Source organism: Prunus dulcis, chromosome 6 (assembly GCF_902201215.1).
Source record: "Prunus dulcis chromosome 6, ALMONDv2, whole genome shotgun sequence".
In the NCBI taxonomy this organism is placed as follows: domain Eukaryota; kingdom Viridiplantae; phylum Streptophyta; class Magnoliopsida; order Rosales; family Rosaceae; genus Prunus; species Prunus dulcis.
In genome coordinates, this window is record NC_047655.1 from 9,173,333 (window position 1) to 9,242,279 (window position 68,947).

The following is a 68,947-nucleotide window of genomic DNA, read 5'->3' on the forward strand; positions in this document are numbered from 1 at the left end:
ATTCTTCTCAGCACCAATTGACTTGCAAAAATCTTTTTGATCAGTTACAATATTTTGGGGAGGGGAATGGTTTTCCAAATTTAAAATCTTCATTATGATCCTAGTTTAGTAATGTCAATATTTAAATCATGAAGCTATCAGGGCAGTTGCATCTGTCTATCTCAAGAACCAACTTGCTGCCTTTATTCCCTTTTAACATGCTTTCTCTAGTCGACCTTATAGCTGGTGTAATGCTTTGTTGGTTTTTTGCATGACATGTTTTTGTTTGCTTTGTATTTTTCATCCCAATTTGTTGTGTAGGTATAGGATTTGGTGGGGGGAAGACCAAGGTGTGCCGCGGGAAACCTGCAAATCAAAGTATCTTGGTAGTGACATTTAATGCCACATTTTCTGGTTTGCGAGAAGCAGAAAGACTTCACAAGCTTTTCGCTGAGAACAAACACGGGAGGGTTGAGTTCCAGAAAATCAGTTCTGCTGGCCTCAGAAACAGCAGCAACGGAAAGCAAGAGTTGCTGGCAGATGAAGCAAATTGTTTATATGGCTATTTGGGAATTGCAGAGGATTTGGATAAACTCGAAACTGACACCAAGAAGCGGTGTGTGGTGAAGAGCAAGAGAGAGATCCAGGCTATTGCTTGTACTTTGCTTGAAAACGAATGACGTTAACTGTATATCTATGAATTTTGTTTAACTCTCAAATGAGCCCTTTTGGTTTTTGTTCAATGGAAAATCAAAAATTCAGTTTATGAATGTAGCTCAAGGTTTATGAGCTGACCTGTTCTGTTATTACTTGTGGTTATTTCATTGAGAAATAGGACAAAAGCACTCACAATGTTTAGGGCTCAAGGGTTGCGACATCCTCATCAAAATTTTATGTTCTGAACTTAATGCTCATTTTTTAATAAATTTGTTAGTGCAACAAATAAAATGAGCAAAACCACTACGTTTAATATTAAACATTTGTTTTTCCTTAGTCTCTCATATACAGAAGTTACATGCAAGAGAAAAACTGACTCACAATAAGGCAGAAGAAATTACAGTTACAAATGAGGGCATATACTGATACACCTATCTGAAGCATGTGGAGGCTTTTATCTCCTTTGAAAGTTAAGGAACCTGATGCCATAGGCAAAGACAAAGAAGAAGAGGAGGACCCAACCAACATGTGCAAGCACTACAGGCACAAGGAAATCATAGTCATAGCCCAAAAATTCCTTAAGGAATGCATCCACTGGCTTTGGTGCTGAACCAGGAATTTCAAGTAATGTCTTCTTATCGCCGACTTGAGACGTGAAAATGCCATAGATTGTCCAAGCAACTGGGGAAGCCCAGTAGTACCACCTCCACCATATTGGGATTAGCTGCAACAGTAGAGCATGAATTACTTTGGTCACAGATTAAGTTTGTTGGTACGGTTTGATTGTTATTGATTGGATGGTTACTATGTTGCCATCAAATTGATGATTAGTTGCTCTGTTTTTCAGACTGCAATGTTGTATCTTATCTGCCTTCTCATCCTAATAAAGGAAGATTAGTTGTAATGACATACCGGCCTAGGAATGAGGAAACCTGAAAACAAGTTCCAGAAGCTGAGGAAGAAGGACATAACAATGGCAGCAATTTGATGGCCAGGAGTTAGTGCAACCACCATCATACCGTACATTGAGAAGTATGTGAAGCACATGAATATGAAGTAGTAGAAGTACAAGAATTTTTCCACCTTCCAGTCGTAACCAATCATGGAATAGAGCAGAAGAGCATAGATAAAGGTTTGTATTGCAACATAAATTGTTTCTATAGCCACCTGCAGCACAAAATGAAGAACATACGAGTGAACAAATATCATCATCTAGATTTACGGAGAGGATAAAATGTGAAACAGATAGACATGCACCTATCTATTACCTGAGCAAATGCATAAGGCAACTCAGAATACATCCCTGCTGCTCTCTCGCGATAAAATACTGTTCTCTCAATTGCCACAACAGATTGCACTGCAGAAGCATTCGAGGCTCCAAGGAAAAGAACAGCAGCATAAGTAGCTCCCAGCAGATTGATCAGGTCTTGCTGTTTGTGTCTGCAGACAATATATTATGCCATTTAGCTTCATATGAATTTCCATGTGCTATCTAAGTTTTTGCATCTGTTTATGGGAACATAAAGCAGTGTAGCTTGTTTTAAGAAACTTTGGACATACATCTGGTCTCCTTTGCCCCAAAAGATTACACCAAATAAGATACCAATCACAATTGTCATGAAAAACCGGATTGCATTGTATCGTGAATTCCTCCAGTAAGACCAGTGCTGTTTCCAGAAACAAGCCTTGCACTGAGTTATGAAGCTTTGCGAGTACCGCGTGGCGAAGTAAAGATCCTTGGAACCTGGTTGTGGAGTGCTTAGCTCCTTGATGAGCTCCTGATTTCTCCTGCAAAATTTGGGAAAACGTCATCAGAAAATTCATGACACACACAATGGGAAGGAGGTTGAGAAGAATAAGATGCAGTATATTACTTACCTATAGAGGTCAGAATTGGCATAAACTTGTGCAAAATCAATTTTAAGTTGTGCCTCAACTGCAGTGGAGCTGTTCTCTAACATCCATGTAGCAGGATTGTAACCCTCTTTTATTTTTTGAACCCCTGGAATAGCCTACAAGAGGTTTCAGATACCAGTCAAACTTGCATATACGTTCACCATCATCATTCTTGCCTTGTCCTAATCAAATGAACTCGGCCAGTACGTAAAATCCCGTCTTCCATTTTAAAATAATACAGGCAATATCTCCTATTAAATTAATTTTTTTCTTGAGATCTTTTGTGCTATTTCTTCCCAAGTAGTCTTTGTGGCCTCTTGGTCTTTATCTTCTGATTTAACTATCTTATCACTAATGTTCCATCCAAAGTTCTTACAAAAACTCACCTCAAAGTATATTCAAATTGAGACAAGCATATATACAAAAACTCACCTCAAAATATTCAACAAGTTTGTGAGAATGACGACCTAGGGGTCCAGCATAAATAACTTTTCCTCCTCTTTTCATCAAAAGCAGCTGCAAAAGAAACAACATCAATTTGAGACAGAAAGCATAAAAACTGAAAAGGGTTGCGAACAGAACATTTACTAATACAATAGATTCAAGGGATGAAACTTACCTCATCAAAAGCTTCAAAGATATCTATGCTTGGTTGGTGGATTGTGCACACCACGGTTCGACCAGTATCTACTGTGTTCCTTACCGCTCGCATTACAATTGCAGCAGCTCTAGCATCAAGGCCAGATGTGGGTTCATCCATAAAGATAATGGAGGGATTAGCAACCAACTCTACAGCTATGGTGAGCCTCTTTCTCTGTTCGGTTGAAAGACCATCTACTCCTGGAAGTCCCACTAAAGCATTCCTCAAGGGGTAAAGCTCAACTAGTTCCATGACTTCTTCAACAAACATCTATAAGATAGACGAAAATTACTATAAATTATGATATGGCATAAGCATATTTCCAGTCGTTGATAATATTTCAAACTTTAGGTTGCAAAAGTAAGTTGTAAGTTTGTAACAGGATAAATTTTTCCATACAATAATCATTTAGTACCTCTCGTGTTTCCTTCTTTACATCTGAAGCAAGACGCAACCACGAAGAATACAAAAGAGATTCAAAGATAGTCAGATAAGGCGAATGGATGTCATTTTGTTCACAATAACCGCTAACTCGAGCAAATGTAGCTTGGTTCTTTGTGTAGCCAGAAATGCTAATACTTCCTTCAATGTATCCGCCAGTCTTCCTTCCTGACAAAACATCCATCAAGGTAGTCTTTCCAGCACCACTGACCCCTACTAATGCGGTTAGAACACCAGGCCTGAAAGCACCGCTGACATCTTGTAGCAGTTGCAGTCTGCTCTCTACAACCCCTTGACTCTTCATTTCCTGATGGTAAAAGAACATATCTATTAAAGTTTATACCTCGTCTTATATAAAGTTTATATCTATTAGTATGTATAGTTGTTTTTTTTTTTTTTTGAGAAAATGAGCAGAAACTCTCATTTTTAATTTCTGTTAATGTTTTGTTTAAAGATGTAAGTTCTCATATAGATTTCTTAAAATTAAAACCTCGAAGGAAATATAAGTAAAACATTGCTTACGGCAGGCATATCCACGTAGTAATTCACATGGTCAAAAGCAAGTGAAAGGGGCTGGAAGGGCAACACCATTCCTCTTCTAGATTGATTGTTTGAAGAACTGATTGAGCTAGCAGTCCCTCTAGCGTTTCTCACCAGATTATCAGTGCCTACATTTGCAGTTATAAATTAGAAAAGTTAGAACTAGTGCTTCAAATAAATGATCAATTACTGGGAGCAGAAGTAGCAACCATCAACCTTCTGGATTGGATGTCACTTGCTTCTTAGTATTGCTTTCAGAGTTTTCATCCGCAATTACAGCTTTCGAATCAACAAGTGCTGAAGTTGAGTGCAGGAAAGGAACAATGAGTACAGGGTTCCTCATTTTATTCAAAGCACAGAACCAAACTAGAGAGGGGAAACCGCAACTTACGCTTAAAAAATGTCAGTGCTGCAATGAAAAGAATGTTAAAAAGGAGAGAATATCCCATAAGTGCTCCGATGCAAATCCAATACCAATATTCATCTACAAACAGTCCTCTTTCCTTAAGGAGGGTCTTTCCCACTGTGGGTTGGCTAGAACCATTTATGGGCTGGGACAAGAGAATAACATGAGATGTAGGCAATAGCCAAATATATGAGCCAACTGAAGTTCAAAAAGAAATATGAGGAGTGTGTTTTTTCCCTAGGCATTAGGATAACTTACAGTGCTCCATCTTTTGTCGAGAAACTCATTGATAGCAATGGCATTTTGTCCATACATCATAGGAGAAATATAGTAGCCCCAAATCATCCATGGTTTAATGTCATCTGCACAAAGAAAAGTAATATTTATTCTTGCAACTCATTCAAAACTCTTATAGACTCATCAAAGAACCCGCCATTGTGTTTTTTTTTCTTTGAGTTGTGAACATACTGATCAATATTTGCAAGATTCCCGGTATAAAGCTGATATATGAAGCAGCTCACTTCAAATAGCTTATTGCAAATTCATGACAACTCTAACCCTAAAAGAGAGAGACTAATCCTTACTTTTGGAAACTATGAAGCCTCCAAGCACAAAGACCATTAGCAAGGTAAAAGTGCCAATTGTGCTTGCAACTATTTCTGTTCTTCCAACTGCTGCAATGAAACGGAAGAGGGAGAGAGCCATCTGATGCACTCCAAAGAAAGCCAAGAATTGTTTGAAAAACCTGAAATATTGAAAATCTTTCAGCAGGAGGACCTCTCCTTCGTCAAACTACCAGATCCAGGCTGATTAAACCAATGAGCCAAAAATAGATAAATTGGAAGCTTAGCACCTACCTACTGGCAGCAGGTGCAAAACCAATGGTGTAGTACGTAAGAATGATCCAAATGCCCGACTCCAGTAGTGAAATGGGAATTCTGAGGAGACAAATGGGCAAGCCAAAAGCCCATGCAGGGTAGAACAAAGCATCCCTTTGTTTCAAGAATAGTGGAAGCCTGAAAACTGTCATTGCAAGCTCTGCCATCCCATTAAACATGACATTGATGAGACTGAAAAACAGTGCTCCCCAAAACTTTGGTGCATCTTCTAAATGGCCTGCTTTCATTTGCGTTCTTAGGAATACAGTCAATGCAATTGTAGCCATGATTGTTATTTGGGTAGTTTTGAATATGTATACAAATGAATTGCGCTTCATCAGCAGCCATTCCCTTGAAAAACATGCCTTGAAGAGTTCCCAATGGGAGATTCCATACTTTGCTCTCACCAATGCAGCATGATGGACACTGGATCTGTCATAAGGAACTCTTAGATCTTCCGAAAGCTTTTGGAAAATGTGGAAGGAGTTGAAAGCATGAGCAAACTCAGTTACGGATATGTATTTGTAAGGTTGATTCTTTCTAAACCAGTATTGCTCTTGGTCCTTCTTGGAAGTTACTTCTTGCAGAAAGTCTGCAACCCCTTTCCTTTGTGGGCATTGGAACCCCATATGTTCGAAAAATTCGAGGACATTCTCACGGGGACCTTGGTAGACAATTTGGCCCTCTGAAAGTAGGATAATGTCATCAAAATGGTCAAATGTCTCTGGTGCAGGCTGCAGGAGAGAAATGACCATTGTTACATCCATTATATGAACCATCTGCTTCATGTACTTGATAATTTGAAATGTGGTGGAACTATCCAAGCCTGTTGATATTTCATCCATGAAAAAGACTTTTGCTGGTCCAACTAACATTTCCCCTGCGTCCAGTGTAAAAGGTGATTGAATTAATCCTCATTAACAGCTAACACATATATTCCTTCTAAAAATGATGCTAGTTATATGATACTGTTCATGTGATATTTGAGAACCGACATTACATAGAAACTAACTTGAAGGATCAGATGAAAAGAATAAGATACCTACAGATTAATATAAAGAGAAGGCAAGTCCATATACATGTGTGTACGCGTGCGTCTGTGCGTGTATGTGAGAAAGAGAGAAAGTTATATATCCTAGGAACTTTGTACATTACTACTTTTGCATTTAAAATACAGTGATCAAACATGTCCAAGAACTTTATTTTTAAAGATTTGCATTCTTTATTACAACAATGCAGAAGTTCCTTATAAAATTAACAAGTACCAGTAGTTACACGCTTCTTTTGTCCTCCAGAGATGCCCCGTCTCATGTCATCCCCCACCATAATATCAGCACAAATATCCAATCCAAGTATCTGTTAAAGCATTAATAGATGTTATGCTTTTAGAGCAGCAGATGAAAACACTGGTTTCATGTCAGGGCAACAAATTAACCTTGAGAACATAATCTGTGATCAAACTGGTTTTCTGGCCAGCCACTGCTGTCGCTTTCATGAATGCGTCAATCTCAGGATCTGGTTTTATACCTTCTTGTTTCTCGCGCCTTGATGCCTCTACCAACATCTCATACCTGGTTCCAACTCCGAGGCAACGTCCAGAGAAATCCAAAGTCTCACGAACTGTCATCTCACCGTAGTGAAGATCATGCTGGCTAATATAAGCACAGGTTCTCTTAGGAACAAATTCTGACAACTCATGGCCACAATAGGTGACTTTCCCAGTTACCTGTTCACCCAATTTACCAGTAAGTGAACTTGGAATTGTGGACACAAACACAAAAACAAAAAAAACTCATGCGCAAGCACACACATACACAAACACAAACAAAAGACCTCACACAGTGAAAGAGATTGAGAGAGGAAGACATACCCTTAAATCATCATCAAGCTTCCCAGAAAGTGCCTTTAAAAATGTTGTTTTACCTGAGCTAGGCGGTCCAAGAAGTAGACATATTCTGGAACAATTCACAATAAATGAAGAAGAAAGTTCAGAATCCAAAACTGACAACAAGCAACATCAAGTCTATTTATGTAGCAACAACTTCTGTTCTTCTGACAGGCAATGCTAGTCTAAGTATACCAATTGCAGCTAGCACAAGGTTTTTTAGCATCTACAACACGAAAAATTGCATCGTGAAAGCTAAAATGCTATTATAATCTTGCAAACAACTATAATATATGGAATATACCTTGATGGTCTCACTATTCCACTCACATCTTGAAGTATTTTTACTACCCTTTTCTTTGAAGGAGAGAGTCCAACAAGTCCAAGAACCCCCTATACAAATTGCAACTTTATGAGAAAAAGAAAGAACCCTCTATGCAACTAAAAACAAAAGAAATAAGCAAGAACATGAAACTACTATCTGCAATTTCAAACTGTAAACTATCTGATCATTAAAGGGAATTCCATTTTGACGCATATAATGCAGACAAAGGTTGAAGAATGTGAAAATTTATACCTCTATTGCATTCAAGGTGGAATTGTACAAAGTTGGAAGTGCTCTGGTCCCAACATATGCATCTCCCTCAACCGATAGGTGCTCAAATCTCACTTCAATCTTAGGAACCTCAATTCCCACCCTATTTCCCAGAAATAAAAATTATTCACTCAAAGTCACCAAGTCACTAACTAAGGCCCAAATTGAGACAACATTAAGAACATTAAAATTAAAAAAAAAAAGACTCACAACATTAAAGTTGAACTCCCTTATTTTTCCTCCATTCCTCACCACCCCAAATAACACAATGATTCAAAACATTGTAGACAAGAAAATACTAACCTGTCAGTTCTGTCCCTGAGCCTCTTAAGTAACTTCTCATTATCATCCTCCACAACTTTTAATATGCTGTCCATCAACTGCTTCTTGTCCTCAGTCCTAAGTTTAGTAACATCAACCTCATCATGCACCACTCGCCCATTGCTCATCACCTGCCTCATCACCCCCTTCCTCATCCTCTCATATGTAGGCAGCCGCTCTATGGCCGCCCACTTCAGCTCCTCCTCCTCCTCTTCAGCCGCCCCACTCCTCTGGAACACGTCTGGCTGCTCATTCCACATATCTTTAAGGCTTATCGTCCGCCAACTCATGTTACTTGCAGACCGCACCAGGCCATCTCCGGCCAATGCTCCCGCCATTTTTAAAGTTTCCAGCCACCAGAAATTCAAGATAGGTACTAACAAATCCAAAAGAATATACACTATTTTTTCTTATTGGCCAAATATATTCATGCACACTATATATGCATGTGTATGAGATGAGAATACATAGTGGCACAAATGAATGAATAAATGAATAAGGAAAGGGCAATTAACAAGTTTGGAAATCTTTACAGAAAACGTGACAGGCAGAATGTATATAGTGATCAGTCTTTCTTAGTCAGAAGAAAGTCTACTACGCCTGAGTCATTTGGACATATTGCTGACTGCTGAGAGAGAGAAGCAGAGAGAAGAGAAGGCGTATGGATGTGGAAGAAGAATCTCACTTTTCATATGCATATTTATAAAGTCAGAATTAGAGCAGGTGTTGGAAGACAATGCTATTTGAAATTATATTTATGGATGTGATGGAATATGGTGCTTTTGCTTTATTTTTAATTTTTGAGATAAAAAAAGTGATAGTATTTGATTGATAAGATAAACAAAAACAAGTACAAAGCAACCAGATTCTGAATATGGATACAACTAAAGTACTTTTGCTTTAAAATGAAGGACAAATGGCTAGAATTATATCCAACTCACATACAATGATTTAAATGCCTGAAGTTACAGCAAAGCAATCGATTATTCTGTCTTGTTCTTTAAATCTCGCTGGGGGATTTAAAGCATTCTAAATACATTACATTAAACAAGCTCTATTGGCAACATATATAAAAGAAAGGAAATGTAACAAGAAAAGAAAAGCACATTGATCAACTCGGGTCAGCGAGCAAATCCGTTACAAGTTTTGCTTTCTGGAAATTCAGTCTTGAAATTTCATGAATCACAGGGCTGCTCAAACATAATTATTGACAAGTAATTGAAAACAAAGCGAACGAAAGAAAGAAAGAAAGAACATTAGTTCTTGAGTAGGGGAACATGTTTTGGCAAAATATTAATGCAATAACACAAGAGGCACCAACTTTTTCCCCTAAATTTATTCACCAAATAATGCATGAGTAATTATAAATGCCTTTTTAGAGTGTGAAACGTTGGATTGTAATTAGGACAGTCATGCTGAGCCTATACCAAGATTGCAAGTCACTCCAACATTGAATTATTAAATTTGTTTGGGTTTTGGGGTTCATTCCGAAGGCTGTAGGTACGTCGGGTTAAGCCTCACTGTCACTGTATTAGGTTCAATGGTCACTTGGTTGGATGTAAAAGTTATCGGGTCTGGTTCAGTTCGGCAATCAACGGGTAGGCTTCGGAGTTTTTGGAGTAATGGTGAATTTTGAGTCTGGACGTGCAGGGCCATACTTGGAGTCAAGAGGTCATTTTTTAAACTATTCTTCTTTAGAAAGGAAATTAAAATAAAAACAAAATTCAATTACTAATCATGTTTTCAATTTAGACTGTCACAAGGGGTATATAAAATGTGGTCTTTCTAGCAATTTTCTTTGATAAACAGATCTAGCGAGTTTAGCACTACCTATTTCTTAATAGAATTTGGTAAGCATATAAAAATTGATTTAATCTAACTTAAAAAATTCTCTCTTTTTTTTTCTTAATAGAATTTGGTAAGCATATGGTACAATATCCATTATGCCCTCAATCTCAAAATCTATAAATGCCGCTATAGCTCCCTGTGACTCTGTCTCATCTCATCACCATCGATATTCACTACTCTCCACAACAGTTAAATTTTTCTGAGTTTTTGCTCGTCTGGTGATTAATCGCACTTGCAGCATCTCTAATCTCTCTGTTAATTTATTAATTTCAACTCGAAATTGATTAATTAATTCATCAATGGCTCTTCCTAAATCAAACCCTAAGAAATCAGAAGCCATGAAGATGAAGAGGGTTGCTGATGCTATGAAGCCTCAGAAAACGGCCATGGCCAAGAGATGCTCCGCTCTGAGGAAGAAGAAGACCAACGAACTCTCTAAGCTGAGGAGGGTTTTGGCCGAAAAGAGTTTCTTGGAAATTGTTGAGGATCGAAAAAATTGGGATTTGGGTATTCATGATGATTGCTTGGGGTCCAAGTTAGAGGCTTTGAATGAAAGGATTGGAGCTGTGATGAGGAAGATGAGGATCATGGAGAGTTCTGTGGAACCGGAAGCAGCAGATCAACAACTACCCTGTAATGGTTCCTGTAAAATAGGTATGAAAAGATATTTAACCAGAATGATTCTTATTGATCGTTGATGTATGTTTATATAATACATTCCGTAGGTTTCCCCTACAAGTAAGCTAACTAGCTAGGAAAGAATATATACGGGAAATCAAATGATATAACATTCCTATTCTATTATACAATCCCTAAACTGAAGGGTAATCTTTGATTCTCAACACTCCCCCTCAAGTTGGAGAGTGGATGTCAAGAACTCCCAACTTGCGTGACATACGAGCGAAATCATCTTTGCCCAATGCTTTGGTGAAGATGTCTGCTATTTGTTGGGAAGAAGCAACATGCTTTGTCGTTACAGAACCATCTTGGATTTTGTCTCTAATAAAATGACAATCCATTTCAATGTGTCGTGTTCGCTCATGGAAAACAGGATTTGCTGCTATATGTAACGCAGCTTGGTTGTCGCAATGAAGTATCGCTGCCTTCCGATGTGGCAACTGAAGATCTCGTAACAAACTACGCAACCAAGTCAGTTCACAACAAGCACCAGTCATAGCTCTGTATTCTGCTTCTGCTGAAGAAAGTGAAACAGTTTTCTGTCTTTTTGATCTCCAAGAAATCAAGGAGTTTCCGAGAAAAACACAATATCCAGTGGTAGATCTTCTGGTGGTTGGACAACCTCCCCAGTCAGAATCACAATAAGCTCGCAATTTTAAGTCATTTTGAGCTGGAAAAAATAAACCTTGTCCTGGAGTGTTTTTGAGGTACTTCAAGATGCGCAACGCCACCTCCATATGAGGTTTACGTGGCTCATGCATAAATCTACTGAGCACATGCACTGCATATGTAATGTCTGGTCTCGTGATGGTCAAGTAAATCAAACGACCCACTAACCTCCTGTACTTGGCTGGATCTTTAAGCAATTCACCTGTGTCAGATAACTTCAAATTTTGTTCCATGGGAAATAAGACAGGTCGTACCCCAAGAAAACCACTATCTTTAAGGATGTCAATGGTGTATTTCCTCTGAGAGATGCTAATGCCTTTCTTTGAACGTGAAACTTCAATACCCAAAAAGAATTTAAGGTCACCGAGATCCTTAATGCGGAAGCGGGTATGAAGAAAACGTTTAAGAGAATTAATGGCACCCAAGTTATTTCCTGTGATCAATATATCGTCAACATAAATCAAGAGAGCAATGAATGACTTTCCTCTTTTGCACGTGAATAAGGAATAGTCTGCTTTGGACTGAGTAAAACCAACAGCTTGAATAGCTTCAGAAAATTTGGCAAACCACTGACGAGAAGCTTGCTTTAGGCCATATAAAGACTTGTGGAGGCGACATACCAAATTCTCCCCCTGTCGCTGAAGACCAGGCGGTGGTGTCATATAAATCTCTTCATGGAGATCCCCATGAAGGAAGGCATTATGGACATCTAGTTGATGAAGGGGCCAAGATGAAGCAGCAGCAAGTGCAAGAAGGCTGCGAACAGTAACCATCTTGGCGGTAGGAGAAAAAGTATCATGAAAATCAACACCCTCTGTCTGTGTATAACCCTTGGCGACTAACCGAGCTTTGTACCGTTCAATAGATCCATCAGAATGATGTTTGATCTTGTAGACCCACCGACAACCAATAGGGTGCTTACCAGGAGGAAGAGGAGTAAGAGTCCATGTATGATTGGACTCTAAAGCTTGAAGTTCAGAGCGCATGGCTTGCTGCCAGGTAGGATCAGAATTGGCCTCAGAGAAGGAACGTGGCTCCACACTGTGACTGATGTGAGTAATGAAAGCAAGATGTGCTGGTGTATATCTGTGATAAGAAATAAAGTTGCTCAAGGGATAACGAGTACCTGAGGTGCGATGTGAAGACGAAGACTCCGATTGGGCATCGTTGGGTAGCGTTACTTGAGAGCAAACATAGTCTTGGAGGTGCACATTCGGAACCTTGTGACGTTCAGATTGGCGAGTGGGTGGAACGGGTGGTGCCGGTGAAGGCGGTGCAGTAGGTGGATGAGATGATTGGATGGCAAGAGGATCTGGTGCTGGAAGAGGAAGATCTGCAGAAGGAGGCGCAAAAGGAGTGGAACTCATTGGACTAATAGGCAAAGTGTGCTCCGTGGGCTCAGGAGCTAGATTGGAAGTTTGTGGTGGAGATGAGTCATGGGCTGAAATGGGTAAAGGAAGGCTAGTGTTTGAGATGGTGGTGGGACCAGCCGTTGGAGTAGAAAAAGGGAAGACATCTTCCTAAAATAAAACATCTCGGCTAGTGAATATTTTTTGAGTGGACAAATCATAGAGTTTATATGCCTTTTGGCCAAGTGGGTACCCAATAAAAATGGATTTAACTGCTCGAGAATCAAACTTTTTGGTAGGGTGGACTATAGTAGCATATGCAAGGCAACCAAATACTCTTAAATGTGAATATGATGGGATTTTGTGATATAAACGTTCAAAAGGGGTTTGTTTGGAAAGAACTAAAATGGGAAATCGATTAATCAAATGAACGGCAGTGAGAATGCATTCCCCCTAAAAACGGAGAGGCAAGTGTGCTTGAAATCGCAAAGCACGTGCGGTCTCAAGAATATGACGGTGCTTACGTTCGACAACACCATTTTGTTGGGGTGTGTAGATGCAAGAATGTTGATAAATGGTGCCTTGTTCTTTAAAAAAATCTCGCAATGAAGAAAATTCACCCCCATTATCGACCCTAATTGCTTGGATTGTAGCAGTGAATTGGGTCTGAACCATGGAAAAAAAGGATTTTAGAATCCCTTGTGTTTCATGCTTATGATGCATAAGGAAAACCCAGGTAAAGCGAGAATAATCATCCACTATAGTTAAAAAATAACGACCCCCAGAAAGGGAAGGAACTTTGTGAGGTCCCCAAATATCACAATGAATAAGGGAAAAAGGTCTTGAAGTTGAAATTGAACTGATGCCAAAAGAAAGGCGAGTTTGTTTAGAAAAATGGCAAGCATCACAAACATTATGGAAAGAAAACGAACAATTCAAATGTTGTGCTAAAAATTGTAAACGAGAGGATGAAATATGCCCTAAACGGCGATGCCATAAATCTCCAGGAGTTGTAACCAGGTGACAGGAAGGTTGGATGGTGGATGTTGTTCTGTCAGACGCCAATGCCACAAGGTAGTAGAGCCCATCACGCTCCTTACCCAAACCAATCATCGTCCTCGTCTTCAAATCCTGCAAAATACACCAAGTGGGAAAGAAAATTACTGAGCATTGTAATCCTTTCGTAAGTCGACTTACGGACATCAGATTAACTTTAAATGTAGGCACACATAGCACATCTCGTAAATAAAAATATGAGTTCAAAGGAAGAGTCCCAGTAGATGCAATTGGCGCTGTTTCTCCACTAGGCATAGTGACCGGCAACATAGAGGAAGTGTTCATCCTCTTGGTAAGGAATTTCGAATCTGATGTAATATGATGAGTTGCTCCACTATCAATTATCCAATGTAAATTGGGTAACAATTCGGAAATACCTGAAGAAGCTGAGGCGGTATTGGCTTGTGGTGCAATGTGGGAGGGATTAGTGTTGTCACTCATCATCGCATGAATTTTCTTACATTGATCCTCGGATAAAGATGGCATAGCTGTGTGAATCTCCTGCAAGGATGGACCATTGGATGCCACATTATTGGCGGAACTGCTGCTACCTTTCCCTTTACCTTTCCCGGATTTGTGAAGCCTGTGTCCAGGGGGATAGCCATGTAGCTTGTAGCACTTGTCCACTGTATGGTGATCCTGATCGCAATGGCTGCAGTGAAGAGGTTTGCGCCCAGAAGAATTTGAACGCTGATTGTTTCGAACTGCCATAGCTGCTGGTTCGGTGATTGCTTGGCTGGAACCTAAGTCACGCTGCTTTCTTCTTGGGTGATCAAAGAATAAGCCTTGCGAACCTTAGGGAGAGGCTGCATAAGAAGTATTTGGCCTCGGATGGCGCTGTAGGACTCATTAAGCCCCATAAGGAACTACATCAACGAGTTTCGTTCCTCCTGTTCGACATGCTTCTTCATGGCACCGCAAGAACAAGCTGGGACGTCGCTGTAAGAAGACAGCTCGTCCCATAGACTCTTCATCTTGGTGTAATAAACAGCAACAGACATCTGCTCCTGTGAGAGGGAAGCTATGGTGCGTTGTATCTCGAAAATACGGGGAGCGTTAAGTTGGGAAAAACGTTCTTTAAGGTCCTCCCAAATCTCTTGTGCGGTGGAGGAGTATAACACGCTTTCTGCAATATCTGGTTCTATCGAATTGAGCAGCCAAGATAAAACCATGTCGTTGCAACGCTGCCAAACCTCAAAAGTCTCAGGATTAGTTTTCTCCGAAGGGGCTTTGATTGTCCCATTCACGAACCCCAATTTGTTCTTCGCGCTTAGGGAGATGCGCATAGAGAGGCACCATGTCGCATAATTGTTTCCATTAAGGATTTTGGAAACAAGAACCATTCCAGGATGATCAGAATGGTGAATGAAAAAGGGATCGGAAGCATCATTTTTGCTTCCCGATGCAGTGGATTCTTGGTCTTTGGTCATGGTGGCAGCGTCAAGGAATGATGAAAATTAAGGTTGAAAGGTGACTATTTGACAAGTGCTGCTAGAGCCAAGAGCTAGAGTTTCCTCTACTCTGATACCATGTAAAATAGGTATGAAAAGATATTTAACCTGAATGATTCTTATTGATCGTTGATGTATGTTTATATAATACATTCCGTAGGTTTCCCCTACAAGTAAGCTAACTAGCTAGGAAAGAATATATACGGGAAATCAAATAATATAACATTCCTATTCTATTATACAATCCCTAAACTGAAGGGTAATCTTTGATTCTCAACAGTTCCGAATTTGATGATTATGAGCCAACGGTTGATACTCTTGATGATGACCTTGTAATGGTTCTGAATTCGTGATGATGACCTGAGCGATTTTTTGGCCCCTCTTGAAACAATGTTGCAACAACACCCACAGGAGCAGCAGCCTATTAAGTTTCAGTTTTTATCTGTAATTTTCTTCTTGTTATGTTTGAATTTCTTATCAAGTGTGATCCTAAAAGCTATATTTGGACATAATGAAAACTACATGTTGTTTATTTATCTCTGTTCTTGTTCTGTTCAATTCCTCATCTGTTCTGTCCTCAGTTATTAATCTTAGTTATTGTGTTATTACAAATATTTTCAGAAACTTTATATTTCAGAACAGAATTTTCGACTAAGTCGTAACTTTTGAGCAATCTTAATTATTTAAAGAGGAATATTAGCTACATTTCCCCTCTCATTCACTTTATAAAACACATATTCCACTCACACATAATCCTTAAAACAAAAACTAAATGTCCTTATCATAAAAAAAATAAAAAATAAAGAACCGATAAACAATCACACATATTGGAAACCAATCTCTTAACTACATTACGATGTTTTTCTCTAGAAGTAGGCGATTTCTTACTTAAACATGAAATGAACAGGTTGAGACGTGCTCTGACGTCAGTTCAGTATTCTGTTTGCACTAGCATTTTCATACCCTCCAATTTCTCTTAATTTTTGAAATTTTAGAGGAAATTGACCGTTTTGCCCTTTGCGAATGGTGACTTTTTGGTCCACTTTTGTTCAAGACGATTTTTGGAAAATTTGTTCGTGCCATTACGCCGATTCCTTTCACAAGTTGGTCGACGTGTACTACGTGCGAATTGAAGTTGTAGTGAAAAAGCTATGATCAATGGAGTGCAAGGGCATTATTCTCATGTTGGAAACTAATTGTTAAAACCCTAACCCTAGAAGGATTTTTCAAACAAAGATGGATAAAATTTTTAAAAAATATTCTAGTGTTTGCAGTGCATATGTAGATGATATACTTGTCCATAGTTATAAGTAGAAATAAAGTAGAACTTCAAGTAATGAATTTTTAGTGATGAATCTATATCATGAAAATGTAGTGATATACGTTCTATACTTCCAGCAACTTCTATTGAAACGACAAACAAATTGTTAAGCAAAAAGAAAGCTACAAATAAATTTTTGTTTTTATTCAATTGCAAAGAGGAAAAATACAAAACTCTACAAAATAAAATAAGACAATAAAATACAGCATTTATTGTAATACCGATAGTGTGATGATATACTACTTTCCGCGTAACGGTTACTTTCCCTGTAATACCAACTATACCCTCATCGCAAATTCTATAAATACCGCCATACCCTCATCTTCCTCGCTCACACTCTCTCATTTCACACCATCGCTACATTCACTACCTTTCACTGCCATTCTCTGCAAGTTTTGATCAGTCGCTAATTAATCGCACTGACTGCATTGCTAATCTCTCTGTTATGCAATTAATTTCCACTCGAAATTGATTTATTGATTTATGGCTCTTCCTAAATCAAACCCTAGGGTTTCAGCGTCCATGAAGATGAAAAGGGTCTCTGATGCTTTGAAGCCTCAGAAAACAGCCATGGCCAAGAGAGGCTCCACTCTGAAGAATAAGGCCGGCCGACTCTCGAAGCTGTGCGATATTGCCGTTTACATGATCGCTGTTGGTGCCGACGGCAAGATCAACGCTTGGCCGGAAAACCAACAAGATTTGAAATCAGTTCTACTCAAGTACAAAAATCTGAAGAGGGGTTTCAAAGATGGAATTGAAAAGGGTCTGTTCTCCGTCGAAAAGGGTTTCTTGGAAATTGTTGATGATCGAGAAAATCGGGATTTGGGTATTCAAGATAATTGCTTGGGGGCTAAGTTGGAGTCTTTGAATGAGAGGATCGGAGCTGTGACGATGAAGATGATGAGGGATGACGGTAAGTGCAGTTTCATGGACTTGTACAAGAATATCATGGAACCAGATGCAGCAGATCAACAACAACTATCATCTCTTAATCTTAATTTGAATCTTGATCCAACTGATCTCGTCGTACCCACACCCAAACCCAATTTAATTGGTGAGATTAATTTGAATCTTGATCCAGGTAAAGTCGTCATACCCACACCCAAACCCAATTTAATTGGTCAATTTCAGCAAGATTATCTTTCATCAATTCATGAGCCAACTGTGGATGCAAATGATTATCTCAGTTTGTTAATGGGTAATGATGATCATAATGATGTTGGTCTAATGGAAGATTATCTGCAACTTTATGATCTTGAATTGCCAGAAGAACCACAAGAGCAGCCGCAGCCGCAACCACCTTCTGTGCCAAGTGTGGAAATTAGTGATGATGATATGAAGTTGCTATTGAGTGATTGTGAGATTGGTTTGATGGAAGATGATATGCAGTTTTGTGATAATCTTGATGATTATGAGCCAACTGTGGATACTATTTATGATTTTCTCAGTTGGGTATTGGGTGATGAAGATCAAAATGATAATGGTGCAATGGAAGATGATGTGCAACCTCAGAGTACTAATCATATTACTGATGATGAGCATGATGACATTAGGTTGCTGTTGACTGATTGTGAGATTGGTTTGATGCAAGAAGATTTGCAATTCTGTGACAATGACTTGAGTGATTTTTTGGGGGCGCCTCTTGAAACCATGTTGCTACAAGACCCACAACATCACCCTCATTCCGAGTTAAATCTTAATTTCTAGTCTTCATCTGTAATTTTATGTTTTTCAGTAGCTTAGGTCAAAATCTGTTGTTTTTCTGTTTGGTTGATTGGATGGCCATCTCAGTATCAATCCTTATCAACCAAAATCTGATGTATATTCTGCAATAGTTTGGCACTTAATGAAGACCAGATTATAGAATTCAAGTACTGTTTGTATATTCTGCAAGTACTGATGTATATCCTGCAATAGTTTGACACTCAAGTGATAATGAAGAGCACAACCAGTATTTTCATATTAAACAAATTAATAGGGAAAAGCTGTCCTGAAGATCACTGCTACTCACTGCTATGCTAAATTAATAGGGAACAATCTATTTGACATCCTGAAGGTCACTCAGCTCAGCTGCAGAGTGAAGTTTAAGGAACTTGATACCATAGGCAAAGACAAAGAAGAAGAGAAGGACCCAACCTATATGAGCGAAGAACACAGGTATTACAAAGTCATGTTCATGACCTAGATTTTCCTTAAGGTATAGATCCACTCTCTGAGGTCCTTGAGGAGTATCAATAACGGTCTTAATGTCACCAAATTGAGATGCAAAGATGCCATAGATTGTCCAAGCAATTGGAGATCCCCAGTAGTACCACCTCCACCACACTGGTATTAGCTGCAAAATTAAGCATGAACTGTTATTATGGTTGCAATGCTAAATTAAGACGACTCCTTGAACTGTGTTCCTTAGAAAATTGAACATCTGTTTAACATTCTCAGACATGAAAATAAGAAATTTTGTAAAAAATATGTGTATTAAACATTAGAAATACGTGTGTATATATACAATACGACTATTCTACATTTCCTTTTTTTAAAACGTGAGATGTGTATAGATATAAAAGAGTATAGCCACTCGTCTATACTATTTATTGAAGACAATTTTTAAAAAAAAATAAAAACCAATAAAGCTGGCCGGCTATACTATTTTTAAAAAAACATTTGAGAAAAATCGAGTATCGCCACACGGCTATACTATTTACTATATATAAAAAAGGGGTAAACTGCCAAATACCCCTGGACTATTTCGACTGTCGAAATGTCCATCATGAATTATTTTTTCAGCCAATTTAGCCATCGTATTAAATTTATTTGCCAATTTCGCCCCTGCCGTTAGTTTTTTTACAATTCCATCCAATATGTGTCAAAAATACCACGTGAATGTCACGTGCTGCTTCTGTTGAGGGTAATCTCAGACTCTTCCCATCCATCAACATCGACACCTTCTTCTCCACTTCCTCTGCACTCACAAACCCTTCTTTCGACTGAACTGGTATCGCCAGCTTCATCTCCTCCACCAAAACAGAGAACTTAAACTTAAAGTCCTTAACCTCCAATCCAAAAATGCACACAAAACAAATATAACAATTTGAAAGCAAAAACTAAGCAGAATCAAAGAAACCCAAAAATAAAATTCAAACCTTTTTGGCGTCTCTAGAAACGCCAAACCGATGTAATACATCTGACCCACCAAGACCTGCGTGGAGCTATCACCCACCTTGGCCTCCTTGAGCGTGTCCTGGAACTACCGTTTCACGCAGTCTGAGACCACCTGGGCCAGCGGAACTCGGCTTTGGGCCTCGGAGCTCTCCATCTTCTGCTTAATTCGCTCCGGGTCGACCCGAAAGCTCTCCTATTTCGGTGCTTGTGAGGGCGCAATTCGGACTTGCGAGACTTGCTTGGTGCGTCTGGCCTGGCTTGTCCGTAGAGACAACTCTGGTGAACTCTTGGAATCTGGTTGCTGAAGGAAGTGCCTTTCCCATGAACGATAAAAGCAAGCAGACTTTTGTTTTTTGGGTCGGGTTTTTTATCGAATGGATTTGGAAATGGAAAATGAGGCAAGGCAATTGGTTTGTTATCTAGTTTTCATGGTTTGGGTTTTGGTTCTTTCTGGGATCTGAAACTACACCAGACTTTCAGATTTGTGCAAGGTGGGTGATAGCTTGGTGTCTGCATTGTCTTTTCTATATAATTAATTCAATAAACCAAAACTCGAGGGATTTACAGCAGTTCTTGTTGATCTTCGTGTGATTTTGGAAGACAAGCAGTGCAGTTGTGAAATGGAAGACAAGCAGCAAAGTTGTTAAAAGGACAAGATTACCCTTACGTGGTGTTTTTGACGGGCATTTGGATGGAATTACGAAAAACTAACGGCAGGGGCGAGATTGGTGAATAAATTTAATATGAAGGCTAAATTGGCTAAAAAAATAATTGAAGGTGGACATTTTGATAGCCGAAATAGTCCAAAGGGGTATTCGGCAGTTTATCCTATAAAAAAAAAAAGAACAAATGCACAACCCTTTGCCGCCCACACGTAAAATTGTATAGTCGTGCGGCCATACATGAAAAATTAAAAAAACTGAGTCTAGTCGTGCGGCTATACTATTTTTTTAATATAAAAAAGAACCCCACCGATTAGTCGCCACGTGTCAAAACTAGTCTATCTTTAAAAATAAATAAATAAAACACGGAGTATAACCATGCGGCCGTACTATTATAAAATAAAAAATAAAAAAGAGGATCCTCTAGCGCCATGTGTTAAAAAGTCCTTTTTTTTTATAATTAAAATCGTAGTATAGCCGCCCGGCGATAGTATTTAAATACATTATATTCAAAAGGTATAACCGCACGGCTATACAATTTAATTAAAAAAATTAAAGAAAAAAGGACCCTTCTAATTGCATTAATTTGTACTTTATACGTATTAATTTGCTAGTTTCAACATATCCAAAGTAGATATTAATCAGCCAGTATATAATATTGTAATATAATTTTTATAACATATATTATTCTTATTCAATAGTATGTGAGAAATATTTGTATAATACGTAAATTTTGTAAAAAATACGTGTATTAAACATTAAAAATACGTATGTGCATGTACAATACAAAAGAGCATAGCGCCCTTTCTTTAGTGCCGCTCAAATGGGACGTGGTCATTGACCCTCCTCCCCTCTCCCCCTTCCTACCTTGTTCCCTCTACCCCTTCCTCCCCTCTCTCTCTCTCTCTCTCTCTCTCTCTCTCTCTTTTGTCCTTCTTCTTTCACTCCACCTTTTGATGGTTTTTGTTTCTTTTTTCTTTCCTCCTCTTCCTCTCTCTTTCCTTTCTGGGTTGCTCTTTCGTGCCGTTTCTCCTTCCTTTTCCTTCCTCTTCTACCTCTTAGGTGGCTGCTCCGTTTTTGCAGAGCAATTTGTAGTTTTTTTTTTTTCTTTTCCCTTATCTTGTTTGTTCTTTATCTCGTTCTGCTACCTCCCCTTTTCCCCTGCCTTGGGCTTTTTGGTGGAGCTGGCATTCTTTCGGTTTGAGCCTGTTTGGCTGTGTCTGTGGCTATCTTTGAGAGTTGGGTGCTTCTCCCTTATGTGGTGTCTGCTTGAGCCTTGTGCTATGTGTTGAGATTAAATGTCTCATGCCAATTTTGTGTCCTTTGTTCTCCACCAAACAACCCCTTCAACCATATTTACTTTTTCCTCAACTTCTCCTTCTCATTTTGTCTTATCCTCTTTCTGGATCTAGATTCTCCATGGGATACAGCAACCATATTTATAAGCGCTTCATCACTCTTTTCTCAGAGTGTGTTTAGAGCTTTTGCTATGGTTCTTGATCTGGTGCTTGTACCAATACTCTCCATTCTCTTGGTGTCAATCTTTTGGTATATACCTTGGTGTTGTCATTGGTACATTGATAGATTCAAGTGTGTTGGAAAAGGTGACTTTTGGAGGAACGTTCAGGTGCTGATGTGTTTTCGATTTTTGGGGAATTTTTATTTTTGGCGGAAGATCGGTGGGTCTCTATGTGCAGCGATGCTAACCTGTGTGGTGGTGGTGTATCCCCTCCTTTGTGGCCATTATGGTGCAGTCTCCGTCCCCTTTGCGGGTGACGATGGCTTTGTGCTGTAATTTGGTTTGATTTTGTGACGGGGAAGATTATTATACTAGACTGTACTAGTTTTTGTCTAATCTTCCCTGTGTTTTTGTCTAATCTTCCCTGTGTAGTTGGGATGAAGTCACCGGCAGAGCCAATGAAAGCTGAGAATGATCACTTGGCGATTCTCAACTTCCAAATTTTGTCATAATTCATATTTTTATTTTGGTTTATATCCTTAATTTTGACCATTCTAATGATGTGTAAAACCAATTAAAGTTATTAATCTCAATTACATAATTAACAGATATTTTCATAAACTTATACATTTATGAGAACAATGTTCAGCTCAATGATAAATATTGACCAATCGTAATCATTAAGCACATTTCAAGCATTGAATATTCACTAAAATCGAACATAATGGCTTGATTTATGGGCTTTCCACAAATAAGCCTATTTTAAAAGACAAATATTAAACCATTGTAAATATAGGATTACACTTAAAATAAATTGAGGGCGACATGACCAGTATATTTTGCTCAAGTAAGAAATATTTTATGTATATTGGCAACAAAAAAAATCTTTTATATATGTATTTACCGTGATTTTCCATATTGAAAATGTGTTAGTTCAACTGTCGGTGTATGTCCAATTGAGTTTCTCATTTAGTTGTTAGATGTACAAAATCAATTTATGAATTAAGGAGAGGACAGACTGGTCATTACTCCCTTATGGCTAACAGCTACTTTCCCGTAGGAAGGAATATTGTATAATATCCATTATGCCCTTAATCTCAAAGTCTATAAATGCCGCTATAGCTCTCTGTGACTCTGTCTCATCTCATCGCCATCGATATTCACTACTTTCCACAACAATTAAATTTGTCTGAATTTTTGATCGTCTGGTGATTAATCGCACTTGCAGCATCTCTAATCTCTCTGTTAATTTAATTAATTTCAACTCGAAATTGATTAATTAATTCATCAATGGCTCTTCCTAAATCAAACCCTAAGAAATCAGAAGCCATGAAGATGAAGAGGGTTTCTGATGCTATGAAGCCTCGGAAAACGGCCATGGCCAAGAGATGCTCCGCTCTGAGGAAGAGGAAGACCAACGAACTCTCTAAGCTGAGGAGGGTTTTGAAAGGTCAAATTGAAAAGGGTTCCTTCTCTGCCGAAAAGGGTTTCTTGGAAATTGTTGAGGATCCAAAAAATTGGGATTTGGGTATTCAAGATGATTGCTTGGAGTCCAAGTTAGAGGCTTTGAATGAAAGCATTGGAGCTGTGATGAGGAAGATGAGGATCATGGAGAGTTCTGTGGAACTGGAAGCAGTAGATCAACAACTACCCTGTAATGGTTTCGAATTTGATGATTATGAGCCAACGGTTGATACTCTTGATGATTTTCTCAGTTGGGTATTGGGTGGTGATCATCATAATGATATTGCTGTAATGGAAGATGATTTGCGACTCCATGATCTTGACACAATGTTGCCAGAAGAACCACAACAGCTGGAGAAGCAACCACTTTCTGTGCAAAGTATGGATACTATTATTACTAGTGATGATGATATTAGATTGCTTTTGAGTGATTGTGAGATTGCTTGGATGCAAGATGATTTGCAGTTTCGTGATGATGACCTGAGCGATTTTTTGGCCCCTCTTGAAACAATGTTGCTACAACACCCACAGGAGCAGCAGCCTATTTAGTTTTAGTTTTTATCTGTAATTTTCTTCTTGTTATGTTTGAATTTTTATCAAGTGTGATCCTAAAAGCTATATTTGGACATAATGAAAACTACATGTTGTTTGTTTATCTCTGTTCTTGTTCTGTTCAATTCCTTAAGGGGTCGTTTGGTACGGCGGACTGTCATGGACTGGACTAAATCCTGGGACTGCCTAGGATTAGCTCGGATTGGCCTAAGCTGGATTAAGTACTGACCTACGTTTGGTGCTGCGTCGGACTAAGAAGCTGGATTGTAAAAATAGTGAAGACCTATGTTTGATGCTGTGTCGGACTAAAAAATAATTATTTTTAAAATTTAAAAATTAAATGTAAGTTTTTTTTGGTTATTATAATTACCAAATTCACATGTACATTTCTTTTCCTCCAAACCAAAGACTTTTTGTTTGTTATTAAGGTTATAAATTCCATCGAGTTTATGTATAATTAAGTCTTTAATTGTATGCAAATACAAAGAATTTGATTAATATATCAATAATAACCACCGACCACCACTCAGTTGTCTTATGAGTATTGTTGTTATTTTAAATTTTATTTGTTTGTGCAAAATTGAGGTTGTTATGAACAATATCATGTAGCGTTGCCCATTGCACATTAAAAACCATATATAAATTTAAATACATCCATACATCAAATATACATCCAACACTTCCATAAATCACAAATTTTCCAACCCCACATATGTTCCATACTTGTCTTTAAGCAACATACTAGAACAAAAATACATTTAAAATGAAGGGAGAATGCTTATTTCAAACAAAAAGCCACTCTAATATATGACTTGACTTGCTCATTCATCTCGAACTTTGTCCAATTGCATTTTGGTGTAGGTGTCCTTCCGTTTCATAAGTCTCACATACTGAAATAAACATGAAAAGAGCATATAAAATGGAAACATAAACAACAGGAATATGAACATAAGATTAAAAAGTGTAAGGTTCTAAATTTGCATAAGATATCACTTCAAATCGCCCAATATACATATTTGCAAAATCATATTGGCGAGCAGTTTATACTCAAGATAAAATTGAGATTTCATTGTATAACTCAACCAACACAAGAATTTTCCAAAATCCATATACGAAAAATCATATTCTTGAGCAGTTCATTAACAAAAATCAGATTTCATATTATAACACAACCATCCAGACACTTATTGCTCAATAATCTTTTCAGTCATACTCAAAGTCAATTGTAGATTAGAGATCAATAATTCAGTTTAATATTATAACACAATTTGCATAACCATACCTGCAATCGCTCAACTGACAAGCAAGTTCTCAACAAGGCATTGCAATAATAGCCGTATTCCATAAGAATAACAAAACAAAAAAAGGAATACAACTCCAAAAACAAAATTATTATAGGGTCAATGAGGTAAATTTTCAACCCTAAGAATAACAAAACAAAATCTTTGAATCTAAACAGAACAATGTTATTAACAGAACAAGATTCTTAGCCCATGTGTAATCAAACAATAGTGATAGCAACCACTCACCATCCACAATATGCATCTGATGATATCCTTACAATAGGTGTGCCTCCAACAAGTCCTGTTTGAATACCATGATCCAACTTCATTTTATTTATAAAAAAAAAAAAAAAAAGAACTTTTATACCAGGAAAAGCAAAAAATACAGAAGAACAAAAACAAGAGTGGCCAAGAAGATCACAGGAACACCAGAAAAACAAAACATCATGATCTGCAGACTAGTGTTAGGCATGACTAGTAATTAGTGAACCAAATATAGAGCTAGGTAGGTTTTTGAGTAAGTGATTTTACTATGCCAAATAGAGCAATGGAGAAACTAAAATTTCACTAACCAACTTGGCCTTCAAGCCCATTCAATGATTCAAGCAGTGACAACAAAACACCTCTACAAAACACCTCTACAACCAAGCATAAATAGCTTCACTGTAATAATCCAATATGATCCAAAAACTGCAATATAACAGAGGAAACAAGTACTTGGCTGACTGATCCAAACAATGGAAACAATTGAAACATTTAAACCCACACAGATCCAAACAAGCCAATATGCCCTGCCAAACAAAAGTTTAACTTAAAAAAATTGGGATACAACTCTAATTTCTAAAATGGATGTCCATTTTTAGAAATAGTATAGTTTTTGAATTGCAATCCAAAACAAGGAAATTTATCACAGAAATACTACAGTAAAAGTGAAGCAAAACATAGAAATACTACATCAAAAGTGAAGCAAAGTGAAGCAAATTTTTCACAGAAATACACAGATCCACATTCAAACCCTAATGCACTATTTGGTTGCTCAGAAATTGAATCTAAAATGACACATGCAGCTAAATTTTTTAATTCGATTTCCATTATCCACTTAACTTAAGTGAAGCCACTAATTATTATATAATCTATAACAGCATAAAACACAAATATGGAAGATTTTCCCTTTTTCTTGCCTACAATTCCCAGCAACCAAACAGAGGATAGATAGAAAATAACAACCTAACAATGAAATTTCTCAATAACTCCCAAAGAAAAAGCAATACCCATGAAAAATTACCTTTCAAAAATGTTGCAAAGAGAGAGAGAGAGAGCATATGAGAAAGAGAGCCGGAGTCGCGAACGAGAGAGCCGGAGTCGCGAACGATAGAGAGAGAGAGAGAGAGAGAGAGAGAGCCGGAGTCGCGAACGAGAGAGAGAGCCAGAGTCGTGAACGAGAGAGAGAGAGGGAGAGAGGCAGAGTCGCGTGTTCTCAATTCAGTGAAGGACTTATTTTGAGAACCGAATTTTAGGCTCTCTGTATAAGGAGAGCGAGTGAAGAGGTTTTTTTACTGTTGGACTCCACAATCTCATTTAACTTAGTCCCTTGTTTTACCAAACATAGGCTTCAAGCCCTATTTAGCACAGTCCAAGGGAGTGAGGTTTTTGCTTATGCAAGACTTTTGTTTACTTCAAAGTTGAAATCCACTTTTCTTTTTAAAAATTAAAGTTATAAATATTTTCAGAAACTTTATATTTCAGAAGAGAATATTCAACTAAGTCGTAACTATTGAGCAATCTTAATTATTTAAAGAGGAATATTAGTTACATTTCCTCTTGACTTTCCTTAATTCGGGAACTTTAGTTTTCACACACAAAATAATTTATTATTTAGGTAATAAGAATTCAGTTTCAGCTAATTAGAATAAAGCCAAAAGCCAAAATATAGTACCTACTTTTACCATAATATAATTAAAGAACATCAAAATTACAAAATATGTCATTATGCCATTATTTTCAAATTTCAATATTTAATTACTAAAAGTTTTGAGAATAGTCTCTATATTGGGCCCGATTGGCATTTTGATCTTTAAATTACTAAGAATATGCATCCTCTCAATTACTTTTTGATCATTTTTGCTCCTTAATGTACAAACAGTGAACTTTTTGGATCCTTTATTTTAATTCTTCATCATATTTTATCTCCTTTTAAGTTTGTGTTCAAATGAATCTAATCTAGTAATCAACTCTCATTTAATTTTCTAATGAATCGAGGATCAGTAAACGTATGGGCAAAGAGGAAATAAAATAAAATAAGACAATAAAATACAGCATTTATTGTAATACCGATAGTGTGATGATATACTACTTTCCGCGTAACGGTTACTTTCCCTGTAATACCAACTATACCCTCATCGCAAATTCTATAAATACCGCCATACCCTCATCTTCCTCGCTCACACTCTCTCATTTCACACCATCGCTACATTCACTACCTTTCACTGCCATTCTCTGCAAGTTTTGATCAGTCGCTAATTAATCGCACTGACTGCATTGCTAATCTCTCTGTTATGCAATTAATTTCCACTCGAAATTGATTTATTGATTTATGGCTCTTCCTAAATCAAACCCTAGGGTTTCAGCGTCCATGAAGATGAAAAGGGTCTCTGATGCTTTGAAGCCTCAGAAAACAGCCATGGCCAAGAGAGGCTCCACTCTGAAGAATAAGGCCGGCCGACTCTCGAAGCTGTGCGATATTGCCGTTTACATGATCGCTGTTGGTGCCGACGGCAAGATCAACGCTTGGCCGGAAAACCAACAAGATTTGAAATCAGTTCTACTCAAGTACAAAAATCTGAAGAGGGGTTTCAAAGATGGAATTGAAAAGGGTCTGTTCTCCGTCGAAAAGGGTTTCTTGGAAATTGTTGATGATCGAGAAAATCGGGATTTGGGTATTCAAGATAATTGCTTGGGGGCTAAGTTGGAGTCTTTGAATGAGAGGATCGGAGCTGTGACGATGAAGATGATGAGGGATGACGGTAAGTGCAGTTTCATGGACTTGTACAAGAATATCATGGAACCAGATGCAGCAGATCAACAACAACTATCATCTCTTAATCTTAATTTGAATCTTGATCCAACTGATCTCGTCGTACCCACACCCAAACCCAATTTAATTGGTGAGATTAATTTGAATCTTGATCCAGGTAAAGTCGTCATACCCACACCCAAACCCAATTTAATTGGTCAATTTCAGCAAGATTATCTTTCATCAATTCATGAGCCAACTGTGGATGCAAATGATTATCTCAGTTTGTTAATGGGTAATGATGATCATAATGATGTTGGTCTAATGGAAGATTATCTGCAACTTTATGATCTTGAATTGCCAGAAGAACCACAAGAGCAGCCGCAGCCGCAACCACCTTCTGTGCCAAGTGTGGAAATTAGTGATGATGATATGAAGTTGCTATTGAGTGATTGTGAGATTGGTTTGATGGAAGATGATATGCAGTTTTGTGATAATCTTGATGATTATGAGCCAACTGTGGATACTATTTATGATTTTCTCAGTTGGGTATTGGGTGATGAAGATCAAAATGATAATGGTGCAATGGAAGATGATGTGCAACCTCAGAGTACTAATCATATTACTGATGATGAGCATGATGACATTAGGTTGCTGTTGACTGATTGTGAGATTGGTTTGATGCAAGAAGATTTGCAATTCTGTGACAATGACTTGAGTGATTTTTTGGGGGCGCCTCTTGAAACCATGTTGCTACAAGACCCACAACATCACCCTCATTCCGAGTTAAATCTTAATTTCTAGTCTTCATCTGTAATTTTATGTTTTTCAGTAGCTTAGGTCAAAATCTGTTGTTTTTCTGTTTGGTTGATTGGATGGCCATCTCAGTATCAATCCTTATCAACCAAAATCTGATGTATATTCTGCAATATTAGACCAGATTACTCTATGTTTTTCTTTGTACAGCTCAAGTGAAGAGCTTTTGGTGTAGATGCCTTTATTCATCTTACTTTCACACCCTAAATGATAATGAAGAGCATAACCAGTATTTTCATATTAAAAAGAACAAATCACAAGGCTTTTTATTAGATATTGAAGAATAAAATTGATTATACAAATTAATAGGGAAAAGATGTCCAAGCCAATCAAACTACAAAATGTATATATAAAAAAGACAAAAAGAGTAGTGATGAGATTTCTTCTCTCTGACTCACTACTATGCTAATTTTACCCAGAAAAATGTATTTGACATCCTGAAGGTTACTCGGCTCGGCTGCAGAGTGAAGTTGTTTATCTCTTTTGGAAGTTAAGGAACTTGATACCATAGGCAAAGACAAAGAAGAAGAGCAGGACCCAACCTATGTGAGCGAAGAACACAGGTACTACAAAGTCATGTTCATAACCTAGATTTTTCTTAAGGTATAGATCCACTCTCTGAGATCCTTCAGGAGTATCAATAAAGGTCTTAACGTCACCAAATTGAGATGCCATGATGCCATAAATTGTCCAAGCAATTGGAGACCCCCAGTAGTACCACCTCCACCACACTGGGATTAGCTGCAAAATTAAGCATGAATTGTTATTATGGTTGCAATGACAAATCAAGACGACGACTCGAACTGGGTTCCTTAGAAATTTGAACATCGGTTTAACATTCTCAGACATGAAAATAAGAAGAATAACTGAGTTTCAAATGACATACCGGCCGGGCTATGAGGAAACCAGAGAACAAGTTCCAGAAGTTCGTGAAGAAAGACGAAACGATTGCAGCAATTTGATGGTTAGGAGTTAGTGCAACCATCATCATTCCGTTCATCGTGAAGTAGGTAAAGCACATGAATACGAAGTAGTAGAAGTACAAAAACTTTTCTACCTTCCAAGTGTACCCAATCATAGAATACAGAATACACGAGTACATAAAGGTTTGGATTGCAACGTAAATTGTCTCAATAGCCACCTATAACACCAAAAGATGCATCAATAATGAGATTTTAATGATATGAAAAACGAACGCATAACCGAGTATAATTTCCAGTATTCTTACCTGAGCAAATGCATAAGGCAACTCTGAATACATTCCCGCTGCTCTTTCACGGTAGAAAACTGTTCTCTCAATTGCAATCACGGATTGCACAGCAGAAGCATTGCCAGCTCCAAGGAAAAGAACAGCAGAATAGGTAGCTCCCAAAAGATTGATCAGGTCTTGTTGTTTATGTCTGTTTACAAGATAAAATTAGTATAAGTGATTGAACAAAACATGCAACTTAAATCGTATAATCACAAATTCAAAGGAAGATATTAACAAAAAATGTAGCTCATAATGAAGTTCTTAAACTTACAGCGAGTCTCCTTTGCTCCAGAAGATTACACCAAAGATTATGCCAATGACAGCCGTCATGAAAAACCTAATGGCATTGTATCGCGAATTTCTCCAGTATGACCAGTGTTGTTTCCAAAAGCAAGCCTTGCATTGAACTATGAAGCTTTGAGAAAACTGGGTGGGAAAGTGAAGGTCATTGGAGCCGGGTAGTGGAATGCTTAGTTCCTTGATAAGTTCCTCATTTCTCCTGAACAATTGAAAATAATTGTTGAAGAATTTTTGTGCATACAAAGAAGGGGTTTGTGGGAAAAAGAAAATAGAAATTAATTGAATACAATACATCTTGCTTACCTGTAGAGCTCAGAGTTTGCATATATTTCTGCGAAGTCAATATTATTTTGAGCCTCAACTGCAGCAGAGCTGACGTCTAACATCCAGGTAGCAGGATTGTAGCCTTCTTTGATCTTGGGAACTCCAGGGATAGCCTGCAAGAGGATTAAGATATTATTCAAACTTTGCAACTCTAAAACTCATGGGTCCAAGGATAATATTTCTTGCTGGATAAGATCATAGAATTGCATTGAGATGGAGGATTCAATCATTAATATATTCAACAATATGCACCAGAGTCTAAATGCGTCGTTAGGAGATAAGAGTAAGTTAGGGCTAACCTAAGAAAATTTAGGAAAAAAAGGGCTAACCAAATTCAGTTCCAGTATATTCTGTTTGGATATAATTTAATAGGAACTGAGCATACAAGGTAAAGTATAAACTTACCTCAAAGTATTCAACAAGCTCATGAGACTGATGACCAAGAGGTCCAGCATAAATCACCTGTCCTCCTCTTTTCATTAAGAAAAGCTGCAAGGAAAAAATAAATAAATAATAAATATGGTACATGAAATGACAACGTTACAAATTCAATAAATTGTATTAGTTGTTCCTACCTCATCAAAAGCTTCAAAAATGTCAATACTCGGTTGGTGAATTGTGCATACAACAGTTCGTCCTGTATCGACTGTGTTTCTTACAGCACGCATAACAATAGCGGCTGCTCTAGCATCAAGACCTGATGTTGGCTCATCCATAAAGATGATGGATGGATTTGCAACCAACTCTACAGCAATAGTGAGCCTCTTTCTCTGCTCAGTTGAAAGTCCATCAACTCCTGGCAGTCCAACTAAAGAATTCCTCAACGGATTAAGCTCGACCAAATCCATAACCTCATCAACAAACATCTAAAGAAAAGAAGAAGAAAATCAAAGTCAGCTACATCATCCATCTCATCCCGTTCTTATATGGAGCAATATGATTGTCAGTTTAGTGACATGTAGTCAGAAACTAAATGTTGGAACAGCTAAATATTGAGGTTGTTAAATAAAAAACATGCCTTCCGTTTATCCTTCGTAGCATCCCTCGAAAGACGCAGCCAGGCAGAGTATACGAGAGATTCATAAACAGTAACATATGGTGAATGAATGTCATTCTGTTCACAGTAACCGCTGACCCGAGTAAATGTGGCTTGGTTCTTTGGGTATCCAGAGATACTAATACTTCCTTCAATGTACCCGCCAGTCTTTCTTCCAGCTAAGACATCCATCAAGGTGGTTTTTCCAGCACCACTAACACCAACCAATGCAGTCAGAATACCTGGCCTAAATGCACCACTAACATCTCTAAGTAGTTGCAGTCGAGTCTCTTCAATCCCTTCGCTCTTCATTTCCTGAAAAGCACAAAAAATCGTTACTACCAAGAATCATATTTGACACAGAAAAGTGTTTGTCATCAATAAATCAAGGTCATAGTTTCTTAGACATAAATTCATGTCAACGGTTAATAGAAAGTAACTACTGTGAAAGATGAAACAATGTTCTTCCAGTTTATAACTCTAGTTAGCTTTTCTTTTGATAAGTTATCATATAATAACACTAGAAATATAAAGCTCAGTGGAGCAAAAAGAAAAAGCGACTTACCACAGGCATATCCACATAGTAATTGACATGGTTGAAAGCAAGTGAAAGGGGCTGGAAGGGCATAACCATTCCTCGTTTGGCTTGACCGCTTGCAACATTAACATTTGAACTAGTACTTCCTTGAGCATTTCGAACTTGCATATCAATACCTGTAATTGTTCGTCATATATGAGACAAGAAAATTATTTTATTAGCTAATCTGCTACTCGAGATGTAAGGTTTCTGCAGTAGAATTTGTACTACGACCACAATGTGATGACACAAAAGAAAATACGCAAGTGGAAACTAGAATTTGCAGCTAGCAAAGGCTGAAGTAATTCTTTATCAAACATATGAAACGCATCCCATCTTGCAGAAACAGTGAAACCATTCAAGTTAAGATCCACAAGATATATAATATTTCAACCTTCTGAATTGGACAATTGCTGTTTCCTCTTTGTTTCAGAGTCATCATTCTCGATCAGAGTTTTGGTTTCACCGAGAGCTAAAATTGAGTCAGAAAAAGAAAAATAAATAATCAATGCTTCAATCCATGTTACCATAACAATAGTCCAATGAAAATAAATGAATTGTTTACTTACGGTTTAAGAAGGTGAGTGATGCAATGAAAAGAACATTAAAAAGAACTGAAAACGCGAAGAGTGCCCCAATACAAATCCAATACCAATATTCCTCTGTATACAGGCCTCTCTCCTTGAGAAGGGTCTTTCCCACAGTAGGCATACGGGCGTTACTGATAGGCTGCGCCACGGGATAAAAAAAGTTTGATTAAGCTTAAACACTAGTTGAACCTGAATGTAAAACTCAAAATTACAATTGTTAAATGTAGAGTGAGAATTTAGTTGAGCGAGATTTAAGAGAAATTACAGTGCTCCATCTGTCGTCAAGAAATTCATTGATAGCAATTGCATTTTGTCCATACATCATAGGTGAAACATAGTATCCCCATATCATCCATGGTTCAATATCATCTGCACAGCAAAATGAGAATATGTTGAACATTTCAAAACATATGAAAAAATCTAGCAGGAAAATTGATCTAAACAGTAGCTTACTTTCAAACAAAATACTTTGACAGTAAACAGGGAAGGATTCTAACCTTTAGCAACAATGTAACCTCCTAGAATAAAAACCAACAGCAGTGAAAAGGAACCGATTGTCCCCGAAACAACCTCACTTCTACCAAGGCCAGCAATGAAACGGAAGAGGGAGACTGCCATCTGATGTATACCAAAGAAAGCCAAGAACTGTTTGAAGAACCTGATAATATTGGACATATGTCAGACAGAAGATCCACCACCACTAAATTTTTTTTTTTTCCGTCATTTATTTAGCATCACAAAGCTAAAACTTGTGACAACAATGTGAGAATAAATTACAACTTACCTACTAGGAGCAGGTGCAAATCCTATGGTGTAATATGTTATGGCTGTCCATAAAAAAGATTCCATCAGCGAAATGGGAATTCTGGTTATCCAAATGGGCAAGCCAAAAGCCCACCCAGGATAGAACAAGGCATCCCTCTGCCTAAAGAACACAGGAAGCCGGAAAACTGTCATTGAAAGCTCTGCCACTCCATTAAACATGACGTTGATGAGACTGAAAAACAGTGCTCCCCAAAACCTTGCCGAATCCTCTAGTTCCCCGTATTTCATTGTTGTCCTTAAGAATACCGTGAAAGCAATTGTTGCCATAATTGTTATCTGGGTAGTTTTGAATATGTATACAAAAGAGTTACGCTGCATCAGCAGCCATTCTCTTGCAAAGCATGCCTTGAAGAGTTCCATATTCGATATTCCATACTTTTCCTTCACCAAGGCAGCAGGATGGGCTGCTCTTTTATCATATGGAACTCTTAGGTCTTCCAAAAGTCGTTGGCCAACATGAAATGATTTGAAAGCCTGTACAAAGTCAGGCACTGAGACATATCTGTATGCTTGGTTCTTCTTATACCAGTATTGTTCTTGGTCCTTCTTTGAGGTCACTTCTTGCAAGAAATCTGCAACACCTTTCCTTTCAGGGCATCTGAACCCCATATATTCGAAGAATTCAAGCACATTCTCACGTGGACCTTGGTACACAATCTGACCCTCAGAAAGAAGGATAATGTCATCAAAAAGATCATACGTCTCCGGTGCAGGCTGCAAGAGAGAGATGACCATTGTCACATCCAGAATATGAACCATCTGCCTCATGAACTTGACAATTTGAAAGGTTGTGGAACTGTCCAGCCCCGTTGATATTTCATCCATAAAAAAAGCTTTCGCTGGTCCAACCAACATTTCTCCTGCATTAAGAGCAACCACCACCAGTTATGACCATTACAGAGAATGTTTGCACATCAATAATCATTCCTATTATTAGATAATAAAAAAATCACTTCTTGGTATTAATTGCATTAGCACCTACGTTTCTAGTAAAATATCTTTAAAGTTAAAACTACATACGCAGAAATATCATGGTCAATATATTACACATATTCATATTCAGAAACAGATTGGAAAGCATAGAGTAACATACCGGTAGTTACACGTTTCTTTTGTCCACCAGATATACCCCTTCTCATGCCATCACCCACCATTATATCAGCACAGATGTCTAATCCAAGTATCTGTCATAAGAACAAAAATTTGTTAGGCTTGTAGAATAAGAGAGCAATGATATATTCTTGTGATTGGATCAACAAACCTTAAGAACATAATCTGTGATCAAACTGGTTTCCTTGCCCGACATAGATGTGGCTTTCATGAATGCATCGATTTCGGGATCTGGTTTGACACCTGAATCTTTCTCTCGTCTAGACATCTCTACTAGCATATCATACCTTGTTCCTACTCCCAGGCAACGTCCAGAGAAATCCAACGTTTCACGAACTGTCATCTCACCATAATGAAGATCATGCTGGCTAATATAAGCAGAGGTTCTCTGAGGCACAAATTCATTGAATTCATGGCCACAGTAAGTCACTTTCCCAGTTACCTGTTTATAACCCCAACTTGTCAATACATATGGAAAGTCCCTACACATGTATGCACACTAATACTGATAACTGGTAAAGAGACAGAGAGGATGGCAAACCCTTATATCCCTATCCAGTTTGCCAGCAAGTGCTTTTAGCAGTGTTGTTTTTCCTGACGATGGAGGTCCAAGAAGCAGTGTCATCCTGAAAAGCAAACAAAACAAGCAAAATCACGGTTGGAGTTCAGAAACAAGCCTACTTCACATGAGTAGCATACCAATAAAATAGTTTCCATCTTCTTTTCAGAGAAACATGAGTATACCTTGATGGTTTAACAATACCGCTCACATCATGAAGTATCTTGACAACTCTTTTCTTTGAGGGTGAGAGTCCAATCAATCCAAGCAGTCCCTATTTACAGATATAGAAATTTAGAAATCTAGGAATTCACTAGCGGAACACTAGATCAAGAAATAAGGTTCGGCATTGAAAAAATGTTGAAACAATACCTCTAGTTGGTTCAAGGTGGAATTTAGCAGAGTTGGAAGTGCTCTGGTGCCAACATATGCATCTCCCTCTATTGATATATTCTGGTATCTAACCTCAACCTTTGGAATGTCAATACCAACCCTGTCTCCCAAGAAAAAAAAAAAAAAATTACAAGGTAATCCAAATCAAACATATTTAGCAAGCAAACTAAGCAAAAATACATCTTTCAATTGTATGTTTTATGAAGCCAAAGGCAACCTAAACTTTCAAAGTCCAACACTTCTGTTTTCCTCCTGGTTTCTCATCAACCAAACAAACTATATATAATAGAAAGGGAGACAATACAAACCTGTCATTTCTGGCCCTGAGCCTCTTCAAGAACCTCTCATTGTCATCCTCAACAACCTTAAGTATGCTCTCCATCAACTGTTTCTTGTCATGATCTCCAAGGTGTGCAACATCAACTTCTTCAGCTACAACCCTCCCATTGCTCATATATTGTCTGAGCATCCCCCTTTTCATCCTATCATACGTTGGCAACCGCTCTATGGCGGCCCACTTCAGCTCCTCCTCCTCATTCACCGTCTGCTGCCTGCTGCTCTGCTGGAACACATCATGTGTGTTCCACATTTCTCTAACACTGGAAGAACGCCAGCTCCTCCGGCTGCTACTCTGCCTAGCTAAGTCATCTCCCACCAAAGACGCCGCCATTTTGATGGCCCGAAACCAATCAAATAATTACTCTCAACTCAAAATTTCAGATGATGGGTTGGAAAAGTACAACCCAATTGTTTGGGAAGTGATTGAAAGAATTGATGATCAAATATACTCCCAGACTATGCTTTTCTTTTGTCTTCCCAAAATTCTTCACACAGAGATCATTATTGTCTGGTGAAGAATGAGAACATGCAAGGAAGAAACTACATCTGTGAGGAGCTTTGGGTGAGAATTTATAGAGACATAAGGAAGAAAAGTCTCTAAACTTTTTTAAGATATTAAAAAAGCAAGAAAAATATCTACTTCGTGTAACTCCAATGGGAATTGTCAGCAAAATATAATATATAAAAATACCAACCAAATGGGACTTTCTTCCGTTGTTTCTTAAACATATTTTTCCGTGTGAAATTCATATCTTTGCTGCTGCCATGGAGGCGTTCTTTCTATTAAAATTCTAGATAGAAGATATTTCATTTGAAAAAAAGGCGATTTGTGATGGCTTAGGAAATTTCAAAAGTCCCTTAACGTTCGCAGAAGCCGACCATTTCTAGATGGTCTTATTCTTACGCGCGTAATTCAACTGTCACAATATTCATCACCTTTGTTAAAAAGCTTCCGTAATGTGATTGACAACATGGTATTAACTAATTTCAAAATTGTAAGAATAAAATACAACTATTACAGTAAGGGGTTTATAGTTTTAGTGATTAAGATTATTTATTCGAGTTCTAGATTCGATTCTTCCTTCCTCCAAGTGTTGCTACTGTTGAAGACTCAAAGAATGGATGCCAATTGAGTAAAGTGAGTAGCTGTTAGGGATTACAAATTAATTATTTTATTAGACTAGAACCCATGTCACACACGAGTGCCCACATAGAACGAAAAGATTAACCTTAAATACTAAAAGATCTTAATTCTCTTCATCTATTGTTAATTAATTTTAAATTGGATATTCATATTCTATGAATAGTTGCATTACGGGAGGGGTTATTTAGTAACTAATCAAATTTGAAATTTAAATATGGGAATTACTATAAAATTCCCATCTGACTTTTTTTTTTTTTTAATTTTTAATTTAACCACAACAAATCTTCTAGAGAAGTTTGAACTTTTCCCTTCAATATGGGAATTACTATAAAATTTTAGTCTATATCTGAAAAACCAAGGAGATTCTCAAAAAAAATTAATTATTCTAAATTACTCCTTAATTAAGGACAAAAAAAAAAAAAAAAAGTCTTTGGGGAGGGAATTCGTACTTTGAACCAATCAGGCAAAGAGTCAGTTGGTTCGTATAAATTGATCAAATACTATTTGGATTATTCATAAGAAAACGATGGTCATCAAATTTTACATGGTCCTTATTCCCCATGCTTCACTTCTGTGAGGGAACTAAGATACTTGTATTATAATATTCTTGATTCCAGCTGTCAAGGGAGCAGAATATAATACTTTAGTTTAAAAAATCTTTTTGATAATATTTGACTTTCTTTATTTGAATACCCGGGCCAAATTATTGACTAAACAAAACACACTGGTTTTATTATTTAGCCTACAAGACGTATTTTTTGGGCTAAAGTTAGTAAGGATGCGGGAGAAACTCAAATATACGGATATTATGGGACTTAAATCTAAGACCATTTGAGAGAGCACACCAGAAGTCATTTTAGGTTGTTCATTGTAAGCAAAAGGACAAAGATGATGGTGGATAAACTTCTTGCTAAGCTTATTATGATAAATGACACTGCATTCAATTTCTTCGAACATTCGTCATTTTCATTTATATACTAAGATATTCAAAACTATTCGAAGATATTCAAAGCTAATTCTAAATTCTAGAAAGGGCGTTGAAAAGTATGTAAGAGATGTTGAAAACTCATGGGTAAAAATTGATGTGCTTTCATGTGAGTGTGAGAAAGAAATGGTTTTCATTTTTATTATTTTTATAAATGGACGGATCACACACACGCGTAGTAAAAGTTAGAATAGAAAGAGAGAAGATTGGGGGGGTTTATAAAATGGGAAGGGACTGAGAGTGAAGTTTCATCACTTGTTTTCTGAAGGTAGTTTTACCAAAGATTTAGTATTAACAGTGTTTCTCAAATGTTGCAGGTCAAAATATGATACGATGAGATAGAGTGTAACAGCAACAAAGACATAGGGAACGTGTTATCTACTCTTAACGGTCAAGCAAATCTTTAATTCGGAGTGAATCAAATCTCCCCAAGTAGAATTCGAACCTACAACCAGTCAATTAACAGTCAATCGCTCTACTGCAGAAGTGTAGCTTCAAGATACAGGTGGAGAAGTGTCAATCTCAACTTCTATGACAATGTGAAGGGTAAAAAGGTAAAAAAGTTATACAAATGCTGTTGGCTTGAGAGAAATAACATAATTTAGAGTAAAGATTCATACTGAGGAGCAGATGTTGGAAACAGTTATGAAGAAAATTCCCATTAAAAAGTACACGGAAAATGCTTGGAGACTTTGTGATCTGTTTAAATTTCCTTAGTCAATACTTGCCTTGTGTAATATACTTTTGTTTTCTCTATCTCACATTTCTGAAGGGTTCAGCTCACTGGAGCAGAGTGAAGTTTCTTATCTCCTTTGGAAGTTAAGGAACTTGATGCCGTAGGCGAAGACGAAGAAGAAGAGGAGGACCCAACCAACATGAGCAACAACCACAGGCATTAGGAAGTCATAGTCATAACCCAAATAGTCCTTAATGAACAGATCCACTCTGTGTGGTTCTTGACTAGGAATATCAATAAAGGTCTTGACGTCACCAACTTGAGATGTGAAGACGCCATAGATTGTCCAAGCAATTGGAGAACCCCAGTAGTACCACCTCCACCAGATGGGAATTAGCTGCAATATTGAGATTAAAATGTTATGGTTACAACAATAAAAGAGAGAGTTTGGAACAAGATAAATGCGGTATCAGAAAACTCCATGATTAATCTACATAAATTTCGTTTGTAATGTTTGAACATTGTGTTTCTAATGTAAATATGTGTTGGACGTTGTTCCTTAGAAACCGTCTGTTCAACATGCTCAGGCATGACCATAAGAAGAATAACTGAGTTAAATTCATGACATACCGGTCGTGGGATGAGGAAACCAGAGAATAAGTTCCAGAAGCTCATGAAGAAAGACATAACAATTGCAGCAATTTGATGCCCAGGAGTTAGGGCAACCGCCATCATCCCATACATTGAGAAGTAGGTAAAGGACATGAAGATGAAGTAGTAGAAGTACAAAAACTTCTCCACCTTAAAATTATACCCGATCATGAAAAATAGAAGACAGGAATAGATAAAGGTTTGGATTGCAACGTAAATTGTCTCAATAGACACCTACATCACCAATATATGTATCAATAACAAAGATATGAGATTTTAATGTTATACGAAAACTAAGACGTAAACTAGCAAACTTCTTCCAATATCTTACCTGAGCAAATGCATAAGGCAACTCTGAATACATTCCCGCTGCTCTTTCACGGTAGAAAACTGTTCGTTCAACCGCAACCACAGATTGCACAGAAAAAGCATTGTTAGATCCAAGGAAAAGAATAGCCGAATAGGTAGCTCCCAAAAGATTAATCAGGTCTTGTTGTTTGTGTCTGTTCACAAGATAATATACAGTTAAACACAGCAAAGAACCTTTCACAAAAACAAATGATTGGAGAAAACATGCAACTGAATCACAAAATTCAAAGAATAATATGTACGAAGGATAGCTCATAATGAACTTCTTAAACTTACATCTGGTCTCCTTTGCCCCAGAAGATAACACCAAATAATACTCCAGTGCAAATTGTCATGAAAAACCTAATGGCATTGTACCGTGAGTTCCTCCAGTATGACCAGTGTTGCTTCCAGAAGCAAGCCTTACACTGAGTTCCAAAGCCTTGGGAGTATTGGGTGGGGAAGTAGAGGTCCTTGGAACCTGGTAGTGGTGTGCTTAGTTCATTGATAAGTTCCTGGTTTCTCCTGAACAAGTGAAAACAAATATGAAGAAAATTTTAATACACACGGACAAGCAGTTGGCAATAATAGAAATGAAAAGAAAACAAATTTATATGCTACTAACCTATAGAGTTCCGAGTTCGCATATACTTCTGCGAAATCAGTTTCAAGTCGAACCTCCAAGGCAGAAGAGCTGACCTCTAACATCCAGGTAGCAGGATTGTAACCTTCTTTGATTTTGCTAACCCCTGGAATAGCCTGCAACATGTTTTGGATATTAGTCAAACTTTTAACTACAGAAACCATTGGTGTATAAATAGAGGTTTTGATGTTTCATTGAAACAGAGAATTTGATTCTTAATAAATCGTTCATGCTTCGAGAAAGTTGTAATGAAAACAAACCATTCATTGCTCAGACAGAAATATGTTGGAGTGAAATGTATATTGGATTACATGAAATCGATGTTCTAAAATATTCTTACTGAAGTAGATGTTACAGTTTGGATCACTGGAAGGAAATTTAACATAAAAGGTGCAGCAAAAACATACCTCAAAATATTCTACGAGTTTGTGAGACTGGCGACCTAGAGGTCCAGCATAAATCACCTGACCTCCTCTTTTCATTAAGAAAAGCTGCAATAGAAAACAAAATCAAGGTGAAATATAGCACGTGAAATAATAAACAGTGTTACAGATTAACAGAATTAAAATCAAATAATACCTCATCAAAAGCTTCAAAAATGTCGATGCTGGGTTGGTGAATTGTGCATACAACAGTTCGTCCTGTATCTACAGTGTTTCTTACAGTACGCATAACAATTGCGGCTGCTGTAGCATCAAGACCTGATGTAGGCTCATCCATAAAGATGATGGACGGATTTGCAACCAATTCTACAGCAATAGTGAGCCTCTTTCTCTGCTCAGTTGAAAGTCCATCAACTCCCGCAACTCCAACTAAAGCATTCCTCAATGGATTAAGCTCGACCAAATCCATAACCTCATCAACAAACATCTAAAGAAAAGAATAAAAACTTAAATTAATTAACATGACTTCTTTATACGTGACGAACGAGACGGTTGTAGAGAGATAAAATGCATATAATAAGAAATTAAAATGGGATAACTACTAAAATTAAAGTGATTAAATAAATAAACATGCCTTCCGTGTATCCTTCTTGACATCCTTGGCAAGACGTAACCAGGCAGAGTATATGAGAGATTCATAAACAGTAACATATGGTGAATGAATGTCATTCTGTTCACAGTAACCGCTAACCCGAGCAAATGTAACTTGGTTCTTTGGGAAACCAGAGATGGTAATACTTCCTTCAATGTACCCACTAGTCTTTCTTCCGGCTAAGACATCCATCAAGGTGGTCTTTCCAGCACCACTGACACCAACTAATGCAGTCAGAACACCCGGCCTAAATGCACCACTGACATCTCGTAGAAGTTGCAATCGGTTCTCTTCAATCCCTTGGCTCTTCATTTCCTGGTAAGGAACCCAAAAAAAATGTTACCAAGGAGAATCATATTAATAAAGGTTCGGAGAATCATATTAGACCCATGACAAGTTTGGCATCATATATTGTGCTCATAGTTTCGAGACTATAACAATCAATTCATAGCTAATGACAATCTAACTTCAAATGACTTTTGAAAAATGCATTAAAATAAGATACTTTCGTCTTCTGTTTTTTCTTTAAAAAATGAGCAGAAACTTTCATTTTTCATTTATATTCATGTTTCTTTTTTTAAAAGATATTACTTCTCATTAGATTTCTTGAAATTAAAACCTCAAAGAAAATAAAATTAAAACATTACTTACAGCAGGCATATCCACATAATAGTTCACATGGTTGAAAGCAAGGGAAAGGGGCTGGAAGGGCAAAACCATTCCTTTTCTGGCTTGATTGTTTGCAGCATTTCTCACTTGCATATCAGTACCTGACATTGCTCATTATTTATTAGAAAAGGGAAATAATTTGATAGCAAAGGCACTAAATAAGATGAACGTTTTATGCAGTAGATTTGGTACAACCCCATGACGACATACATGAAAAACGGTGCATGTGGTGAATAGGGGGTTTGCAGCGTAGACATAGGTTGATAATGCTTATCTAGCTTATACATTGTTTTACAGCAAGAATATATGCAAATTAAGACCCACAAGAATATAACATTATACCTTCTGGATTGGGTCGTCGCTTCCTATTACTTTCGGAGTCATCATTCTCAATTAGAGTTTTAGTACCACCAAGAGCTAAAATTTAGATTAAAAGAGAGCAACAAATCAGTACTTAAGTCCATAAAATTAGTAGTACCCGATGAGTGGTGCATAATGAAAATTATTCACTTACGATTCAGGAAGGTCAATGCTGCAATGAAAAGAACATTAAAAAGCAGAGAGAACCCGAAAAGCGCTGCAACACAAATCCAATACCAATATTCTTCAGTAAACAAGCCTCTTTCCCTGAGAAGCATCTTTCCAACTGTAGGCTCAATGGAGTTATTGACAGGCTGTACAAAGGAATAACAAATTTTGTTAAGCTCAAAGTTGATATTAATGTGTAAGTAGAATTCAATTGAGATTTAGGACAACTTACAGCGCTCCATCTTTCATCAAGAAATTCGTTGATGGCAATTGCATTTTGTCCATACATCATAGGTGAAACATAGTAGCCCCATATCATCCATGGAACAATGTCATCTGCAAATCAAAAGGAGAATATTGTGAATGTCAAATCAAATGAAAAAAAATCCAAAACTTTGTCATTGTATTGATTGAAACATGATAACAATACTAGTATCAAACTGATATATGTGCCTGCGTTGGCAACGAATGCAGAAGACTCCATACCTTTAGCAACAACAAAACCTCCAAGGACAAACACAATTAGCAATGTAAGGGAACCAATAGTGTTTGCAACAACCTCTGTTCGTCCAAGGGCAGCAATGAAACGGAAAAGGGATAGTGCCATCTGATGTACACTGAAGAAAGCCAAGAGCTGTTTGAAGAACCTGAGCATATTGCACATATGTCAGATGCAAGAATTACTAGATTTTGTTATATTTCATCACTCATATGTAGCAACACAAAGAAGAAGCTTCCAACAATAATACTTTGGACAAATCAAAGCTTACCTACTGGCAGCAGGTGCAAATCCAATGGTGTAGTAAGTCAAAATGATCCATATCCCAGAATCCATCAGTGAAATGGGAATTCTGGTTAGCCAAATCGGCAAGCCAAAAGCCCAGCCAGGGTAGAACAAGGCATCCCTTTGTTTAAAGAACACAGGAAGCCTGAAAACTGTCATTGCAAGCTCTGCCATTCCATTAAACATGACGTTAATGAGACTGAAAAACAGTGCTCCCCAGAATTTTGCTGAATCTTGTACCGTCCCAGCTTGCATTTCTGTTCTTAAGAACACTGTCAAAGCAATTGTAGCCATGATTGTTATCTGTGCAGTTTTGAATATGTATACAAAAGAGTTACGCTTCATCAGAAGCCACTCCCTTGCAAAGCATGCCTTGAAGAGCTCCATATTGGATATTCCATACTTATCCTTCACCAAGGCAGCAGGATGGGCTGTTCTTTTATCATATGGAACCCTTAGGTCTTCCAAAAGTCGTTGGCCAACATGAAAAGAGCTGAAAGCCTGTACAAAGTCGGGCACTGAGACATATCTGTAATCTTGATTCTTGTTATACCAGTATTGTTCTTGGTCCTTCTTTGAGGTCACTTCTTGCAAGAAATCTGCAACACCTTTTCTTTCGGGGCATCTGAACCCCATATATTCAAAGAATTCAAGCATATTCTCACGCGGACCTTGGTAGACAATCTGACCCTCAGAAAGAAGGATAATGTCATCAAAAAGATCATACGTCTCAGGTGCTGGCTGCAAGAGAGAGATGACCATTGACACATCCATAATATGAACCATCTGCCTCGTGAACTTGACAATTTGAAAGGTTGTGGAACTGTCCAGCCCCGTTGATATTTCATCCATGAAAAAAGCTTTCGCTGGTCCAACCAACATTTCTCCTGCAGTCAGACCAACCACCACCAGTTAAAATTATTGCGGAGAATGTTTGCACATCAATAATCATTCCTATTTGAACATACATTCATGCAGAGTTCCACCACTCACACTTCGAAACACATATGAAAGCATAACCATCATGGAAACCCAGTTTTCTTTTAGTTATGTAATATGGCGTGAAGTCTCATACCAGTGGTTACACGTTTCTTTTGTCCACCAGATATGCCCCTTCTCATGCCATCACCCACGCTTGTATCAGCACAGATCTCTAAACCAAGTAACTGTCAGAAGAACAAAAAATTGTTAGGCTTGTACAATAGGAGAGCAAGCACACGATCTTATGATAATCAACCAACCTTGAGAACATAATCTGTGATCAAACTAGTTTCCTGGCCTGACATAGATGTGGCTTTCATGAATGCATCGATTTCAGTGTCTGGTTTGATACCTGAATCTTTCTCCCTTCTAGACAACTCTACCAGCATATCATACCTGGTTCCAACTCCCAGGCAACGTCCGGAGAAATCCAACGTTTCACGAACTGTCATCTCACCATATTGAATATCATGCTGGCTAATATAAGCAGAGGTTCTCTGAGGCACAAATTCCTTAAATTCATGGCCGCAGTAGGTCACTTTCCCAGTTACCTGTTTATAACCCCATCTTGTTAAATACGTATGAAGTACTAAACAAGCAGGTGCACTAATGCAATAAAAATAAACCTATAAAAGGTAAGGAGATAGAGAGGATGGCAAACCCTTAGATCCTTATCAAGCTTGCCAGCAAGTGCTTTTAGAAGTGTTGTTTTTCCGGATGCAGGAGGTCCAAGAAGCAGTGTCAACCTGGGACAAAATTACTTCACTTGATTAGAAATCAATCACTTATCCTTTGCAGGAAAGGAAATTAATTTTTTACTAGAAACTAAAATTAGGAGAGCAAAATTCCAAGGCAAGGAGAGAACTCGTGAAGAATTACAAAAAGCAAGGTAGATGGTGGTTCCTTTCCATCTCCCTCCACCAGGTTCTTGAGCCAAATTGATGATTGCACGTCATCACAACAAAAGTTGATGCTCTTGAGCATCGAAACAAATTTCTCAATCCATTTGCAGTGGACTTGTGCCATCATAAAAAGGGTACCTTACGGTACTGTTTGTTTTATCTTAAATTTCCCAAATCTGGTCCGTTCCTTGATGCGCAAGACAAAGCTTCATAAGGACCCAAGACATAAAAGAAGCTGTTTGTTTTATCCTCCCTATTTTGGCACTGAAGCTGTAGAGCATAACTTCGTCACATGCACATGCACTGCAAGATGTGGGTCCAAACAAATAACACTAGCAACAACGAATAACTTAACGAAGCCAATAATTCATTGGGCAATTTCCAAAACCACTATGCTGCCCAAGCACAAAAATGAGATCATTGCCGCCGGAAAGAAAAAAGTAGAAACTCCAAGAATTAATTGGATGTTGGACTGAAGGCTTGCTGCACTAACTTCTATGTCCAAGAAAAAACTCATGGTGTCGGGAAATCAATGGAGGAGTTACTATGCCAAAGTAAACATTTTGGACTGAGTGATCAATGGACCTCCGGAAGTAAAGAAAAGGAACCCCATCAAGGGAAGAAATTTCAATTGGCAAACAATTGGTGCAAATAATTCACTGAAGAGCCCAAGTTCATTGGAAAAATCAAGTCATTCTATAGTGAGGGCCTTATATAAGGCTCTAGAATTCTAATGGAAAAATTCAATTGGCGAACAATTTGTCCAAATTTTCAAATCCACAAATTTTGGATTAAGGCCTTAATATAAGGCTCTAGAATAATTCTAATGGAAAAATTCAATATGGCGAACAATTTGTGAAGCCCCAAAATTTTCAAATTCATCCAAAAGTGAAGAAATGGGCCTCTTGCCCTGGCTAGAATAGCTGCGGTGGACATGCTCTAATGGGCTTAAATCCAAAATGCTTATTAATTCCCCAAATAAACTCAAAACTAGTACAAAACCACCACAAAGCCCAAGTGGTACAAACCACTCCGAAACCCAAGTGGTACAAAACCACCCAAGTCTAAAAATGAACTACGTCGGTTTGATCCCGTCAAGGGTACGTAGGCAATCTAGCATCTCACTAGACGCAACCGCAACGGAATTTAAATCCTTGATTCCAACCAACCAAAGTCAAGCCCATACAAAATCTCTTCACCTTAACTAAATTTGCCCCAAACACTTTCTATATCCTAAACGACACAAATTTCCATCCAAATTTTCACACCAAAAATCTCAAACAAATCCCAATGAACTATGAGTTGGCCTGATTCCCTCAAAAGGAGACGTAGTCAACTTGGTGTTCGTTCCAAGTGCAGCCACAAAACCAAACAAACCATTTTTCCCCCCAAATCACACTCGTTTGTAATTTTAATCAAAGGATCTTCTCTATCTTTTAATTCATAACAAGGGTATAATGAAGAGATTCTTTAATCTCGAGTGGGTTGGACTTAAAATAATAAAACGCTATTCATTGAATGTGGGTGAAATTGTGTTGGGAGATTTTGTTCACATTTTTGCTCAACGAACACTTTGTGTTATTTATTTATAAACTTTTTAAAAACCATTAAGTGCGATTTTATTGGTGCAACAAATATAATACTAGTCCAGAAAAGAGGTTAAATTTGCAAAGTTCATGAGCAGACCTTGATGGTTTAACGATACCTCTCACATCTTGGAGTATCTGAACGACTCTTTTCTTTGATGGTCTGAGTCCAAGCATTCCAATTAATCCCTATTCACATTTATAAGAATTTAGAAATCTGTGAATTTACCATCTATAGGAACACTAGACTAACAAGGAAAGTTTACTGTAAATAAATGTTAAGAAAATACCTCCACTGAGTTCAAGGTGGAATTTAGCAGAGTTGGAAGTGCTCTGGTGCCTACATATGCATCTCCTTCTATTGATAAATTCTGAAATCTAACCTCAACTTTAGGAACATCAATACCAACCCTGTTGCCAATCAACCAAAAAAAACAAACCAGGACTTTCAAAATCCAACCCAATTTTCCTCCTGCTTTCTCATCAACCAAACAAGCCAAATATATATCAACAACCCAATGTAGCAAAAACAAAAACAATATTAAACCTGTCATTTCTGGCTCTGAGCCTCTGCAAGAACCTCTCATTGTCCTCCTCAACAACCTTAAGTATGCTCTCCATCAACTGCTTCTTATCTTGAGCCCCAAGGTTTGCAACATTAACTTCTTCACTCACAACCTTCCCATTGCTCATGGCATGTCTCAACATCCCCCTCCTCATCCTATCATATGTGGGCAGCCTCTCTATGGCTGCCCACTTCAGCTCCTCCTCCCCATCCACACTCTGCTGCCTCCCGCTCCACTCCAAAATATCATGCGCATTCCACATTTCCCTCACACTCATCGACCGCCAGCTCCCCCGGCTGCTGGACTGCCTTGTCAAGTCATCTCCGGCCAATGCAGCCGCCATTTTTAACTCAAAAAAAAAAAAAAATCAATCAAATCATTCCCAACTCAAGATTTCTGGCAATGGTTTGTGTTTTTCACCCAAATTTGGCTTACCCAATGTAAGAAACTGATTGAAGTTTGAACTCACTAGTTTTTCCCCCCAACTTGGACTGTTCAAGTTCAAAAAGAACTGAATTAAATGAACAAATGCATGTACTTAAAGAATGAGACTTTTTTGTTCTTTTGTCTGCACTCACACTTAGTATTTGGTGATGAATGTGAAAATGGGAGAAAGCGAAAGAGATTTTTTTTTGGGGTGAGACTTGGGTCTCCCTTTTATATACATAGAAGAAGAAAAACAGAGGAAGCTCATGAGACTCTAGGGTGTGCAAGATCCAATCTAATCCAGCCAAACTGACCGATTCAATTCAATTCAATCCAATTTTAATTGGTTTCGATAACTTGGCATTGGCATTGGATTGGATCCTTAATTTCCAAAACCAATATGATTGAATCGGATGACGGATTTGCTTGTGAGAATCCAATCACATCAAATCCAATCCAATCAAGTTAGTGCTTAGTTTGCTCATGTAGATAATTGTAATTAGAAAGTTATGTACATTTAAGTCATTTGGTGGAGTTATGTTTTATATAGTATAAAATCAAAACCAAAAAAAAAAGCTCTAGGATTGGAATAGAATTCATGCGTTTAAAATAAATGTTTCATGCATAGATTCATGTATTAGCCTTTTAGTTCATATTTTGGGGACTTGGTTCAATGTTAATGACATAATTGTCTATAATAAATTGGGGGATTTGGTTCAATGTAAGTGACATCTTCCTACTATCTATAATAGTTGCTAGAATTGTTAGTTTACGATATGTGAGTTATAGAAACAAATTGAGATTTTCTCTACTATTGAGAACTACACTCTCTCCTTGTTTTTGTTATTCTTAGAATCAACAAAGCTTGGAAACCTACATTCTCTTCTTGTTCTGGGTATTCTAAGGGTGTATTCAATTCTAACTTTTAAAGATTGTTTATAAGTAAGTGACTTTTATAGAGTTGACAGATTCTTAATGACTTTTACATACTTTATAAAGTTAAGTGATATACTTTCATATACTTTTATCGTAGAGTTTTACATACTTTTATCTACTTTTTGTAATATTTATTTATGAATAATATTTATCTTTTTAATATTTATCATAGAGTAGTATAACAAAAAAAGAAATTGCTTCTAATATTTATGTTTTGTATGGTGAATTAACTAGTCCGCATATGGAACAAGTAGCCAAAAAAAAAAAAACCAATTGGATACAATTTTGTACAGGCAAAGAAATATTTTTCCATGTCTAAGAACTTTTCACTTGAGAACAGTGTCAAGTATGGAGAAAATAAGGTTGCTGCTCTTGGATGCAACTCAAATACAAGGTGTGCAATCAATATTATGGATTTAATTAGTTTAGTTTGTAGAGCTGGGTCTTGGGGAAGAAGGGACAGATTATCCGATTGCTGGAACGAAGTTGAGATCCTCAAGACCTTCTAGAAGTATACTTCGTTAATTTGGGTGGGAAATACCAGTAAAGTGGCATGGTGATAGCGCCAAGCCAAATAACAGCACCATAATGTGGGGTTAGCTGTAAACCCCAGGATGCTAAGGGCTAAATTGCTATTAGAGAAAGTGAGTTTTGTAACAAAATCATTTGTTCCTACAGATAGGCCTTAAAAATTGCAAATGGAGGCAAAAAAAATTTATGGAAGAAACCAATGCAGTCCCACCGTAGGTCTTAGTACGTAGCAATTGTTTCAAGCATTGAAAAGAAAAAAACAAGCAAGAAATGGCTCATCATCATAACAATTCCTCAGGACAGATGATGGAAGCCAAAACAAAAAAATCAAATTGGAGGTGTAGTAGGCCATCTCTTGATAGTACACCGACCAAAGAGGGAGGGGGTCTAGAGACCCAAACATGGTGGCACACCCTTGAATGCCCAAAGCTACAGCATGATCGAATTCATTGATAAAGTCTTGGGTAAATTAGCTAGACTTTTGGTGTTAAGAATTAGATTTAAAAGTATTGAAAAGTCATTCATTTAACAAAGTTTTCAAAAGTCATTAATTTTTTGGATACCACAAAACTTTTAAAGACTTTTTAAAATCACAATTGAATACTACTAAACTTTTAAAGACTATTTAAAAGTCATAGTTAAATACCTCCAGACTTTTAAACTCATTAAAAGTCTTTAAAAGTTAGAATTAAATACACCCCCCTTAACGCTAATTCTTAACATAACTTGGATTTGTTTCAACGTGTACCCTTTCGTCTTGCTCAAAGTGTCGATGCATCATATTTCATTTATATTTTACATTTACATCTATTAAAATGTTTGATTATATTAAACTTGATGAGAAATGTTTCATATTTCATTATTATCTTTTTCATTATGAATACCAACCATCCAATCCAATTTAATATCAATTGGAACAGATCAGATTGAATTAGATTTAAACTTCTAATCCGATCGGATTCGATTGGGAAAATTATAATTCGATCTATATTGATTCATATGCGAATTGACTAAATTATATTAATTTCAAACCAGGTCACACCCCTATGAGAATCCATGAGTTCTCTCTCTAACTTTTTCAATTTTTAACTATCAATGTACGATGAGGATCAAAACCTGAGACATCTATAAGTCAAAGTCATTTCCTATTAAGCTAGACCGTTGGCAATTCTTGTGTGTGTGTTTCCAGTTCATCCCACAGTTGAATTTCCTCCAATATTTAACGTGAAATGCACAAAACGACGAATCACATGCTACGCTTTTAGGATAATTATATTATAATACGACATTTTGGACCGTTGGATTAGAAATGAGAGTTGGGATATTGAATCAGATGGCGCATCAAACTTATTGTACGGTAAATTTTATTATAGACAATTATATCATGAACCCATGGTGATGGCATATCAAACCTAAACCCTTTTTCTTTTCTTTTTTTTTCTTTTTGTGAATCCAATAATGAAAGATACACCTAGATCTAACGACTCCACCTTCATAAGACAAAGGAACCTTAAAAGCCCGTTCAAAAATACTGGAAGAAAAAAAAAACTCAGCACAAAACTAAGGAGAACCAACACCCATCATAAAACTGGGGGAAACGCTCTCTACAACATGGAGAAAGATGCTTAGTTTATTAGCCGAATGAGTTAATTCCAAGAGAGTGGTTGCATAAAAAAGGGGACAACGAAGAAGGGAGAAGAAGGGTCGAGAGAAAAGTGGATTGAAAGTTGATATAATCTTCATACCAACAAGTTTGAAGTCAAAAAATGGTAAAATCACATATGATGGGTATCAAGAGAGCATGGTTGGAAGAATAGTCTCTTCAAAATAACCTTGTGGGAGTTTACCAACACTTGGTTAAAAATAATTAGGTTCTTATATTTAATGGAATGACCGGATTTAATTCAGAAGTGACACTTGATTATGTTTAGCTCTTCGGAAATGTTCTAGTTATCGTAAGTGAATAATAAAATAAAATTTACCATGTACTAATACTAATATTGGTCATTATATTTAAGGAAATGGAATGACTGGATTTTTTTCATTTTTGGATTTTATTTATTTATTTAAGAAGGACTAGAGGCTGCACTTCTGCACTGGGTTCCAGTATTTCTTGATGTTTGTATTCTGGGTCCTTGTTGAATGAAAGCTTCTTTTTTTATTTTTTTAAAATAGAAAATAAGATAAAAACGGGTTTATTAGGAAAAACCCACACGTGTTTTTATTTTTGACGTTGCCCCATAACGAGACGATGGGTCAGCCAATATTTATTATTTCAATTAGTCAATTTTTTTGTGTTCCTATTTTACCCCCTACAACGTTTTTTTGTGCTAACCCATTATTATTTCATAATTTAATGCTATTTATGGGAATAAAAACTAAGGTAAATAATTATTGAATTTAATGAAAAATAATTATTGAATTTAATGTAGCCTATTGACAATTGTTCTATGGATTTGGATCCTTTGCTTTCATTTACTTTGCCATGATCTAGTTTACTTTTGTTCTCCACATGGCACCTTATTAAAATGTACATATTTTCTTTCTCTAATCTTAGAACACAAAAACGTTCTTACTAAGAAGAGTATAAACATATCGAGTCGAATGAGTAACTAGCTCCAAGGGCATAGGAAATTAAATCATGTTCACCCAAATAATAGAAAACCTAGGGTGAGAAAGAACATAAGTCATGTAAATAAAATATAGAAGTAGCAAACTCTACGTATTCAAAGAAAAAAAAACTGGGAATTTATTCCTACAAATGATGAAGAGAGACAATTCCACTTTTTATTTGCGAGGCTTTGTTAACTTATTATTTTCACCGAATTTTTTATTTTATTTTATTTTCTAATTCTTGAAAGGAAGAAGGACTAGACTTTAAAATGCAGAAACCTTCCCAGGCTTGGAAGCCAATCCAAAGCATGCCAATGTAACTTGAATGAAATTTCAAGCGAGGCATTGACACTCCAGCAACAATATGTATAAAACCAAAACTTAGGAAGAGACCAAATCGCAGACACAAAAACTTGTAAATTGGGTGAAAAAATTAATTTATTGGTCTACAAATTACACTCATATTATTGCCTGCAAATTATAATTATGGAGAATGAAAACAAGAAGAGGTTGGCAGTTTTGGTGGGCTGCAATTACCCAAACACCAGAAATGAGCTGCATGGTTGCATAAATGATGTGGCGGCCATGAGAGGCACACTTGTGAATCGCTTCGAGTTTGATCCAGGAAACATTCAGCTGCTGACTGATGCTGCAGCTGCAGGTTCTTCTTCCTCAGTCATGCCCACAGGTGCAAATATTAAGAAGGCACTTGGTGCAATGGTTGATCAAGCTAAGCCAGGTGATGTCTTGTATTTTCACTATAGTGGCCATGGAACAAGGATCCCTTCATTGAAGCCAGGCAACCCCTTCAGGCAGGATGAGGCTATTGTGCCTTGTGATTTCAATCTCATCACTGGTGGGTGCTTTTAATCTAATTGTTCAATTGTTTAATCTCTTGTATACATGTTAATTTTAGTAATTTAATGTTCTAATGAGTAATTATAGAGGTGAGATTTCGCCTTATACATCCCACCTCTATTATAGAAATGTGGTCTACAATGTGATGTCTCTTCTTGATTCACAGTAAGACCCTTATGCATTTTTGCTATTGTTCAATTAGTTAAATATATAACTAATTACAACATGCACGGATAGCAAGTGTGAGTATGAGACGAGTTGTAAATTTGGGAGTCGGTGAAAATAACGTGGTTAATTTATTGGTAACTTTTATGTGCAGATGTGGATTTCAGACAACTAGTAAACCGCTTGCCAAAGGGAGCAAGCTTTACAATCCTGTCAGACTCATGCCACAGTGGAGGGCTCATTGACAAGGAGAAAGAGCAGATTGGACCTTCTCATGTCACTGAAATTAGTAACACATCCCCATCAGTTTCCTCTAAGCCTAAGGGCATTCCTTTTGAGTCCATATTACACCACCTCGCATCATTGACAGGCATAAACACATCTGACATTGCAACCCACTTGTTAGAGTTGTTTGCAGCAGATGCCAGCCTCAAGTTTCGTTTGCCTCCGTTCGAACTACTCAACATGTTCGAGTCATTGAACCCTGATGAGGGAATCTTACTAAGCGGGTGTCAAGCAAATGAGACTTCTGCTGACATGACGAACCCGGTCATGACTAGAGGAAAGGCATGTGGTGCTTTCAGCAATGCAGTTCAAATGGTGTTGAAGGAGCATGAGGCTGACCTAAGCAATAGACAGGTTGTGATGCTTGCTAGACAAGTTTTGAGAGAACAAGGCTTTGAGCAGCACCCTTGTCTCTATTGCAATGATGAGAATGCTGATGCAACTTTCTTATGCGAATCTCATATCAGCTCAAGTTTATGAGATAGTCTAATAAGTAATGTAAGACCATATCACTTGCTTATTGTTTTCTTCGTGTAAATAAAGAGGGCACTGATATTGCCACTTTCTTGTGGCAACCTCTCAGAGCTCAAGTTTATTAGAATCTGCCTATTATCTACTGTTTCTTTGTTCAGCTCAAGTGAGGCATTACTGAATTCTTTGGTTGAATAAATTCTTACTCATCAGGCCTCCCGTGGGGGAAAATATAGCAGTAAACCATTAACCTTTTTAAGTTATGCCAAGATTGAAGACATCTTTTCTTGAGAAGAACATTCACAAGGTCCTTCTATTAAATATTCAAGAATAAAAATAGCTATACAAAGTATTAAGGAAAAGGTATCCAAGACAAACTAAATTACACAAACGTATTAAGCAAAAGCAAAAATGAAATGGCAAAAAGAGAGGACAAATTTTGTCTCTCTAATTATAATGTTGTACACTCAAACTATCTATTTCACATGCTTAAGGTTCTTCACTGCTGCACAGTGAATTTGCTTATCTCCTTTGGAAGTTCAAGAACTTGATGCCATATGCAAAGACAAAGAAGAAGAGGAGGACCCAACCAACATGCGCAACGACAACAGGGATCAGAAAATCGTAGTCAAAACCTAAAAACTCTTTAAGGAATACATCAACAGCTTTTTTTTCGTCAATATTAACTGTGATCTCTGTCTTTATGTCACCAACTTGGGATGTGAAGATACCATAGATTGTCCAAGCAACTGGAGAACCCCAGTAGTACCACCTCCACCAGATGGGAATTAGCTGCAAGAGTGAGATTCAATTGTTATGATTGCAGAAATAAAAGAGATGGTTTGGAACAAGATTAATCTTTGGTATAAGAACAAATGAGTTCCAAATGACATACCGGCCTGGGGATGAGGAAACCAGAGAACAAGTTCCAGAAGCTCAAGAAGAAAGACATAGTAATTGCAGCAATTTGATGGCCAGGAGTTAGGGCAACCACCATCATCCCGTACATTGAGAAGTAGGTAAAGCACATGAATATGAAGTAGTAGAAGTACAAAAATTTCTCCACCTTAAAATTGTACCCGATCATGAAAAATAGAAGACAGGAATAGACAAGGGTTTGGATTGCAACATAAATTGTCTCAATAGCCACCTACAACACCAACATATGTATCAATAACAAATATACGAGATTTAACATTATATAAAAGCTAAGACGTAACCAAGCATAACTTCCAATATCTTACCTGAGCAAATGCATACGGCAACTCTGAATACATTCCCGCTGCTCTTTCACGATAGAAAACTGTTCGTTCAACCGCAACCACAGATTGCACAGCAGAAGCATTGCTAGCTCCAAGGAAAAGAATAGCAGAATAGGTAGCTCCCAAAAGATTAATCAGGTCTTGTTGCTTGTGTCTGTTCACAAGATAATATACAGTTAAACATCATATACGTGACACTTATATCAAAGAACATGCAACTGAATCACAAAATTCAAAGAATAATATGTTCGAAAGATGTAGCTCATAATAAAGTTCTTAAACTTACATATCGTCTCCTTTGCCCCAGAAGATAATACCAAATAATACTCCGATGCAAATTGTCATGAAAAACCTAATGGCATTGTACCGTGAGTTCCTCCAGTATGACCAGTGTTGTTTCCAGAAGCAAGCCTTGCACTGAGTTAAAAAGCTTTGGGAGTATTGGGTGGGGAAGTAAAGATCCTTGGAGCCTGGTTCTGGTACGCTTAGTTCCTTGATAAGTTCCTGATTTCTCCTGAACAAGTGAAACAAAAATGAAGAAAAATTTAATACACAACGACAAGTGGGTAGCAATGATAGAAATGAAGAAAAACGAAGTTACATGCAACTTACCTATAGAGATCAGAGTTTGCAAATATTTCTGCAAAGTCCACGTCATTTTGAGCTTCAATTGAAGCAGAGCTGACCTCTAACATCCAGGTAGCAGGATTGTAACCTTCTTTGATCTTGGAAACCCCTGGAATAGCCTGCATGGTGAAATAGATAAAGTCAAACTTTTAACTATAAAACCCCTGGTAGAGGACAAATTTTTCTATGATTGAAACATATTTGATCCTTAATATTATTCATGGTTCTAGAAAGTTGCATTGCATAACAACAAAAAATTAAAGCCCACAAATAAATATGTTGGGAGTGAGATGTATATGGATTATGTGAGATTGATGTTTGAAAGATTTTTTTGACTGAAGTTGGGTCTAACACTAAGTCAGGTTTAGACCAAATATTAACTTTTGGATCCATGGATAATGATTTGAGCATAAACTTACCTCAAAGTATTCAACAAGCTTGTGAGACTGGCGACCTAGAGGACCTGCATAAATCACCTGTCCTCCTCTTTTCATTAAGAAAAGCTGCAATGCAAAACAAAACTAATGTGAAATATAGTACTTAAAATAATGAACAATGCTACAGATTTAACAGATTAAAAATCAAATCATACCTCATCAAATGCTTCAAAAATGTCAATGCTAGGTTGGTGAATTGTACAGACAACAGTTCGTCCTGTATCCACAGTGTTTCTCACAGTACGCATAACAATTGCAGCTGCTCTAGCATCAAGACCTGACGTTGGCTCATCCATAAAGATGATGGAAGGGTTGGCAACCAATTCTACAGCAATGGTGAGCCTCTTTCTCTGCTCAGTCGAAAGTCCATCAACTCCTGGAAGTCCAACTAAAGCATGCCTCAATGGGTTAAGCTCCACCAAGTCCATGACCTCATCAACAAACATCTAAAGATAAGAAAAAGAAAATCAGGGTCAGCAACATCATCCATCTCATCCTGTTCTTAAATATGGAGCAACATGATTGTCATTTTGGCAATTAACTTTGACTTCTTTTTAGGTTAAAAAGACTGCTGTAGACACATTACATTGTATTATCAGAAATTAAAGGTTAGAACTGTTTTAGGTGTTAAATAAATAGCATACCTTTCTTGTCTCCGTTTTGACATCCTTGGAAATACGTAGCCAGGCAGAGTATAGGAGAGATTCATAGACAGTAACAAATGGTGAATGAATGTCATTCTGTTCACAGTAACCGCTGACCCGGGCAAATGTGGCTTGGTTCTTTGGGAAACCAGAGATCGTAATACTTCCTTCAATATAGCCGCCAGTCTTTCTTCCAGCTAAGACATCCATCAAGGTGGTCTTTCCAGCACCACTGACCCCAACTAATGCAGTCAAAACACCCGGCCTAAATGCACCACTAACATCTCGTAGAAGTTGCAGTCGGGTCTCTTCAATCCCTTGGGTCTTCATTTCCTGGTGAGGACACAAAAATTGTTACCAAGAAGAATCATATTAAACCACGACATTTGTTTTATATCATATGCTCTAGAATTCATGACTTAAATCAGCGGAACTGTTCATTAAAAAAAAAGTCAACCTAAACTAAAGCGAATTATGCAAAATGCTTTAAAGTAAAATATTTCTACTATATATGAAGAGAAGACACTGTCTCATTTCCAATTCCGTTTCTGTTTCTTTTGATAAGTTCCCATATAGATTCTTGAAATTAAAACTTCAGGCCTCAGAGGAAAAATGTGCAAGTTACTTACGGCAGGCATATCCACATAGTAATTCACATGGTTGAAAGCAAGTGAGAGGGGCTGGAAGGGCAAAACCATTCCTCGCTTGGCTTGGTTATTTTCAGCACTAACAATTCCTTGAGCATTTCTGACTTGCATATCAATACCTGCCATTGATCACTATTTATTAGGCGTAGAAAATAATTTGATAGCAAAGCTAATGCTCAAGATGTAATTGTTATGCAATAGAATTTGTCCTACCACATGACATAAAAGAAGAATGATGCATAATGTTATCTAGCTAGCATAATAATGCAAAATGGATTGTCATCTTTTAGAAACTCCTATTATTTACCTTCTGGATTGGATTGTCGCCTCTTCCTACTCTCAGAGTTGTCGTCATTCTCAATTAGAGTTTTAGTTTCACTAAGTGCTGAAATTGAGTAAAAAAGAAACAAATAATCAGTGCTTGATCCATTACCATAACTATACCTAATGACAAATGAAAATTGTTCACTTACGATCTAAGAAGGTCAGTGCTCCAATGAAAAGAACATTAAAAAGAAGAGAAAACCCGAAGAGCGCTCCAACACAAATCCAATACCAAGTCTCTGTAGTAAACAGGCCTCTTTCCCTCAGAAGTACCTTTCCAACTGTGTCACTGCCGTTGACAGGCTGTGGAAAGGGATTAAAAAGTTCATTAAGCTCACACACACATCGACTTAGATTTATGAAGAAAAAAAAACAAATTAATTTTATTTTCAAGGTATACTGAGAATTCAATTTAAGGCTTAAGAGAACTTACAGCGCTCCATCTTTTATCAAGAAATTCATTGATAGCAATTGCATTTTGCCCATACATCATAGGTGAAACATAGTAGCCCCATATCATCCATGGCAAAATGTCATCTGCACAGCACAATGGAATATTGTGAACATTTGAAAATATATGAAAGGAATAACAGTCATTAATGCAATTATTAAGAAGTCTATATACAGTGCTGGTATCAAATTGGTCAATGCAGTAGCTTTGACATTGAAATGAGAAGGATTTCTAACCTTTAGCAACAACAAAACCTCCTAGGACAAACACCAGTAGCAATGTAAAAGAACCAATTGTGCCCGAAACAACCTCACTTCTACCAAGGGCAGCAATGAAACGGAAGAGGGAGAGAGCCATCTGGTGTATACCAAAGAAAGCCAAGAACTGTTTGAAGAACCTGAACATATTGGCATATGTCAGATTAAAAAATAACTAGGTTGCAATATCCTTCATCATTTATTTAGTATCAAAAAACTAAAGCTTCCGATAATAATATTGCTGATAAATTAAAGCTTACCTACTGGCAGCAGGTGCAAATCCAATGCTGTAGTATGTCAAAATTATCCATATCCCAGATTCCATCAGTGAAATGGGAATTCTGGTTAGCCAAATGGGCAAGCCAAAGGCCCAGCCAGGGAAGAACAAGGCATCCCTTTGTTTGAAGAACACAGGAAGCCTGAAAACTGTCATGGCAAGCTCTGCCATTCCATTAAACATGACGTTAATGAGACTGAAAAACAGTGCTCCCCAAAATTTTGCCGAATCTTGTGCTTGTCCAGCTTTCATTTCTGTTCTTAAGAATACCGTCAGAGCAATTGTCGCCATGATTGTTATCTGGGTAGTTTTGAATATGTATACAAAAGAGTTACGCTTCATCAGCAACCATTCCCTCGCAAAGCATGCCTTGAAAATCTCCATATTGGATATTCCATACTTTTCCTTCACCAATGCAGCAGGATGGACTGTTCGTTTATCGTATGGAACTCTTAGTTCTTCCACAAGCCGTTGGCCAACATGGAAAGTGGTGAAAGCCCGAACGAAATCAGATACTGAGACATATCTATAAGGTTGGTTCTTCTTATACCAGTATTGTTCTTGGTCCTTCTTTGAGGTCACTTCTTGCAAAAAGTCTGCAACACCCTTTCTGTCTGGGCATCTGAACCCCATAAATTCAAAGAATTCCAGAACATTCTCACGTGGGCCTTGGTAGACAATCTGACCCTCAGAAAGAAGGATAATGTCATCAAAAAGATCATAAGACTCAGGTGCTGGTTGCAAGAGAGAGATGACCATAGACACATCCATGATATGAACCATCTGTCTCATGAACTTCACAATCTGAAAGGTTGTGGAACTGTCCAGCCCTGTTGATATTTCATCCATGAAAAATGCTTTCGCTGGTCCAACCAACATTTCTCCTGCATTCAGAGCAAACACAACAGATTATAATACAAGGACATATGTTTGTACCTTAATTATCATTCCTACCCTGCGACGCCAGACTAAAAAGGGTTTGTAAGAAATAAAAGGTCCAGTGGGCATAAACCGCATTGGTGCCAAAGCATATAGAAAATCTAAGAAAAAATTACATGACAGAGAGTAACATACCAGTAGTTACACGTTTCTTCTGTCCACCAGATATGCCCCTTCTCATGTCATCACCCACCATAATATCAGCACAGATATCAAGCCCAAGTATCTATCAAAATAATTATAAGACGTTAGGCTTGTACAATAAGAATACGAAAACAAGGAGACAACCTTCTAACTGATCAACAAACCTTGAGAACATAATCTGTGATCAAACTAGTTTCCTGGCCTGTCATAGATGTGGCTTTCATGAATGCATCAATCTCAGGATCTGGTTTGATGCCTGAATCTTTCTCCCGTCTAGACAACTCTACAAGCATATCATACCTGGTTCCAACTCCCAGGCAACGTCCAGAGAAATCCAATGTCTCACGAACTGTCATCTCACCATAATGAAGATCATGCTGACTAATATAAGCAGAGGTTCTCTGAGGCACAAATTCCTTGAATTCATGGCCACAGTAGGTCACTTTCCCAGTTTCCTGTTTATAACCCCAACTTATTAATACATGCTAAACAGTGTACATGTATGCACACTAATACAGTTGACATAAACTGATTAAAAAAAACTAAGGAGATAGAGAGGATGACAAACCCTTAGATCCTTATCAAGCTTTCCAGCAAGTGATTTTAGCAGTGTTGTTTTTCCTGACGATGGAGGTCCAAGAAGCAGTGTCATCCTGAGAAACAAAACAATAAGCTCATGATGGAGTTCAGAAACAAAACTACCTCGCATGAGTAGCATACCAAAAAAATATTTTCCATCTTCTTTCAGAGGAACAAATGACTTTGTTTATGATAACTGACAAGATTTTTTTCATTGATGCAACAAAACTTGTACTAGTCCTGCAAAGATCTTAGATATGGAAACCCATGAGCATACCTTGATGGTTTAATAATACCGCTCACATCTTGGAGTATCTTGACAACTCTTTTCTTTGACGGTGAGAGTCCAATCAACCCAATTAGTCCCTATTCACAGATATAGAAATTTAGAAACCTAAGATTCACTAGCAGAAGCAAGATTAAGAAGTGAGGTTTGGGATTAAGAAACGCTGAAACAATACCTCTAGTTGATTCAAGGTGGAATTTAGCAGAGTTGGAAGTGCTCTGGTGCCAACATATGCATCTCCCTCTATTGATACATTCTGGAATCTAACTTCAACCTTAGGAACCTCAATACCAACCCTGTTTCCAAAGTTAAACACAAATTACAAGGTCATCCAAATCAAACATGGTTAGCAAGAAACCAAAGGAAAAATACATCTTTATATCATCTGCTTTAATGTTTTATTTTCAAAGATTTAAACTTTGACCTCCCCGGAAGGCTATAGTTGATTGAATCATGCAGACAATTAAGCAGTGATTATGTTTTCTCAAGCTCCAAACCAAACAATTTCAGATTGGAAATTTTAGTTATTTCCCTTTTCTCACAATTTCAAATCCAACTCAAATTTTTCACTTCATTCTTTTCTGATCAACCAAACTAAAAACCGAAATAGAGACAAACCTGTCATTTCTGGCTCTGAGCCTCTGCAAGAACCTCTCATTATCCTCCTCAACAACCTTAAGTATGCTCTCCATCAACTGCTTCTTATCCTGAGCTCCGAGGTTTGCAACATCAACTTCTTCAGTTATAACCCTCCCATTGCTCATGGCCTGTCTCAACATCCCCCTCCTCATCCTATCATAAGTGGGCAGCCTCTCTATAGCTGCCCACCTGAGCTCCTCCTCCTCATCCACCGCCTGCTGCCGCCCACTCCGCTGAAACACGTCGGGCGCGTTCCACATTTCCCGAACACTCGTCGACCGCCAGCTCCGCCGGCTGCTAGACTGCCTTGCCAGATCATCTCCGGCTAATGCCGCCGCCATTTTTAATTCCCAAAACCGATCAAATCACTCAAAACTCGAGATTTCAACTGATGGGTTTGAAAAACAGAGCCAAGTAAGGTGAACCCAATTTCAGAAACCGGTTGAACTCTATGTTCAAAGCAGCTTGGACTGCTCAAGTTGAAAAACCAATCAAATATGCACCCAAAGAAAGACTTTTTAATTCTTGCCTTCTTAAAACTCTTCACACTTCTGCACTTGGTTTTTGGTGAAGAACGAGAAAATGTGAAAAGAAGAGAGAAGAAAGAAAGAGATATTTTTGCCATGGGTTTCAGGTCAGCCTTATATAGACCAACAAGACCAGCAGGACAAAGAAGAAAGTCTTCTGTGAGAGAGAGAGAGAGAGAGAGAGAGAGGAGAGAGACTCTTTCCAACTGTTTTTTGTTTTATTTTCTTAATATTTTTTAAGTCTTTTTTTTTTTTTGTGTTTTTAATTTTTCCTGTGTGTTTGATGGTCGTCGGTCAAACTGAGACTGCTTCTGTATATCTTCGTCCCGGTGGACGGGTTCGGCGAATCAGCGTGGAAAAAGAAGAACGTCATATATATTTTCTGACCGTAGGATGAGGTTTAGGATTTGAATCTGACGGACTATAATGAGGGTGTACGGTGAAAGGTGTTCTTTCCTCCACAAAATTTTGACCCCGGAAAATTGTCCAATGTTGTATTTTGCTGACCAACTGTGGTTAGCGCCACACTCAATAATTCTACTTCTCTTGGAAAAAAAAAAAACATTAAATTAATACAAAAAAAATGCTGCATATTGTCTTTTTTCTGAATTTAATAAGAAATGCTATTTCTTGTCTTGGTGGAAAAAAAGCTTGTAAATTGGATCCACGGGTGTTGAGCTCGTGGGAATATTCTTTTTGTGTTACTGTCAACCATCGGTGAGGTGGGTGTTGAATTTACCTTTACTGATTACATGTGATTGTTAGAAGACATCAGAATGGCTTCCATTTCCATCCATAATTGCATGGCAGATAACAAGAATGCTACATCTGAATTAGATTAAGTATTTAAATGGCATTCCATGTCAAGTTGCAGTTATATTAAGATATAGAAATGGCTATTCACTTGTGGCTGCTTAGGATTTTAGGGGTAGAAGCTAATCGGGTCTAACTTAATGAAAAGGGGTCTTAATATACAAATTAGTGGTCTCAAGTTCGAATTTTCATGACACATTTATAGTATGCGTGAGAAATCCCCCTCCTCTTGTAGTTTATATTATAGCTTATATTAAATAAATTTTAAAAAAAAATTTCATGGGTAGAATGCTAACGTACCTTGATCTCTAGTTTATACTATAGCTTGTATTAAATAAATCACCCTCCGCTTGTTTTTTTTTTTTTGCCCCAGATCTATTTCAATCCCTCTCACCTTATGTTACCCCTTTGTGTTGCTGCTTTGTCTTGGTGTTGTTTGGGTTCCTTTTGCAGATATGTGGGTTTTGTCTGCGTGGTTGTGGGTTTCCTCTCAACCTGGACTTCGACGGTGGTGTTCCTATTTTTTGTGGTGGTGACGGCAGTGACTCTACTTTCTGTCATCTAGGTTGGTTTTGGAGTTTTTTGGGTTGTAATAATTACACCAACTCTTTGTGAGTTGGGTGTTCTATTTGTAGTTGAGCCTCTACTTGTATTTTTTTTCTTTTTAGAGTTTAAAAGTTATAGTTGTATTGGATAGTTTCGAGCGCTGTGGTGGTCCATGTTTGATTTGTTTTGGCTTGCGGCTTTCATGTAGAAATTTGTTTGGCTTTATGCCACTATTAGTGGAGATATATCATGTGGTGTATTTATATGTATCTGGAATAACCTTGCATGGTTATTATGCTTCCACATTTGTATTAACCTTTTTTGGGTAGTTTATGCCCTTGTGGCTAATGGCCTTGGTATCTAAGTTATGAATACAATTATCGCTTACTCTAAAAAAAAATTATATCAACATTTTATTTCTCAAAATATTATATTATATTATTTAAATTAATCTTAAATTGTGCATGTTTGGCTCTATTTCAGTAGAATGAGAATGGAGTGAAATGAGAAGAGTAATGAAATCACTTTCATTTCATTGTCTGGTTGAAATTTGGGATCAAGTTTCAAATCAGACCTTTTACATGACCTAATTTTTCTTTACTAGTCTCTTTCCTAATGACCCATGACTTTTATATTATTTACTTTCTTTACCTACTTATCACAAAGCATAGGACAAGAAACTCATTGTAGATGAATTAGATGTTATGTTTGGAATAAGTTGCGGAGACTTTTTGAATTTTTTGTGTAGTTTTGACCTCTTTTTTTGTGAGAGTTTTTCACATCTCATTTGTAAGATCTTTCTACCTCTCCTTTATGAGAGTTTTATTTGTATTGTTATGACTTGGTTTTTTCAAGCTTTATCTATTTTTTTTATTATTCTGAGTTTGCTCTCTTAGAGCATCTCCAAGGGATATATCATATACCAAACATCAAATTTAAATTTGATGGCTGATGTGGCAATTTGACATCTTACACAGCTTTACACTCCACCCGATATGTCAAATTAAATTATTATTTTATTATATTTTAGTGTTGATTTATTTTTAATTAAAAATAAGATAAAATAATAAAATATTCATTTGACATCTTTCTTTTGGGATGTCAAAAATAACATCTCAACCTCCAGCCTTCATTCCACATCAGCTTTGACACATTGGTTGAAGTGATGTGAGATGTTATTTCTAGCCGTTAAATATCTATGTGGCACTTTTGACACATCGGTTGGAGATGCTCTTAGTTGGGATGCCTATTCTAGAATTTCTTCGATTTGCGTGATTGTTAGTAGAAGAGCCCTAAATTGTCTTAATTTTGATGTTAGATCGCTCCATTATTGTAATGGCCATTTGTAATCCGTAACATTTTTGGCTGAATTATGAATGTGATTCCAGAATTTTTCAACAACAAAAAATTTGATTTAGATGGAGAAAAAAGCTTGGCTCCTTACTTATCACAAGCCAAGCTCTTTAGATGAAACAACTCGCTTTAATTACTTCGTCAATTTTTTTATCAAAGAACTAAAAGTTAAATTATTCGAACTCTTCTACTTTTTTCGGATAAAAATGTCTCGACGTTCGAGCCTTGCTTCGACCAAATAAATATGTATTCTCGACTCGTTAATTGATTATTTCAATATAAATATAGATGTTCGACTATTTATTCTACCCAAAGTATGCGGGTCAAAAAAGTTGATGAATTATTAAAATTAGTTGTTTTTGTACTCCCATCTCTCTTCTATGTGATTGCACCACTTCACCTAACGAAAAAACCAAGTATTAACTACCTACTCTACACCATTAATTAGCTCACTTATAATGTTTATTTTAGAGCATCTCTAAAGCCCAGTATGAAAGAGCTTTGACTTGTAGTCAATGGTCTCGAGTATAAACCCTCATAGTACCTTGATAATGTGTGTGAGAAACCCCCATTTATCTTCCCAATTATGACAACAACAAAAATTTGATGGACGAAAGACAATCATTTTTGACATCTCAACTAATAAGCCAAATGCGGACATGGATTAAAGGTTGAAGTCTTATCATCATGACAATTATTTAATTTGAAAATGAATGTGAAGAACTCTATGATGATATTGATATAAGAAAAAAAAACCGCATTCCAACCCTAAACCTTAAGCATATTGTAAACACGAATTTCTTGCGACAAATAAGACAAGAACACGTGTACAAAATAATATTGTATTTATGAAATTTAGGGTTACAATCTCTGTATTGAATCCTCTGATTCGATTTCCAAAGTGTTTAAAAAAAATTTGTGTTTGATACAAGGGTCGTAGAGACTTGATCTTGATCAAACGGGTAGCACGAAGCTTGTTTGGTGTTTGGGATTTTTATGGTGAAGGAACCGGCACGTATTTGTTGTGCTTGGTGGCTCTTCCAAGGTAGGGTGAAGAATGCAGAGAGTTTTCTGTTTCTTCTGAGTGCTAGGTTTTTTCTCTGACCCCTCTTTCGTCTTGAAGCCTCCTATTTATAGGCTTTTGTCGGATGCTTGACCTAAATAACTTTCCCTATTTAAAACCTTCATTTGTGGGATTCTGATTTGATTTAAATCAATTCACATAATCTGGCAATTTAACCAGATTATCTTCAATTGATTAACTTGATTAATATTTGATTTAAATCAAAGTCAATCACAGAAGATTCTTTCCTTTAATTTTGTCTTCATCTTGAACCGTTTGATGCACTCCGTCGGATGTCGCCATTTGTCATTTTTGACAACTAATCCAATTTTGATGAGTCACACGTCACATAGGTGAATTACGGGGCCCACGATTTAATCTACCGAACCCTAATTGTTTTCTTGTCAATAGAATTTATTACACCAAAATTTCTTTGTCTACACATATTTATGAATCTGTAATCGAATTAGGATGAGTTGGATTTAGAAGAGTTAGATTTCAAATTCCTATTAAGTTGTTTACTAAACCATATGAAATTGGGGTATGAGTGTTACTAATTCTTTATAAGTTGTTTACTAAATTCACGTAAATTGGAATTGAAACCAAATTGACTACTAAAATGCCCTTGTTGTTGAGTTAAAATATATGAAAAATTTTTAAATTTTAAAACTGTGTGAGGATATAATGGGTAAAAAAGATGGATTCCTAATGGAACGTTCTCCATGAATTAGAATACCACCTCCCACCTAAGATTTCAATTCCTCCAAAATCAGGAGTTGAATTCCTAATTTTGTGTGAGTCCTACTCGCATTTTGATTCCTCAATGTGAAGTAAACATAGGAGTATTCGTAATAGGAATTCAACTGCTTATTTTGATTTTGATTATAGATTTGTAAACATGTCATAAATGCTAACCGAAGATGGAAACGATGAACTAATAACAGTTTAAAAGTGACTTGACTCTATGATGATATTAATCACGTGACAAAGTGGCATTGATATTTGTTTCATTTTCTACCAAAAGTTCATATCAAATCTGTTACAATATGAACACTGTCAATTACCAAGTAGAAAAAAAAAAAAAGTACACAAAAAGTCGCAGACACCGTTCAATAAGCATCAACTTTCTGAAAACATGTAATGGGAACACAAGCGTGCGTGCTCCGTAACACCTTTCCAATTGTTTGAATGAATCAACGTACGGTGGGCAGATATAATTTTCAACGCCTTCTAGAAACCAAGAAAAACAAACTGAGCTGGCAAAAGAAGAAGTTACGTAGATTTTGCAATTTCATAGACAGCTACCCGAGACTAGCCAATTTGTGGGGTCCCTTTTCGTAATATTAAAATGGAAGAAAAAGGGAATTAATCCAAGGCGGCTGCTGAATGGGTGAAAATAAGCTTGTATCGAATTATTTGTGGGTCCCAATCCAAACCCCTTCTTATCCATCAACTTGGATTTTTTTTTGGAGGAATTAATTCGAGTTGCTCTCTATTTGTCTTGGTGCATGATTTTCCTGCTTGCTTCGCTTTCAAGCTGCAAGTTGGTACTTTTTAACGTCTTCTCCATTTAATTTGATGGGGGCATGCATATCCATGGGGTTGTGATTGTGTTCATATGGATAAAGTCTGCCCAACTCCAACGCTCTAGATGATTGTAACACCCCACATTTAGTCACATTCTAATTTATAGTATCCTGTTCATGAAAATCTTTGAGAAATTACAGGTAACATACACGAACACCCAAACGTGAATCCAAGGCAAATTAGGGGGCACTTTCAATTAACCTAGTCACAATCATATTAGAATTGACAATTTGAGTTAGCATATCGCATTCACGTCATGTCATTTCATATTTATATTGAAAATTATTTAAGTATACCTCAACTTTTTAATTTCATCAATAACTAACCCAACGAGTTTATTATTTATGTTATATTCAAGCTGACAGACATATTTTTAAAACTACAAAACTTTTAAAAGCAAATTCCTCATATTTGTGTAACGGAAATATTCGTACCATAGACATTAAAAAATAAGGGAAATGAGTCATTTCTAAGTCTTTTTTATTCATAATTATACTAATTTTTTGTGTCAAAATGTTTGTCTCATATAGTAACTAAATTCTCAAGCCACCTAGGAAATTGTCATCCTTAATTTACACTCTATGTATACAAGAATGCAAAGAAAATCTTAAACATGATTAAAATGTCCACTCCCCCTACCTTTTTAAGGTATAAAGCGACAGATATTCGGACTAAAAGCATCAAAGTTTTATTACTAAAAAAATATTCAGTCCATGATTGAAATTTGTTAAAAGATGGTTGGCTACTGCAAAAGGATCGATAGGAGGAGGAAGAAACTGGGCCCTTATGGCGGAAAGGAAAGTTTTGAATATTAATACTAGTTTGAATTATTCCAATTCTGTAATAATAAAATCATTCAAGTTGGTATATAAGTAATACTAAATTTTAACTTTGACTGTTTCAACACCTGTCAATGGGTCATATAATTCTTTTTTTTATATAAGCAATATTAAGAAAGGAAATCGAACTTAGAATATCTGTTACACGAATAAATACACTTAATCATTTGTAATATAAATTCCTTTATTAATTCATTTTTTATTATAATTTCTTCATAAAGCCGACAATCTTCACCACCACAATACCGCACATGGCCTAATCTAAAAGAAATGAGTTACAATAGGGCATGAATAAAATAATGGTCACCTAACTATCTTGAACGAAACAATGCAGGCACAATTATTTATCAGTCTCTGTATGTATTTTATTTTATAATTAAACGAATTTAAATTACGCATACATTAAGCGTGGATAACAATGCTTAACAGCTAATTCATGACCTTTGTTTAAAGTATTCTCGAGATTCTATTCCCTTATGACAAATTGGTAACAAGCGTGGGTAATAAAAAAAAAGTTTATATGAGAGATGTCTCTTGGACATTAACTTCAAATTAAGGCTTGAATTCCTTGAAAATTACCTTATTATACCACTTGAGTTA

General features: G+C 37.2%; 9 protein-coding genes across 12 annotated transcripts in view; 4 read left to right on the forward strand and 5 right to left on the reverse strand.

The window, feature by feature from the left end:
* LOC117633026 overlaps positions 1-745 on the forward strand; it is a 5,266-nt gene extending 4,521 nt beyond the window's left edge. The window contains exon 3 of the mRNA XM_034366693.1: positions 301-745. Coding sequence (XP_034222584.1) covers positions 301-659 — 359 coding nt within the window. The 3' untranslated portion in view covers positions 660-745. The remainder of the gene's footprint in view (positions 1-300) is intronic.
* A 182-nt stretch (positions 746-927) lies between these two features.
* Positions 928-8,576, reverse strand: LOC117631627 (pleiotropic drug resistance protein 2-like). The gene is made up of 20 exons (XM_034364886.1): positions 8,221-8,576; positions 7,900-8,020; positions 7,627-7,715; positions 7,308-7,392; positions 6,873-7,163; positions 6,703-6,793; positions 5,417-6,317; positions 5,144-5,304; positions 4,818-4,921; positions 4,545-4,704; positions 4,370-4,450; positions 4,136-4,281; positions 3,588-3,920; positions 3,152-3,442; positions 2,965-3,048; positions 2,515-2,648; positions 2,197-2,424; positions 1,905-2,076; positions 1,549-1,803; positions 928-1,360 (listed from the first exon to the last, which is right to left on the reverse strand). The coding sequence occupies exons 1-20, from the start codon at positions 8,574-8,576 to the stop codon at positions 1,091-1,093; spliced, it is 4,353 nt and encodes a 1,450-aa protein (XP_034220777.1). The 3' UTR covers positions 928-1,090.
* Positions 8,577-16,959: 8,383 nt separating this feature from the next.
* Positions 16,960-18,481, forward strand: LOC117632916. The gene is made up of 2 exons (XM_034366552.1): positions 16,960-17,691; positions 17,878-18,481. The coding sequence occupies exons 1-2, from the start codon at positions 17,094-17,096 to the stop codon at positions 18,315-18,317; spliced, it is 1,038 nt and encodes a 345-aa protein (XP_034222443.1). The 5' UTR covers positions 16,960-17,093; the 3' UTR covers positions 18,318-18,481.
* Positions 18,482-18,543: 62 nt separating this feature from the next.
* LOC117632918 (pleiotropic drug resistance protein 2-like) lies at positions 18,544-20,365 on the reverse strand. Of its 3 annotated transcripts, none has more exons than XR_004586540.1 (2): positions 19,751-20,365; positions 18,544-18,945 (listed from the first exon to the last, which is right to left on the reverse strand). XR_004586540.1 is itself a non-coding variant. In XM_034366555.1 (2 exons), the coding sequence occupies exons 1-2, from the start codon at positions 19,616-19,618 to the stop codon at positions 18,649-18,651; spliced, it is 429 nt and encodes a 142-aa protein (XP_034222446.1). In that variant the 5' UTR covers positions 19,619-20,359; the 3' UTR covers positions 18,544-18,648. The 3 variants fall into 3 exon arrangements, 2 of the variants coding, with proteins under 2 accessions (XP_034222446.1, XP_034222445.1); XM_034366555.1 differs by having other exon boundaries at positions 19,487-20,359; XM_034366554.1 differs by having other exon boundaries at positions 19,484-20,359.
* Positions 20,366-27,648: 7,283 nt separating this feature from the next.
* LOC117632915 lies at positions 27,649-29,165 on the forward strand. Its single transcript, XM_034366551.1, has 2 exons — positions 27,649-28,380; positions 28,567-29,165. Exons 1-2 carry the CDS (start codon positions 27,783-27,785, stop codon positions 29,004-29,006), a joined length of 1,038 nt encoding a protein of 345 aa, XP_034222442.1. The 5' UTR covers positions 27,649-27,782; the 3' UTR covers positions 29,007-29,165.
* Positions 29,166-29,258: 93 nt separating this feature from the next.
* On the reverse strand, positions 29,259-36,866 carry LOC117632912 (pleiotropic drug resistance protein 2-like). The gene is made up of 20 exons (XM_034366545.1): positions 36,293-36,866; positions 35,964-36,084; positions 35,777-35,865; positions 35,574-35,658; positions 35,184-35,474; positions 35,016-35,106; positions 33,882-34,782; positions 33,595-33,755; positions 33,363-33,466; positions 33,077-33,236; positions 32,902-32,979; positions 32,496-32,644; positions 31,913-32,245; positions 31,470-31,760; positions 31,300-31,383; positions 30,874-31,007; positions 30,542-30,769; positions 30,247-30,418; positions 29,905-30,159; positions 29,259-29,759 (listed from the first exon to the last, which is right to left on the reverse strand). Exons 1-20 carry the CDS (start codon positions 36,652-36,654, stop codon positions 29,493-29,495), a joined length of 4,356 nt encoding a protein of 1,451 aa, XP_034222436.1. The 5' UTR covers positions 36,655-36,866; the 3' UTR covers positions 29,259-29,492.
* A 2,214-nt stretch (positions 36,867-39,080) lies between these two features.
* On the reverse strand, positions 39,081-48,164 carry LOC117632914 (pleiotropic drug resistance protein 2-like). Of its 2 annotated transcripts, none has more exons than XM_034366550.1 (20): positions 47,803-48,164; positions 47,546-47,666; positions 47,356-47,444; positions 45,429-45,513; positions 45,028-45,318; positions 44,862-44,952; positions 43,773-44,673; positions 43,489-43,649; positions 43,235-43,338; positions 42,989-43,148; positions 42,817-42,891; positions 42,457-42,575; positions 41,788-42,120; positions 41,350-41,640; positions 41,178-41,261; positions 40,753-40,886; positions 40,425-40,652; positions 40,111-40,282; positions 39,759-40,013; positions 39,081-39,525 (listed from the first exon to the last, which is right to left on the reverse strand). In XM_034366550.1, exons 1-20 carry the CDS (start codon positions 48,162-48,164, stop codon positions 39,256-39,258), a joined length of 4,326 nt encoding a protein of 1,441 aa, XP_034222441.1. In that variant the 3' UTR covers positions 39,081-39,255. The 2 variants fall into 2 exon arrangements, with proteins under 2 accessions (XP_034222441.1, XP_034222440.1); XM_034366549.1 differs by having other exon boundaries at positions 42,457-42,584.
* Positions 48,165-52,740: 4,576 nt separating this feature from the next.
* Positions 52,741-54,272, forward strand: LOC117632917 (metacaspase-9). The gene is made up of 2 exons (XM_034366553.1): positions 52,741-53,183; positions 53,505-54,272. Exons 1-2 carry the CDS (start codon positions 52,814-52,816, stop codon positions 54,113-54,115), a joined length of 981 nt encoding a protein of 326 aa, XP_034222444.1. The 5' UTR covers positions 52,741-52,813; the 3' UTR covers positions 54,116-54,272.
* Positions 54,273-54,437: 165 nt separating this feature from the next.
* LOC117632913 (pleiotropic drug resistance protein 2-like) lies at positions 54,438-62,326 on the reverse strand. The gene is made up of 20 exons (XM_034366546.1): positions 61,599-62,326; positions 61,156-61,276; positions 60,972-61,060; positions 60,684-60,768; positions 60,280-60,570; positions 60,107-60,197; positions 59,016-59,916; positions 58,735-58,895; positions 58,481-58,584; positions 58,197-58,350; positions 58,031-58,108; positions 57,706-57,842; positions 57,077-57,409; positions 56,588-56,878; positions 56,415-56,498; positions 55,981-56,114; positions 55,655-55,882; positions 55,351-55,522; positions 55,002-55,256; positions 54,438-54,898 (listed from the first exon to the last, which is right to left on the reverse strand). Exons 1-20 carry the CDS (start codon positions 61,958-61,960, stop codon positions 54,629-54,631), a joined length of 4,341 nt encoding a protein of 1,446 aa, XP_034222437.1. The 5' UTR covers positions 61,961-62,326; the 3' UTR covers positions 54,438-54,628.
* Between the last annotated feature and the right edge of the window lie 6,621 nt (positions 62,327-68,947).

Excerpts from the sequence above, each read along its gene's own strand:
- LOC117631627 (XM_034364886.1), bottom strand. The coding sequence starts at position 8,576 with ATGGCGGGAGCATTGGCCGGAGATGGCCTGGTGCGGTCTGCAAGTAAC. Across the intron at positions 6,794-6,872 it reads TCACAGATTATGTTCTCAAG|ATACTTGGATTGGATATTTG; the intron begins GTTAATTTGTTG and ends ATGCTTTAACAG. Across the intron at positions 4,922-5,143 it reads AGGCTTCATAGTTTCCAAAA|ATGACATTAAACCATGGATG; the intron begins GTAAGGATTAGT and ends TTCTTTGTGCAG.
- LOC117632916 (XM_034366552.1), top strand. The coding sequence starts at position 17,094 with ATGGCTCTTCCTAAATCAAACCCTAGGGTTTCAGCGTCCATGAAGATG. Across the intron at positions 17,692-17,877 it reads TAATTTGAATCTTGATCCAG|AAGAACCACAAGAGCAGCCG; the intron begins GTAAAGTCGTCA and ends TTGAATTGCCAG.
- LOC117632918 (XM_034366554.1), bottom strand. The coding sequence starts at position 19,618 with ATGAAGCTGGCGATACCAGTTCAGTCGAAAGAAGGGTTTGTGAGTGCA. Across the intron at positions 18,946-19,483 it reads CAGCACGTGACATTCACGTG|CTAATACCAGTGTGGTGGAG; the intron begins GTATTTTTGACA and ends TTAATTTTGCAG.
- LOC117632915 (XM_034366551.1), top strand. The coding sequence starts at position 27,783 with ATGGCTCTTCCTAAATCAAACCCTAGGGTTTCAGCGTCCATGAAGATG. Across the intron at positions 28,381-28,566 it reads TAATTTGAATCTTGATCCAG|AAGAACCACAAGAGCAGCCG; the intron begins GTAAAGTCGTCA and ends TTGAATTGCCAG.
- LOC117632912 (XM_034366545.1), bottom strand. The coding sequence starts at position 36,654 with ATGGCGGCGTCTTTGGTGGGAGATGACTTAGCTAGGCAGAGTAGCAGC. Across the intron at positions 33,756-33,881 it reads TTTGCACCTGCTCCTAGTAG|GTTCTTCAAACAGTTCTTGG; the intron begins GTAAGTTGTAAT and ends CAATATTATCAG. Across the intron at positions 32,980-33,076 it reads ATCACTCACCTTCTTAAACC|CTCTCGGTGAAACCAAAACT; the intron begins GTAAGTAAACAA and ends ACTCAATTTTAG.
- LOC117632914 (XM_034366549.1), bottom strand. The coding sequence starts at position 48,164 with ATGGCGGCTGCATTGGCCGGAGATGACTTGACAAGGCAGTCCAGCAGC. Across the intron at positions 44,674-44,861 it reads AAAGAAACGTGTAACCACTG|GAGAAATGTTGGTTGGACCA; the intron begins GTATGAGACTTC and ends GTCTGACTGCAG. Across the intron at positions 42,121-42,456 it reads ATTATGTGGATATGCCTGCT|GAAATGAAGAGCCAAGGGAT; the intron begins GTAAGTAATGTT and ends GTTCCTTACCAG.
- LOC117632917 (XM_034366553.1), top strand. The coding sequence starts at position 52,814 with ATGGAGAATGAAAACAAGAAGAGGTTGGCAGTTTTGGTGGGCTGCAAT. Across the intron at positions 53,184-53,504 it reads TGATTTCAATCTCATCACTG|ATGTGGATTTCAGACAACTA; the intron begins GTGGGTGCTTTT and ends TTTTATGTGCAG.
- LOC117632913 (XM_034366546.1), bottom strand. The coding sequence starts at position 61,960 with ATGGCGGCGGCATTAGCCGGAGATGATCTGGCAAGGCAGTCTAGCAGC. Across the intron at positions 56,115-56,414 it reads AGCTTGTTGAATACTTTGAG|GCTATTCCAGGGGTTTCCAA; the intron begins GTAAGTTTATGC and ends TTCACCATGCAG. Across the intron at positions 55,523-55,654 it reads TGGGGCAAAGGAGACGATAT|ACACAAGCAACAAGACCTGA; the intron begins GTAAGTTTAAGA and ends TCTTGTGAACAG.